Source organism: Myotis brandtii, unplaced genomic scaffold, assembly GCF_000412655.1.
Source record: "Myotis brandtii unplaced genomic scaffold, ASM41265v1 scaffold402, whole genome shotgun sequence".
Taxonomy (NCBI): Eukaryota; Metazoa; Chordata; class Mammalia; order Chiroptera; family Vespertilionidae; genus Myotis; species Myotis brandtii.
In genome coordinates, this window is record NW_005365441.1 from 520,207 (window position 1) to 592,295 (window position 72,089).

Here is a 72,089-nt window from a genome sequence, read left to right on the forward strand (position 1 = left end):
TGTAGATAAATATAAAGTGTCTGATCTCAAATAATTTTTATTCTGAAAGGGGAGACAATACAACCATTAGTTGTGCTATTTTTAGTAATGCTATATATAGATGTAATTTATCATTCACTCTGTGCAGATGAGATATATTGTTTTTTAATTATTTAAACAACATTGTGATGTAACTAAGAACACTTTCATTTTCTAGAAGAGAAAAGAACACTGATAAACATAAACAACCCACCAAAAACTTCACACCAGTTAATGGCAAAAGTGAAATTTGAATTTATGGCTATCTGAGGCCAGCATTTTTCTTCAGTTACAAGATGTGTATAGTCTAATTCAGAGTATAATAATAAAAAAATGAAAATGTATTTGGTGGCGAAGAGCAGAATATGTATTGAGTTTGAGAAATTCTACAGACTGAGTGTTTGTGTCCACCCCCAATAAATTCTTATGTTTAAGCCCTGCCCCCAATGTGATGGCATTTGGAGATGGGGCCTTGGAAGGTAATTGAAATTAGATGATGCATTGAGGGCAGGTCCCTGACTGATGGGATTAGTGACCTTATAAAAGAGGCACTAAGACGTTTGCTCTCTCTTTCTCTGCCATCTGAGAAGACAGTGCGAAGGTGATTATTTACAATCCAGGATCTTGAACTCCTCAGCCTTCAAAACTCTAAAAAATAGAATTTCTTTTGTGTATGTAACCCAGTCTATGTTATTTAATTATGGCAGCCAGCTGATTAAGGCAGATTTTGGTGCAGAGAAGTGGGGGTGCTACTGTAACAGATGCCTAAACATGTGGAAATAGCTTTGGAAATGGATAATGAGTAGACACTGAAAGAATTTTGAGGTTCATGCTAAAAATATAGACATCAGACATAAATCTGGTGATATAGCAGATGTAAATGTTACCAAAAATGTAAGGAAAGGCAATTCTTGTTAGAAAGTTGTGAAGGACATGGCAGAACAATGGCCTGGTGTTTTGTGGAAGGTAGAACTTGTGAGCAAACAAATTGAATATTTAGCTGCAGAGATTTTTAAGCAACGTATTACATGAGTTAGCTTTGACTCTCCTGACTCCTTATAGCAACATGGAAAAGGAGAGAGATGAATTGAAGAAAAATGTGTCGAACAAACAAGAACCAAAACAGAAAATTTTAGAAAATTTGTAAAGAAAACATTAAGGGTTAAAAATCATCATTGAAAAATCATTTGCTAGACTTTAAACTTAATTATCTATCTCAACAGAAACCAGGAATTGAGATGTGACCAAACCAGCAGAGACACTGACAGTTTGAACTAAACGGACAGGATTGGTGGGATGGAATAACTATTGCTGGACTTCTTGCATTGTACTGGATGGGGCCTCAGAGCTATTGGCCTGTGAAAGTGTATATCTTTCAAGAATAATAAAGAAGGACCCCAAAGGCAATTTAGAACTCATCAGAAGATCAGAGACCCAAGGCAAACGGGCCTGGGGGCAAGCCTAGTCCACCTTGCTTTCAAAGGGTGCAACCGCTGAACAGCAGAGCTGCTAAGGTGGGGCACCAGTAATAGACTTTATAGATGCCTATAATGAGTTACTGCTCTATTTCAAAATTACTTGTTTATAGCATTATAGAAAACTTGGGAACATTTACGAATCCATCTATTGTTATTTCCTTGGGGTGTGCTGGGGTAGAGGGGACCCTCTGGGCATCAATTCTCTGATTAGGGAGTGGAGATGGTTAGAGGAAATTGAAGTCAACTGATTTTGATTCATTCATTCATCCACTGTGAGTTTGTGTCCCCTTAGTCAAGCAATAGTGAACAAGACTGAGACCATGCCTACAGGGAGTCTGTATGATAGTGAAGAAAAAAACTAAACAAGTACACAAACCAAAACGCCCACAGGGAGTCTGTATGATAGTTAGTGAAGAAAAAAACTAAACAAGTACACAAACCAAAAGATTACATGTCACACAGTGAACAGTGTATGAAAGGGGCAAAGCAACATTGTAGGTAAATAATGCCGCAGGTCTTGTGGGAAGGGAGGAGGAGGAGCCTGGTGAGCACTGCTTAGGCTTCTCTATGAGCAAGTGAATGCCATTTGAATTGAAGCCTGAATGGTCAAAGTGCTGGGGGGAGTGCCAATGAGGCTGAGGCAGCAGCGAGTAAGAGGGAGGAATGCTTTTTCCGATGTGAGAAAGAAGGAAGAATGTGTACTGTCAGTGAGACAAGCATCAGGTAAGAACAATGAAATGGAGCCAGAAGAAATCATTAAAAACTAAAAAAACAAAAGGAAAGACCTTTTACTTTTTTTCTGTGTTTTGTGTGTGTGTGTGTGTGTGTGTGTGTGTGTGTGTGTGTGTGTTTGTGTGTGTGTGAGAGAGAGAGAGAGAGTGAAAGAACAAGACAAGATTATATTTTATTTTATTTACTGCCAAGGTTTATTTTATTTATTTTTATCCAGCACTATTTTCTGTTAGTTTCAGGTGTACAGCACAGCAGTTAGACATTCATATACTTTACTTTTCCCTCATTCTTTAAGAGCACTCACTATGGGAAACCAGCATCTCACTCATTTTGCTCTCATTGCTCCTCTGCACACAGTCTCAAAGGCCCACTGAGCTGGAGTAAACTAAAACAGCAAGAGTTGTCTGCAACTTACAGCCCTGGGCTTGACCTCCATGCTGGTCAGTTCTACATGCAACATGGCCTTCTAATCTCATCGGAGAGCAGGCATTTCTTCAATCTGCTATTCAATTGGGTTTCTCTGTGCCTTTCCTAATTATCTCTTCATGAAATAATTTCTTCAGTACTCCACAGTAAATATTCTACTTATCCCTCGGCTGCAATGCCAGTTCTCTTGTAAAATCTACCCCAATCTCCAGAATTAGATTGAGATTCTAAACATCCCTTTTATCACACTACTAGAGGCCCCGGTTCACGAATTCATGCATGGGTGAGGCCCCTCTGGGTGGCCTGCAGGGATTGGGCCAAAACCCTCAGTTCAATGCCACCTGCAGCTCCCACCTGCTGCTCTCTGTTTTAAATCATTGAAAATGGTTATTTTTGATGTTTTGTCAAAGGTCAGAATACGTGTCTGCTTTACAATCACATTTATCCTCAAGGCATTTCATATCAGTTCTTTTAGCCACCTTACCCAAATTGTCTCCAGGAAGAAGTCGAGAGGCCAGACTGGAACCCCAGCAGGCTGAACAGGACACTTCTGGAAGTTATTTGGTATCAGTATTGTCAGCATTAGTCAATGTCTCTCCTCTATCCTGCATTTTCCCTCAGAAGATCACTGATAGATAAGCATCTGTAAATGTGCTTCTATTCTTTAAGATATCCAACTCACAATGAGTAATAAAATATTTATGTTTTTCCTCCAAAAGATTAAGGTGTTTTATTTGCCTTTCTTTACAGAAAATACATTTCAGACTCAATTAAAAAGACTTTAGATCATCTCACAGCTCATAAAATCCACATAGAAAACCAATCCAGTTATAGTATAACACAGTTATATAATGGAGTATGTATCATATTTTTGTACCAAGTAGAAAGATATTTGACATTTTGAGATGGAGTTCTCAAAGCTGATACTAATGAAATTTCTATAAGGAGTAATATGTTTGCTTAATCTATTTGTTTATAGTATTGGACAGTAAAAATGTTAGAGTCAATGAAGCTAAAATTTAGCCAGACATGGTTTGGGAGCTTGCATTTATGATGGAGTATTATGGAAATGTGGTATTTCACTACATTTTTCTTACAGTGTGACCCTCTCTTCTATTATCAACTTTATCCCATGAAATTTTCAAATGAAATTCCATTTTCTTCTCCCATCAGTCCCTTAAAAGCCTTTGTAGTTAGTCCCACAACTCTCAGAAGAATACCTAGCCGGAGAAGTAGTCACTAAAACCAAATCACCTGAATAAAAGCACACCTTGTATTCCAGGCTCCATCTAGGTACATATAGAAGACCAGAACTTTGATTTACTAAATAATAAAGTCAGATTTATTTTTATACAAGAACAGGGCCATAACCTCAGGGTACAAAGAGGCCATATTATTATGTCTTAGAACTGGGATGGGGAAGACCACATAGATGGAGGTTTTAGCACCCATTGTTCTTAAATTGTAGTTGTTCTCCTGCCACAACGTGTCCTTGTAAAATATAGGGTGTGCAGCCCTGGGGTCTTGGTCAAACATCTCTCCACATGCAGGTTTACCTGGGCAGCGTGCATCCTCCTCGTCATGAGTGCTGTGGACGTGCCAGCTCTGCAGATTGAAGACAGCTATCACCTTGCAGAAAGAGATTACCGCTCTTCTAAGCAGGGGCCCATAGAGTATCTTTAAATAGATTAATTAGTTCATTAATTAATAACAATTACTATTATAACTAGTTATTATATAAAGTTTACTATGTACTACAGTGTATTTCATACAACTCGCATTTAATACCCTGACTCTCACAGCCACCAGAGGTTGATCTCATGGCCGTCACTGTACAGAAAAGAACACGAAGGCATGTGAAGTGCCCGCAGCTGCCACAAGAGCTGGGATTCAAGGCCAGACACTAGAGGCCAATTTAATACCCTGACTCTCACAGCCCCCAGAGGTTGATCTCATGGCCGTCACTGTACAGATAAGAACACGAAGGCATGGAGAGGCGTGTGATGTGCCCGCAGCTACCACAAGAGCTGGGATTCAAGGCCAGACACTAGAGGCCACACACCTACCCATCCCAGCCACCCCCTCCACTGTGGTGTGCAGGCATCCCCCACGGCCGGCCGGGTGGGTGTGGAAGGGTTTCCTCTCTCCAACATCCTCTGTGGGGCCCTCCTGTGGAGAAAGCCCTGTCTCAGTCCCCAGGCACACCTCTAATTCCAATCCAAAGGCAACAGAGACCTCTGCGCTCACCCTATCCAGTGCTGTTCTCTTCCCAGGGCTTGGAGAATCAGTGCCCCATCCCTCTGCACTTACGCAGGCTCAGTGACTGGTTCTGACTGGTGTGGAAGTCACTGTTAGTTCAGGCTTAAGTAGCTGCATGTGACAACCCTGTAACATTCTCTTCCCCACGTGAACCACGAGGGTTTCATGATTCAGGCAGTGCAGCCAAGATACGGTGGGGTCTCATCAGAGGGGAGCTGAGTGGCTGAGTGGAGCCCAGTCTCCCACCCCTACCCCACCTCATGGACAAGGGAGATAAAAATAAATACATCCGTATTGTGTTGGATATTTAGTTTAACGCTTTCCAACTTAGCCTATCTCGATTCACACAGGTATTTCCATGTCCCTGGCCCCGACAAGTGTTAGGAGTGCCCCATTCATTGTCAGTGACCACCTTCAGTAAAACCTGGCAGACTCAGAAGGAAGGCAGAAGGAATTTCATACCATAACCAGCTGAGGAAATGAGAAAGGTGGGGTTTAGGACTATGACTGAGCAAACTAAGACAGTGGAAAGCTTGTCTTAGACCAAGTGGGCCAGGGAGCAAATACAGTGCTCAGAAACCACACTGAGCGGGCCACATCCTCGAGTCTCTTTGTCACACAGGCAGTCACCTTATTTAGAGTCCATCCAAGACCACTTGGAAGGGCACTGCCGTGATGCCTACTTGTGAACGGTGAGCCCAGGTGGCAGATGGACTCCAGTCACAGCCAGCAGAGCCACACTCCCTGTGCCAGCTGAACGGACGTGAGCAGGAGGTCCTCACCTCCTCACCTCCTCACGTGCCCTCAGACCCAGGGGTTTCCTTTTCCTTTTAAAACCAGTTCTTAGGTTCGTCAATATGGGAGAAAGTACACAGTTCTATGCTTTTTTAAAAATTTAATTATTTATCTATGAGCTCTCACATAGTGGCTAAATTGGACAGCATAATAATATTTCATTGTATTTCTGTAATAATTTCAGGAGCCTCCTTATTCCCAGGTTATGGTGTGCAGGTGCGTGCTGTTGCACAGATGCTGTAATAAAGGGGGTTGAAAAACCGTATTCCTGGCTGCTGGGTCAAAGGATATGTGCATTTTTATATTAAAAATCATTGCCAAATTGGTCTCTGGAAATTCTGCAAAAATTTACACTCTCATCAACTATTATGAGAGGCCTTGTCTCCCCAAGGTACTGGGAATTATTAAGCTTTTATTTTTACTGTTTTGATAGGAGAAAAATCTTTATTTTATTGCTGTTCTGCTTTGCATTCATTTTGTGGCTCTTTTCATATGCTTATCGGCCATTATTCTGTAAATGAAAAGCTGCTTACATCTTTTGTCCACATTTTATCTTGGATTGTTTATATTTTTTCTTATTGATTTGTGTAAGTTATATTAGGATAATGAAATTAGCCTTTTATCTACTATTGTGTTGTGATTACAATTTCTCACTTATGTTCAGTCATTAGATTTTGTTTATATATGATTGTTTTGTGCCATAAAACTATTTGACATATACAACAGTGTTCCCAGTCAGATCATCTACATTTGAATTACAAGGCTGTTGTTTTACTAGCATTATAATCTTGGGCAAGTTATTTAACTTATTTGTGCCTCAGTTTTCTCATCTTTAAAATGGGTATAGTAAAAGAAGTAATTCAGCCCTAGTAGGTGGCTCAGTTGATTGGAGCATCATCCCATACACCAAAAGGTTATGGTTCAAATCCTGGTCAGGGGACAAACCTAGTTTGCAGGTTTAATCCCCAGTCTTCTTAATGCTTATGGGAGGCAACTGATAGATATTTCTCTTTCATATGGCTCTCTCTCTCTCTCTCTCTCTCTCTCTCTCTCTAGCTTTTTCTTTCTCTCTCCTTCTTCATCCCTTCCACTCTTTCTCTAAAAAAAAAAATCAATGGAAAAAATACCCTGGGGTGAGGATGAACAATAACAAAAATCAATAAAAACATACCTTTGTATGAGGATTTAAATAAAATAGAACCAATTCATAGGATTCAATGAGAATAGATAAGCTTATTAGAGTAAAACTGTAGTATAATTTATAAATTATAGTAGTTGTATATTAGCTTTCATTTTATTCCTTTATGGTCAAATTTATCAAACATTTTCTTTATAGATTCTGAGTAATGAATCTTGATAGGATATCAGAGATTCTTAAGATATAAACTACAAATTTTTCGAAAGGCACATAACAGGAACAAAAAATAATTCAAATAACAATTCTCAGATGTATTTGGTCATGGATTTTACCCAGTGCTAATTAATTAAAAGTCTGAGTGCATGCCTGGGACTCTATGATGTACCAGCAACTTGAAATGTTTCAGACTTTACACTCATGGGGAAAAAAAGTGCATATCTCCAGTGATTTTTGTTCTGAGGAGGCTAATATTTTCTTAATTGGGCTTGAAATATTAAGGGACTTTCTTGTCCATGAAGTTCGTCCCATGACTGGCCCTGAATACCAGGTGAAAAAGTCTGTGAAAGCAAGCACTCAGTAGAAACTGTACTTGGAATTCTACATTTTGGTAATTTACGGGGCTAGCAATATGTGGTATGACACTCTCTTCTTGTGCTGGGTAGCAGCAGCACAATGATTTTGCCCAGCTATAGGCTGTTAGTGTTCTGAGCACGTTTAAGGTAGGGTAGGCTAAGCTAGGATGCTTGCTAGATTAAGTGCATTCATTGCATTTTTGACTTACAGTATTTTCAGTTTGCCATGCGTTTATTGAAACATAACCTTGCCATAAATTGAGGCACTTCTATGCTGTCAATGTGGCTGGACAGGCTTTTACATTTTGTAAAAGGTCCAAAGGGGAAGCACACCCCTCTACTCCCCTTCACCTCAGTCAATGGTTTCTCTCAGTAGCATGGACTTGAGAGTGGACATAGAGCTCTAGCTGGTTTGGCTCAGTGGATAGAGCATCAGCCTGTAGACTGAAGGGCCCCAGGTTTGGTTCCAGTCAAAGCCATGTACGTCAGTTGCAGGCTTCTCCCTGGCCCAGGCCCTGGTGAAGGAAGCAACCAATCGATGTGTTTCTGTCACATCGATGTTTCTGTCTTTTCCTCTCTCTCTCTAAAAATCAGTGGAAAAATATCCTCTGGTGAGGATAAAAAATTCCCAGTCTTTCTATGCAAACTATGATTGGTTCAAGAAAAGGGCAAGGCTGAATATAGAGATGGCCCCTGATTTACAGTGGTTCATCTTATGATTTTTTTTTTTTTACCGTGGTGTGAAAGCTATAAGCACTCAGTAGAAACTGTACTTGGAATTCTACATTTTGGTAATTTACGGGGCTAGCAATATGTGGTATGACACTCTCTTGCGATGCTGGGTAGCAGCAGCACAATGATTTTGCCCAGCTATAGGCTGTTAGTGTTCTGAGCACGTTTAAGGTAGGGTAGGCTAAGCTAGGATGCTTGCTAGATTAAGTGCATTCATTGCATTTTTGACTTACAGTATTTTCAGTTTGCCATGCGTTTATTGAAACATAACCTTGCCATAAATTGAGGCACTTCTATGCTGTCAATGTGGCTGGACAGGCTTTTACATTTTGTAAAAGGTCCAAAGGGGAAGCACACCCCTCTACTCCCCTTCACCTCAGTCAATGGTTTCTCTCAGTAGCATGGACTTGAGAGTGGACATAGAGCTCTAGCTGGTTTGGCTCAGTGGATAGAGCATCAGCCTGTAGACTGAAGGGCCCCAGGTTTGGTTCCAGTCAAAGCCATGTACGTCAGTTGCAGGCTTCTCCCTGGCCCAGGCCCTGGTGAAGGAAGCAACCAATCGATGTGTTTCTGTCACATCGATGTTTCTGTCTTTTCCTCTCTCTCTCTAAAAATCAGTGGAAAAATATCCTCTGGTGAGGATAAAAAAAAATAAATAAAAGTGAACATAGAACTAGACTCAACTTCCAGTTCCATCATTTAACCCTAAATTGCCTTCCCATTAAAAGTAGAAGTTAATATGAAACAATTGGATTATTAATGGGATTAAGTCACAGAAGTGACCTGAGTGACCGGAGCCCATTTTCTACCTACTGGTGCTCTTGTTGCTAAGCACTCTCTTCATATCAAAAGTAATCACATCATAGATATAAAAAAAGAAGAGCTCATCTTGAAAGGTCTCAGCAGGTCACAATCATCACGCAAGGATCCCACAAGCCACTGTTGTCTTCAGGAGATACTACCCCCTCCAACATGGAGGCAGAGCAGCAGTGAGGTTAGCAAGTGCTTCTGTGAGTCCTCATCCTGACTGAATTTGCACCCCAGCCATATCTGCAACAGGAAATCAAATCTTTGTAAGCCATGTGCCCTGAAGCTGTTATGCTCAACTTTTTCAGTAGTACCCTTAGAAAGTATTCTTTGGGATGTTTTATAATGGTACACTGTAAGAATAAAAAAATGGTGATAAAATCCCAGCTCCCTCAGTATTTGATTTAGCAAATATTTATTGAGCATGTAATGTGTTTGTGGCTCTGAGCTAATAAGCTCTGTCACAGACAATGTACTGCTGAGCAAATTAAAGATTTTACCTACATATAGAATTATAACAGTTACAGTAAATAATATCATATGTTAAACACTAGTGCCTGGCATAGAATAGGTGCTCATTAAATGTCTAGCAGATGCCATCAGCACCATCTGCAATAAAACACAGATAATATCTTTTAAAGTAGCTAGTATTGAGTTGGACTGCCCTTTGTATTGTATGTATGTAGACTCAGTATTGAATCTACCAGATATTAATGGATTGTCATCTTTCTATATGATAATAGGCCTTTAAATACAAAGCAATCTCCCTTGTAGCATGGCAAGGTACTTAAAAGTCCTAGCAAGTTGTTATTCTCAACCTACTTTTACCCACTGTATTTAGATATCACAGTGTTGAGGGGGCAGGTGTAAAAGGATTTTGTTTTGAATCCTCACACAAGAATATGTGATTTGTTGTTGTTGTTGTTTGTTTTTTAAATTTATTTTAGAGAGAGAAAAGGAGAGAAGGAGGAGGAGAGGAGAGGAGAAGAGAGAGAGAGAGAGAAAAAAAGAGAGAGAGAGAGAGAGAGAGAGAGAGAGAGAGATTTGATTTGAGAAAATCAATGTGAGAGAGAAACATTGATCAACTGGGAATAGAATTTGCAACTTGCCTTGGTATGTGCCCTGACCAGGCATTGAACCTGCCACCATTTGGTGTACAGGATGCCACTTCAACCTACGGAAACGCACTGGCCAAGACAACAAAGGAACAGAATAGAGAACCCAGAAATAAATCCTTGCCTTTATAGTCAATTAATATTGGAAAAAGGAGGCAGAACCATACAATGGGGTAAAGATAAATTCAATAAATGGTGTTGGAAAAATTGGACAGATAGATGCAAAAAATGAAACTAGACCACTTTCTTACACCATACACAAGATTAAACTAAAAATGGATTAAATGTTTAAATGTTAGACTGGAAACCATAAAATTCTATAGAAAAACATAGTCAGTAAAATCTCAGACAATTATCAAAGCAATATTTTTATGATATATTGCTTCAGACAAAAGAAACAAAAAAAATAAATGAAGGGGACTACATCAAACTAAAAAGTTTTGCGCAGCAAGGGAAGCCATCAAGACAATGAAAAGACAACCCACTAAATGGGAAAACATATTCATCCAGACATCTGATTAGGACTTAATATCCAAAAGTTATAAAGAACTCATAAAGATCAACACACACACACACACACACACACACACACACACACACACACTCGCACACACACACTCCAACTAAGCAATGAGCAAAGGACCTGAAGAGACTCTTCTCCAAAGAGGACATGCAGATGGCCAATAGACATATGAAAAGATGCTCATCATGAAATAGATGCAAATTAACACCACAATGAGGCATCACTTTACACCTGTCAGAATGGCTGTTATCAATAATCAACAAACAACAAATGTTGGTGAGGATGTAGAAAAAAGGGAACCCTCATGCATTGTTGGTGGGAATGCAGGTTGGTGCAGCCACTGTGGCAAACAGTATGGAGTTACCTCAAAAAATTAACAGTGGAAATGCCTTTTGACCTAGCAATTCCACTTTGGGGAATAAACCTCAAGAAACCAGAAACACTAATTCAAAAGAATATACGTACCCTATGTTCATTGTAGCGTTGTTTACAATAGCCAAGATCTGGAAACAGCCCAAGTGCCCATCAGCAGATGAGTGGATCAAGAAACTCTGGTACATTTACACAATGGAACTGCTTGGCCATAAAAAAGAAGGAAATCTTACCTTTTTTGACAGCCTGGTTGGACCTGCAGAGTATTATGCTAAGTGAAATAAGCCAGTCAGAGAGGGCAAAGTAGCATAAGATTTCATTTACATGTGTAATATAATGAGCAAAATAAACAAAACAAAAAAACAAAGTGGAGACAGACTCATGGATACAGATAACAGACTGACAGCTGTCAGAGAGGCGGGGTTGAGGGCTGGGGGAGAAGGGTGAAGGGATTAAGCAAAGAAAAAATGAAAGACTCATGGACACAGACAACAGTATGGTGCTTGCCAGAGGGGATGTGGGCTGGGGGAAGGAGGTAAAAGAGGGTAAAGGGGAATAAATGGTGATGGAAGGAGACTAGACTTGGGGTGGTGAACACACAGCACAATATACAGATGATGTAGAATTGTATCCCTGAAACCTATATAAGTATATTAATGAATGTTACCCCAATAAATTCAATAAAAAAGAAAAAATGTTAGAAAATTAAATTCTACAGGATAAAAGCAAGTAAAGAGGAACTAATATATTTAAAATAACTTCCCCAGAAAAATTGTTGGAGATCTGCATATTTAACTTATAAAGTGAATAGTATCTTCATTTATCACAAGAAAAAATGAGCCTTGCATATGTTACATACATAGTACAGATTGCCCACCTAAGGAAAAGCAATCCTGGAATCTGAAATCAGTTTGTTAATTTAAATAACAACAAATTTGTATGTGACTGATAATGAAGAAAAATCATAGCTTTGTCCAAACTAAGTGAAATATACGAGTGCAAAAGAGGAAATAGAAAAAGAAGCACAAAACACACACAATGTTGTCTATTGTGAGAGAAGATGGCAATGTGTTTTCTGCTTTTAGAATGCTGTGATATAAAAGGGTTTATAAATATTTATTGTAGAATCAGGGATTCCCAGAAGTGTGTCATTCACAAAAATAATTGATGAGATAAAGGTCAATGGTAAAATAACAAATGAGGAATAAAAGATATTGGAAAAGGGGGAAATAGGAAAAGGAAGACAATTATGTTAGGAGCTGGGGCAATTCACTACAGCTTGGTGACTTCAAATCATTGAATATAAGAAGTCTAATTGGAAGTCACTCTTCCCCACACAAACCAATACTTAGGAACACTGTTTTGGGGCTAAAGCTTTCTGACTTGGGATATACTTGGTATATAACATATTGCGCATGTCCCCCAGAGGTTCTCTGAAGGAGTGGACGAGGCCCACGGGGTATCTGTGGTGCTGCTAGACCAATGAGGATGACGGCACACACAGCAGTGGGGAGGTTTACTTGTGAAGGGGTTGAGGAGAACATGGATGCATTCCATCCTGCAGGTTCTACAGGAAACTGAAAGAAAGGAAGGTCAGGATGAGGAGGATAGAGGCAGATAGAGGCAGATTTTATGCAAAAAGTTTAAGGATTTGAAAATTATGCTCACACAGAAACCTGGACATTAATATTTAGTTCAGCTTTATTCATAATCTCCAAACACTGGAAGCAATCAAGATATCTCTCAATTGGTGAGTGGATAAACAAATAGTTATATCCATAAAATAGAATGTTTCCAGCAATAAAAAAAATTAGACATCAAACCACGAGAAGACATAGATGAATCTTAAATGCATATGTTAAGTAAAAGAAGCAAGTATGAAAAGGCTACATACTATAATTCCAATTATATGACATTCTGGAAAAAAGTAAAACTATAGTAATAGTTTTAAAGACAAACCTCTAGTGCAGCGGTTCTCAACCTGTGGGTCGCGACTCCTTCGGGGGTCGAACGACCCTTTCACAGGGGTCGCCTAAGACCATCGGAAAACACGTATATAATTACATATTGTTTTGTGATTAATCACTATGCTTTAATTATGTTCAATTTATAACAATGAAAATACATCCTGCATATCAGATATTTACATTATGATTCATAATAGTAGCAAAATCACAGTTATGAAGTAGCAACGAAAATAATTTTATGGTTGGGTGTCACCACAACATGAGGAACTGTATTAAAGGGTCGCAGCATTAGGAAGGTTGAGAACCACTGCTCTAGTGGTTTCCAGGAGTTTGAGAGGAGAGGAGTGGGCTGATTAGGTAAAACATGGATATTTTTTAGAGTGGTGTTCTGTATGACACTGCGGATGTATAACATATGTATTTGTCAAAACAGATAGAACTTGATAGCAAAAAAAATACCTTAAAAGAACCTTAATGTATGCAACTTTTAAAAAAAATGTAGGCAGCAAGGAAATCCTAGGATAAAATCCATAATGTGACAAAATCATCTAATTTTATTACAAATATATGAAACACCCCATTGAATGAGCTAGGGCGGAAAGGTGCTCATCTAAGTAACTTTGGATATGAGCGGAGTTCCAAGTATAAAGCATTCTATTCTAGTTGGTGAAGTTGTTTCCCAAGAGGTTACTGGTTAATAATTCTGATACATGTGTATTAGAATTGAACAGTTAAGATGGATGATAGAAGCCAGGTTCTCCACTGTTGGAATATGCAGTTTTCAGTAAGCAAGGGAAGGAGGTCAGAGTGATCCATGTGGTGGTGTACAGATACAAGTATATTCTTGGGTTAATATGCATACCTCCTTGCTCTGTCAGCTGATAGGGTCTAGAAGTGGCTATACCCCAGAAGCAATGATGGTACTCTGATGTTAGCTTCTAATACCATTCTTCAGTTGAAGGAACCGGCTGTTCTTGGGTAAATGACTGATTCTAGGTTTGAGAAGGAAGAATACAGGATGAATCTGGAACATCTTGTAGTGCCATAAAATAAGTGGTTGAGTTTGGAAAAGTCTGAGCAAAGAAACAAATTGAGTCATGTTGTATTATAATCCAAAGTCCAGAATAAATTTCTATGAGTCCAAACTAATTTTAAAACCATTGAGTAAGTAACAAGAGTAACTCTCTCATGAGGAATTCCAAATGATTCATGGATTCATGGAGATGCTTACCTTTGAGGAGCTGGAGCAGAGCAAACTTCTCACTCCTTAATTATGGTCTGTACAAGCTATCTTTTTTCAAAATAAAACAGTATGAAAAGGGGGGAAAGGAGTAAATTCACAGTGGAGGAAACTGATGAGTATTCACTTAGCTCAGTGATCAAGGTTAACATCAATAGTGATGAGTCATGGTAATAGTATGACTATGATGTCATGGAATAGCACCTTGTCTCTGTGGTCTTCCTCTCCCACAAAACAACACCACAGACTAGCAATGAGAAAACAAACAAACAAACAAACAAACAAATGAATCCTGATTGAGAGACATTGTATAAAATACTTGACCAGTGCTCTTCAAAAGTCTCATGGTCATAAAAACAAGGAAAGTCATAAAAACAAGGAAACCATCATAGTCAAGAGGAGCCTAAAGAATATGATGACTAAATATAATACTAGAGGCCCGGTGCATGAAATTCATGCACTGGGGGACGGGGGTGTCCCTCAGCCCAGCCTGCACCCTCTCCAATCTGGGACCCCTCAGGGGATGTCCAACTGCCAGCAGTCAGACATCCCTCTCACAATCCAGGACCGATGGCTCCTATCCACAGGCCTGCCTGCCTGCCTGATCGCCCCTAACCCCTCTGCCTGCCAGCCTGATTGCCCCTACCTTGCCCTCCCCTACAGTCTTGATCGTCCCCAACTGCCTGTACCTTGGCCCCCAGTCTGGCCTCCCTCTGCAGGAGGCGACCTGGCGGATCAGAGGAAGGCACCGCCCCCATTGCCCCACTGCTGCTGCCACTGCCGGCCTGAGCCTGGGCCCTCACAGCCACTGCGGCTTTGTCTGGAAGGACGTCTGAAAAACGACCACTCTAATTAGCATGTTACCCGTTTATTAGTATAGATGTTATCTTGCAAGTGACCCTGGAGCAAAGCAAGGTTTTTAGATGGAAACTGAGAGAATATGAATACAGTATGGACTTTAGTTAATAATAATAAATCAATATTAGTTTATTATTTATAGCAGATGTACCATGCTGATATAGGATTTTGATGTGCCAGAGGCTGAGCATGGGATATATGGATACTTTTGGTGCTATCATTGAAAATTTTCTACAAATCTAAAGCTGTTCTATGATAAAAATTTTATATATTTTTAAAGACATAAAAAAGCTTTTTAGATAATTTTTTCTATGTATTGCAGTATTTTGAAAGTAAACCCTCACTAATTTCGATGACAGCTTCTTAAAGCCCAGTGAATAAGAATTTGCTGATTCAAAGATTTATCTTATGAAAAATATAATGAGTAGGAAAAAAGAGAGAGGTGAGCAATATTTCAACTTCATGGAGTTCTGCCATATTTATTTAGGAAGGGCAATCCAAAAACACAAACTATTGTCCTTTAAAACACAAAGTTTGCACATGTACACACATACTTGGCTCAGCACAAGAGAGAATATTTATATGCCACTTGTTTCCAAATTACAACTTCAGACTTTATGATTTAGCAATCTTGCAATACATGGGTTGCATTCTTCATTTAACTCCTTCCAGGAGAAAGTAAACTAGAAAAGCTGTGCAAATCAGAGGTTCCTCCTTTGTAGGAAAGATGAAATTTTATAAAAGCACAGACACATGAATCAGCATTATGTTTTAAAGAAACTCCAAAAAACATGGTATGATGCAAGAGAGATGGTAATTCAAAAACAAAGGGAAGTCAAGACTGTGTGAGACTAAACATTTTTATCCTGGATTTTCAGCTAGCCCTTTCCTCACTGTTAGCAGATAAGCTTGCCTTCTTCCCAGGGAAAAGAGATTATTTGAAAGAAACTTTGAATTCATTTATCACCACATGCTGTTGTCCCACAGATTCAATAAGTTAGTGTATATAAAACTACTAGAATAGAACTTATAAATTTATTGTTATATTATAGTTTATAATTATTAGTGTATAAGTTTTAGCATATAAAGTGAATATGCATATATTATATCTATAATAATAAAAGCATAATATGCTCATTAGACTGGACGACCTTCTGGACAAAGCCAGGGTCCTGGGTGCCAGAGGGAAGCTGGTGCTGGCAGCCGGAGGAAGGAAGGCCTACTCTTGCACGAATTTTGTGCATCGGGCCTCTAGTATCTACATATAATCTCTGTATACATACCCATCTATCTATGTATCTTTACATCTAGCTATGTTAGATCTAGATAGATTCAGATATATACTATAGATATAATGTAGGCTTGTGTAACTTTCTACAGGTATCCTAAAGTCAATGTCCAACAGTAAAACTGTCTTGTTTTCCTCCAACCCTGACTCTCCACTGAGGTCCTTGGCTCTGACTGATGCCATCATTCCAAAATTCAGAAGCCAATGAAGTGTCCATTCTTTTTGCATTCTACGACCTGTCTGATGACTTCAGACTACCCACTGCTACTGCTTTGGTTCATTGCCCTGGACTGACCCACAGTCCTGAGCCTCGTTCTTTCATATCTGTCTTTCCTGTGAACAGTAGACGAAGGGACCTCTCTGATATATGCATCCTGACTATGTTGGTTTTCTTTTCTTCATGACCAGGCTCCTGGCCAGCCCTCTCCAGTCTTGTCTCTTTTTATACTTTATTTTATACTTGTTCTTAATGCAATCTGAGTTATTTTAATTTTCTTAGTGGTCCATGCTCTTACTGTGTACATTCCACTTTCTGGGCTGTTATGTTGCACCCACTAGGTTCAGAATTCATTTTTGGTGTCATCTCCCCTAAGCTCTCTTAACACCACCAAATTGTGATGATATAATCTCTCTTTTCTTCCACAGCCCATCTGTTTATAGAAATCATAGTGTTTAGCACACTTTATTTTTTATTAAATTATACTTGACATACAATAGTATATTAGTTTCAGGTGTATAACATAGTGATTCAACATTATATACCTTAATGTGTGATCACTGCAATAAGTCTAGTAACCACCTGACACCATACAAAGTTATCACAATGTCATTGTATATATTTCCTGTGCTGTAATTACATCCTGTGACTTACTTATTTTATAAATGAAAGTTTATACTCTTAACTGCTTTCACCCATCCCACACACCTCTCCCTTCTGGCAATTATCAGTTTGTTCTCTGGATCCATGAGTTTGTTCCTGTTTTGTATTTTTGTTTTGCTTTTATAGATTTCACATATAAGTGAAATCCTATGTTGTCTTTTTCTGTCTGACTTAATTAACTTGGCATAATAGTTTCTAGGTCCATCTATGTTGTTGCAAATAGCAAGATTTCGTTCTTTTTATGACTAATATTCAATTCCATATATGCCACACATTCTTTACCTATTTGTGTATTGATGCACACTTGGGTTGATTCCGTATCTTGGCTATTGTGAATAATGCTGCAATAAATGTAGGGGTGTACATATTCTTTCAAATTAATGTTTTTCTTTCTTCAGATAAATACTCAGTAGTGGAATTGCTGGGTCATATTTTAGTTCTATTTTTAATTTTTGAGTAACATCCATACTGGTTCCATAGTGACTGTACCAATTTATAATTCTTCCAATTGTACACAACGTTTCTCCTTTCTCCCTATCACCTTTACCACCTGTTATTTCTTGTCTTTCTGATAATAGTCCCTCTGAAAGTGTGAGGTGGTATCTCCCTGTGGTTTTGTTGGCATTTCCCTTACAATGAGTGATACTGAGCACCTCTTCCTATTTCTGTTGGCCATCTGTATGTCTTCTTTGAAGAAATGTCTTCTTTGAAGAAATATCTTCTGCCCATTTTTTAGTCAGGTTTTTTAAGTTAAATTGTATGGCTTTATATATTTTATTTTATTTTATTTTATTTTATTTTATTTTATTTTATTTAAATATATTTTTTTATTGATTTCAGAGAGGATGGGAGAGGGAGAGAGAGCTAGAAACATCCACCATGAGAGAGAATCATGGATTGGCTGCCTCCTGAACACCCCCTATTGGGGATAGAGCCCACAACCCGGCTATGTGCCCTGACCGGGAATCGAACTGTGACCTCCTGGTTCATAGGTCAACGCTCAACCACTGAGCCACGCCAGCCAGGCAAGGCTTTATATATTTTAGATATAAACACCTTATTGGATATATCATCTGCAAATATATTTTTCTCGATTAGTAGGTTGTATTTTCACTTTATTGATAGTTTCATTTACTGTTCAAAAATGTTTTAGTTTGCTGTAGCCCCATTTGTTTAATTTTGTTTTTGTTGCCATTGCCTGGGGAGATATATAACAACATTTGCTAAGACTGATGTCAACGTATTCACTGCCAATGTTTTTAGGCATTCTATGGTTTCAGGTTTTACATTTTAAATCAGTGGCTCTCAAGCTTTAGTAGCCATAGTTCATATCTTTAGAATCACCTGGAGGGTTTATTAAGGTATAAATTATTTGACCCAGTCTTGGAGTATTTGAATTAGTACCGCTAGGATGGGACTTGAGAGTTTGCATTTCTAGCATGCTCTCAGTGGGTGTGATGCTGTTGGTATGGGCTTACCTCCTGGGCTCTAGATACTGCTGTTTTAAGCAGTCTGTACCCCAAGGGTTCACCCTGAATAAGGCATGAGGTTTACTTAGCTTGACCCAGGGTAAGAAAAGAAAAAAAGAAAAAAAACACTGAAGATCTGAGAAGGCACCAAGTCCTAAGAACCAGATAATGACCATTCTGCTGCACATTAAAGATGAGAGTCACGTTTTCTCAGAAGTAAAGAAAAGGTGTGGTCATTTCAATAAATAAAGACTCCCTTTGATGACCATTATGAATTATTATGTTTCTTGGATGATCTAGTTGAAAAAGCAAAATCTTACATTTAAGGATACTTCTCTGGAACTTAAGTTCTTTATTTGAGGGGAGTCCTATTAAAATTGGTAATCAAGCAGTGGGGAGCTGCCTCAACCCCCAGAAATCAGATTCAGTGAATGGATGCATTCTTGCAAAGGGATGCTGAGCAGGCAGTACCTGCAGGAGTATTCAGACATGTGAAACCCTGAGGCTCTGAAGAACAAAGATCAAGTTTTAATGTTTTAGGTACTCCAATCTTGGAGAGAAAAAAACAACAAAATTAAGAAATAATCCAAACCCAGAAAGAAGGAGCTGTGTTGGAGACCATCAGATAGATTTGGCCAGACAGACAGCTGTGATGGGGATAGAGTTGTTTTGGGGGGTTGTGGAGGAATTGAGCAAAAAATAAAAAGAGAAAAAACTCATGGACAACAGTGTGATGATTGTGGGGTGAGGAGAGGGGGTGAGTGGAGGTGGAAGAGGGTATAGCAGGGATAAGTGGTGATAGAAAGTAATAAAGATGAATAAATAAATAAATAAATCCAGATGTGCTACATACCATCTACGTGGTCTTCTATGAACCTCTGTTTTCTCTAATGTAAAATAAAGATTAAGAAATAAACACCAAGTTTGTTGGGACTAGACCAGACAAAAAACGAAGTTTGACATGATGGAATAATAGTTAGTTGTAGTAATTGCCACTACTGTAAAGCAGACAATTAGCATAAGGACCAGCTAGACTTAGGAGCAGCCCTGGTCATATGCTGCAAGAGAGAACTCATCAGTTCTCAAAGCAGACAATTAGCATAAGGACCAGGAGCATCCCTGGTCATATGCTGCAAGAGAGAACTCATCAGTTCTGAGCTAGAGGACCTGAGATAGCTATCCCCAAAGCTTTCTTAGGAAATCCATAGGTTATTTTAGTGTCCTTTTTTCCCCGCTAACCCCCCACCTTTGTTCCTCAGACTTATCAAACTACTCAATCTTAAGAGTGATTGACAGAGTGACCATTTCCCCAGGGAGACTTATATGGTCCGTCTGAGCTTGGAGAAGTATCTGTTTCCTGGGCTTCAGTGTACAGTATTGTGATAAGATCTCTTTATGTGTCAGATGCTACTCCATCAAAGCCACAACTACATTGATTCCTTTTCTGTTTTCAAGCATTTACCACAGCCCCTGACAGAGAGAAGAAACTCACTCTGCTTGTTGAAGGGAATTAAATATCCTATAACTTGGAAAAAATGGGCCTGCTTTTTTTTTTAAGACAGCAGCTCATTGCATCATGTGGCTCAGGCCCAAGTCAGAGCTGGATACAGACCAAGGTCTTTTGACTTGGTCAAGTGTTCATTTCATGACTCTATGCTGCATTCATGCGTAGTGTTATGCATATTCCAACACACGTTCTCATTACTCATGATCGTGGAGAAGAAATAATAGAATTAAAGAAAGCTGAATCATGACATGGATGAGAGAGAAGGAAAGAGAGAGAGACATCTCTCTCCCTATCTGTCATCATTCTCTATCTCTCTTCATACATTCCCTATCTATATCTATCTATCTATCTATCTATCTATCTATCTATCATCTATCTGTCGTTTTATCTCTATGTATTCATCTTGTTTTGTTCCACCACTTTGTTTTGTTCTGTGGCTTTGTATGTTTTGTTTTGTTTTTCAGAGAACTTAACACACTGTGTATAATTCGGCTGTTCATATGTCTGATTCATTTGGCTCTGCTCCTTCCAAAGGAACATGTTGGACTATGTTGGTTTTTCTTATAAATAATTTCACAATGGTTAGCATGGTTCTAAGCTGACTCAATAAAGGAAAGATTGCAAAGGAATAAAAAAGTGAAAGTTTTAATACAAAAATGAAAAAAAAATTGAACTGTTGAGGCTGAAAAAAAGTTTCCTACTTTTCATAGGAAAAGGTCAATAACAAACCAGTTTTTTTTTAACTCGTTACCAACTGGAATGTTTATCTTTGAAAGACAAGTAATGTGATCATTCCTTATTAGACATGATACTCTAGGTGACACAACTAATACCATGTAGCTTCTCATTTAAAACCCTAGTCATCTGGTTGAGATAATTAAAGTCACATGTTCATCACAGAAAGTCCCCCATGCCCAAGTATTGTCACACGATGTGGTAAACTGAGCTTTCATCCACCATCATTTCCAACTACATTCAGGTTAATAATTGTGATCTTGTAAAAGGAGATGTTTGCTCCTCTGGGTGCTGCCTTTCCCCCTGAGCAGTCTCCAGGCCTCACACAAGAGGGTCTGAGACAACTTTGAGGAAAAAATTCACTATGTGGTTGGGAACCAATACTTTCTGGAGTTTTTCTTCTTAAACTGTTTGAAAGTCCCCAAGAAATAGAAGGCTCCTCTCACAGCTCCGGCCTTGATACCACACTATCTAGAAAGAAATATTGTGCTTGAAGAAGAATTTTGGGTTATAGGGTCTTTAGATAATTTTTACACACCATTTTATGAAATTTTAAAAGTTCCTAACAACCCAAATGACAAAATAAATGAGACTGTACATTCTTAACCCCATATGGTTTCTCCCTATACAGAGCAAGATTATTTCTGGTGTTACCGGCAGAAATCACTTTTTAATGATCTTTCCCATTCAGACATTTGGTCTCCTAAAGAGCTGTTGAGTGTGTTCAGTGATATTTAATGAACAAGAGCTGAGCAAAATAAAAACGAGAGAAGAAATGGTCCATTGGCTGGCTCAAGCACCATTCAAATATCTTAAAACTTAATATTTTACTTTAACTGGTATTCTTTGAAGTTATCTTTGTGTGATTTGTAGGACAAACAGGAGCCTGTGCTCACTGATTAGAAAAGCTCTGTCAGTTGTGTGGGCATTAAAGTCCTCAGAGAGTAGACCCTGCCAGTGATTGGAGGTGACCAGGCACAGCAGGTTAAACTTCCTTGGAGAATTGTTCTAAGGATAGCAGATCGAGAAACAAACACCATCGCAAAATTCTGTCTGCCTTCTGACAGAAGACCCGGGGAGAGGACAGTCATCCTCCTGGTGAGCGGTCCTTAGGTCTCACTGAGAGAAGACATTCTTATTCTGGAAAGGTGTTTTTTAGCATTCGCCTCTGCTATTGCCTCTTCCATTCTCTTTTCCCAAACAGTGTATCACCATTTCAAAGTGTTTAGCATTTAGTGTTTGTATATGTCTCCTTTACACTGGCCACTGTAAATTTAAACAGGTATGAAAGATGTTTTGATTCATGTAACAGGTTTGTGGGGTTTTCCAGCAAAACACTAACATCTTCAAGATGCACCGAATAGACTGAGCCCAATGAGGACAAAACATTTATTCCACAAATCTAGCAGGCATACTGACATGGCCCTGGTGTTTCCAAGATGTTGCTCTTTATAACTGTCATTGTGGGGCTTGAAGGCCATAAGTTCTTTGTAAATATTTTACAATATTCTGGAGTTATTAGTGTGTGCGTATGTGTGGATATGTATGTGCATGCTATTTTCTCAATTAAATGCTAAGTTTTTTTATTACAAAAATCTGCTCTGTGAATCGTATTTATCATTGTATCCACATGACACTCTAGATTTTGTAAGTTAAATTTATTGGGGTTACATTGGTCAATAAAGTCATGTAGGTTTCAAGTGTACTTTTCTATTACACATGATCTGTATATTGCATTCTGTGCCCATCACCCAAAGTCAAATCCTCTTCTATCATCATATGTTTGGCCCCCTTTATCCTTTACTACCCCCTTCCCACAACCACCATACTGTTGTCTGTGTCTACGAGTTTCAGTTTTATAACCCTCATATGAGTGAAATTATATGGTTCTTAGCTTTTCCTGACTGACTTATTTCGCTTTGCATAATATTCTCAAGGTTCATCCATGTTGTTGTAAATTACAGTATTTTGTCTTATCTTATTGCTGAGTAGTATTCCATTGTGTAGATGTACCACATTTTCTTTATCCAGTTCTCTATCTAAGGACACTTTGGTTGTTTCCATGTCTCAGCCATTGTGAATAATACTACAATGAACATAATGGTACATATATCTTTGCAAATACATGTTTTCAAGTATTTTTGGGTAGATACCCAGAAGAAGGATTACTGAGTCATATGGTAACTCTATTCTTAATTTTTTGAGGAACCATCATATTGTTTGCCACAGTGGCTTTACCAGTTTACATTCCCACCAGCAGTGATGAGGGTTCCCTTTTCTCCACATCCTCTCCCACACTTATTATCTGTCTGGTTGATAAGAGCCATTCCAACAGGTGTGAGACGGTATGTCCTTTGCATTTTCCTAACCGCTAATGAAGTTGAGCATGTTTTCATGTATCTGGTGACCCTTTGTATGTCTTCTTGGGAGAGGTGTTCAGGTCCTCTGCCCATTTTTAATAGGATTGTCTGTTTGTTTGGTGTTGAGTTGTATGAGTTCTTTATGTTTTTGGATATCAACCCCTCGTCAGAGCTGTTGTTCACAAATATCTCCCATTCCATTGGTTGCCTTTTTGTTTTGCTGTAGGTTTCTTTTTCTGTGCAGAAGAAGCTTTTAATTTGATATAGTCCTGTTCATTTATTTTTGCCTTTACTTCCTTTGCTTTTGGTATCAAATCCATAAAATGGTATCTAAGACCAAGGTCCATAAGTTAGTAATTATGTTTTTGTCTATGTAATTTATTGTTTCAGATCTTATATATAGGTCTTTGATCCATTCTGAATTAATTTTGTACATAGGGACAAATTATAATCTAGTTTAATTCTTTTGTATGTGGCTTTCCAGTTTTCCTATTCTTTCTAAATTTGCTTTTATACATATCATATCTTAGTCTATTTGTACTACATTCTAGAGAAAATTACTTTGATTCATTTTCCAACTTAATAACTAACTCTTCAGTTATATCCATTCTGCTCATCCTCACATCTGTTAAATTTTCCAAATCTTAATTTTGGAAACATATTCTCAAATTCTAATGGCTTTTTATGATAATTTGTATACCAGATGTGATATTGTCTGTATATCTTTTAAGATATGAATTCCTCAGCTGTTATATATCTTTCCTTATTTTATCTTTTTTGGTTCCTTTCATATTGTTGGTTAAATTTCAAATCCTAGTAAGTTTTAATTATTCTGTTTTTGAAAATTTCTGCTTAACTACTTGTGTTATGTATTAAATAGTGCCTGCTGAGTGGTGGTGGCCAGGCATATGCTGCAGGAGACAGTCAAGTTTTCCTCTGGGTGTTGGGCTCTCTTCGCACTTTGAGGCAGTAGATGAGTGAGCAACTCTTTCTGATATGACCTCTGGGCAAATGCCCTTGCAGCCAGCTACTTTGTCTGAGCAAGGTGAGAACAGCAGGCAGGCTTATCTTCCCTGAGTGCCAACCCTTCAGCTTCTTGTTATGGTGAGAAGTTCCCCCGCACTTCTCTGTACTGTGTTTCAGGCTGTGACATTCCTGGATTTATCTGTCTATGTATATAGCTCTCATGAATTTCTAAATTTGAAAATTCTTCAATATGTACCAACATTTATGGCCTGCTAGTGTACATTTTTTTTCAAATGGAGTATTTATATGATAATGATTTAGTGATTTTCTACTATGTAACAACACTGTTCTAGGGTTGTTCTTGGGGATTCAGCAGTGAACCAAAAAGATAAAGGCCTTGTTCTTATATGGACCAAATTGGAGAATAAGAAAAAGGAAAAAAAATATAAACATGTATGTGTATATTCTGAAAAAGTTTAAGTGCTATCAAAATTGAAAAAATAAAGGTGGAGAGATAGAGGAAGGAAGGAAAGAAGGAAGGAAAAATCAAGGCAGGGAAGTGATGAAGAGTAACTGCGGTTGCCATGTCATACTGTGTGGAGACCTAAAGAGTGAAGCATCTCTGAAGATGAGCCATTTGAGCACATGAACGACACAACAGAAGGAAATGGACACATATGTAAGAGGAAGAACCAGCAAGTGCAAGCTGTGAAGAATGGCTTACTGGACATGGATATGGGGTGGATGGAGTTAGAAGGCTAAGGTAGATGGAATTTTGTGAGCAACAGGGGCAAGATTAGTAAGTTGATTTGAACAGATGTTCAGGCTGGGCTGAGGGATCCCCGAGTGCATGATTTTTTGTGCACCAGGCCTCTAGTTACAAATAACATTGTTATGAATATTGGGTTGCATATATTCTTTCTGATTGGTGTTTCTGATTTCTTAGGATACATTCCTAGAAGTGGGATCACTGGGTCAAATGGCTGTTCCATTTTTAATTTTTTTGAGGACACCTGATACTATTTTCCACAGTGGTTGCACCAGCAGTGTACTAGGGTTCCCTTTTCTCCACATTCCCACCAGCAGAGTACTGGGGTTCCCTTTTCTCCACATCCTTGCCAGCACTTGTCATTTGTTGATTTATTGATGATAGCCATTCTGGCAGTTGTGAAATAATACCTCTTTGTAATTTTAATTTGCATATTTCTGATGATCAGTGAGATTTGAGCATTTCTTCATATGTCTATTGGGCATTGGTATCTCCTCTTTGGAAAAGTGTCTATTCAGGTCCTTTGCCCATTTTTAATTGTATTGTTTGTCTTCATTTTGTTAAGTTGTATGAGTTCTTTATATATTTTAGAAATTAATCCCTTATGAGATGTATCATTGGTGAATATGTTCTCTCATACAGTGGGTTCCCTTTTCATTTTAAGGATGGTTTCTTTTGCTGTGCAGAAACATTTTAGTTTCATGTAGTCCCATTTATTTACTTGTTTTTGATATTTTGTTTCTTTTACCCTAGGAGATGTATTGGTGAAAATTCTGCTACATGAGATGTCTGAGATTTTACTGCCCATGTTGTCTTTTAGGGTCTTTTAAAAAGCATTTCTCATTGCCATTGTCCTTGTATAACATTTACTAATATTACAAGGAATTAGTGCTTTGAAGAACCATATTTCTTAAGAATTTTGCAGTAGGAACAATTTTTACAACATGCTTAGGATATCATGATGTGACTCAAAAGGCAGACCTACATTTCCCAAGTTCCAATTAAAATGTCTTTCCATCATTTCAATTTTGAGCCAATCAAATATATTTCATTGTTATACCATTCCCCTAAAGATTGCAAAATAATAATGTTTGTCCTTAGCGCATAATTTAAGAATAGAAAAGGATAAACTTCTTTGAGAACTGGTCTAGGGTAAATGTCATCCATGTCGTCCAAAGGGCAAAGGCGTGGTTAACACCCAGGTGATATGTAAGAATAAGGGCTTCATGTGGATTTTGATGGTGTTTCTGTTGATATTGTATATTCTGTATTGGTTCTACTCAGAGATAAAAATTAAATTACCACTTTTTGCCTTTAATCTTCATTTTTTAAATACAGCACATTTTAAATGCTCTTATTTCCATAGTAATAAATGTATCTAAAGCCAATACAAGTTAGGAAAAGGTCAGAAATAGATTCTTTCAAAATATCACTACTATGTGCTAGACACTTGTTGTTTCTGTTCATACATGAGTTTCATTTCCTGCTTATTTTATGCCTGTAATATAGGTGTTTTTAATTCCATTTTTAGAAAATAACAAAGCTAAAAATATGTGCTGCCTTGCTTAGAAAACTGTAGCAGAGAGATAAGAGAATAAAATTTTGAACATGTTTCTTATGCCAACATCAATAATAAATTACATTCATCAACTGATGTTTATATTTAAATAATACAAAAAAATAATTATAGAGTCATTACACTCAATAAGTGTATTTAATTTAAGTAAGTGTAAGTTTATTTAAAATAAGCTTAATGTCTAGGATTATATCTGTACTAATACTGACAATTTAAGACAATTTTGTATACATTATCAGATGTTATACTTTATATTCAAAAGCCCTAAATTTGCAGATAAGGCATCTAAGGCTCTGATGGATTAAATGGTTTGCCAATGTCTCATCGTTGCAAAGTGGCAGAGCTGAAACTCCAACTCATCCTTACTGTACCAGTCAGCTGCCATGGGCTCCTGCTGGCTCCCTGCACTCCACCTCCACTATGCTTTGGAAGTGATAGCTCAGTGCAGCTTTATCTCTGCGGTGAATTACTATTACTAGATATAAACCTACGGTTTTTAAAGAAGTGAACACATTCATGATTTTTTAAGATATATGTTAGCTACTTATCCTGCCTGATCATATATGAGTGCAGTGAATGTGGTGGGTAGGGGAGGTGTGTGAGACGGAAAGAAAATAGTATTATGCAAAATGAAGCAGAGGCTGTGACAAGATCGGCTTGATTTAAGAGCAGAGAAAAATGATTGGTCTGATTTTCTTCAGGATGAACTCTTGGTCTGTTCTCATTTCACAAGGGAAAAGCATATCTCAGAAAATGAATGCATCTTCAGATTTTAATGCCATCACCATGGAAGTCACTGAAAGGTGTTGCTGTGACCTTCCCTCACACTGGAGGATTTCATGATGTATGTTCTGCTGATGAAAATTCAGAAGACCAGCGGAGCGGATAAAATATAGCTAAGTGATTCAGAGAGTAAATATTAGGTTCGGTGCTTGATTGCCTCGTATTTTAAATATCTCAATGCTCCCTGCATGACTGGATGGGGGTAAAGTACTCAATATTTAGCAACCTCGGCCACAAAAACACCGTAATAGCATCATTCAAAATACGTCTTGTCTATTTTAGAGTAACGGGCTTTTGATGATAGTAATCACAGAGTGCTACCTCTGCAGGTTGGGGGCATAGCCGCAGTGAGAAATGAGGACTGCTCAGGACAGTGACTTGTCAGTAATGTGTGCTTTGCTCAGTCTCTTTCTCTGATTTAAGTCAGTGACAGTGGGGTTTGAGGGGGCAGGGTTACTTCCTCTTGACAGAATGGGAGGCAGATATTGATGGCAGAGAAAGGTAAAGACTGGGATCTCTAACGAGATGCACTCTGAGAAAAGAACAATGGGAACCATCGAACAATAGAAAGAGATGGGCTGCATACTAGCACAGCAGAGATTGGCAGACCTGGGCTGTTAACCTGGAAAACAGGATTCAGATGGCAGGGGGGGGGGGGAGGCTGGGAAATAATGCATAATGCTTGGGGTACGGACAGGATTCTTCCAGTCATCTTGCCTTTAATGAAGAAAGAGGACCAGCCTCAGGAGATCGAGAACTGGAACATTGAAATACAGAAAGAGTTCCTGTTCTCTGTGGAATGAGTCAAGTTCAGTCTTCTGTGCTAAGTGCCCCGAGGGATAAGCAGTTTCACAGAAATGGAACAATGAGGGTGGAAAAACCAAACCAAACCGAACTGTTAACTCTAAGCATTCTGGTACTATAACATATGGGGCTTTTACCTATGGTAAGAGTTCCCTAGTGTCAAAATAAGACAGTTGGACATTCAAAATAAGAAATGCCCAGACCATTAGAGAATTTTTACAAGTTGATTTGAGCCAAACCGAGGACATATGTCAGGGAGCAAGTTCTCAAATGCTCCAGGGACTTACAGTTTTGCAGCTTATTTGATGCATTTGAGATTGATGGTACATAAGGAAGATTACATAAAGGTGGGAGAAAGCAAGGCGAGATTTGGATTACAAAATAGTTAAGATCATTTGCTCTCTTGAGAGTGGTTAAGTCTTGGAAGGCTCTAAATGGGGAACTTCAAAGGCATGTTTGCCTAGCTCCAGCAACCATGGACAGGCTTGCTTATGGTAAAGAAGTTATACGCCTCGGGCATGGCTCCTCACCATGCCCTGCCCAGTTAGGAACTTATGATCAGATAACCCTGTGAGGTTACTTTTTTAAAAACTTTTTTTCTTTGTCCACAAACAGGCACTATGTAAAATATAAATAATTTAATAACTCAGGAGGGCGTTGAACTGGGTGTTGGAGGAATGGCTTTTATCTATGGTGTATCACTTATGGTCACTGCAATCTTTGCCAGGGTAGTTAATGAAAGGAGTTTTTAGGGGTAAAATAGGAGATTTTAGGGGTGAAATAGGCAGGTTTAGGAAATTTGAGTAATTAAGGGGTCATGGAAAAAGCACAGGGCTATAGAGCTCAAAAGATACATTTCTATAGCATAAGAAATCTGGGAGCAGCAGAAGACACATTTCCATACAATAAGGGAGCTGGGAGTAGCAGAAGGCACATTTCCATACAATAAGGGAGCTAGAAACAGCAGAAGGCACATTTCCATAGGATAAGGGAGCTGGGAGCTGCAGAAGGGTGTGCATTTACAGAATAAAAGGAAGGAAGCCCCTCTTTCAAAGAGAGAAGAGGAAAGCCCTAGGGAACAGGGAAACAATAAGGGAGAAAAAGGAGGAGAGCCTCCTGTGTCCCATGTGAGGTTCCACCTTTGAGTTTTGGAGTTGCTATAGTGACCAAATCAGAAAGGGATAGTGACCAACCAGAGGGGATATCAAGGCACACAGTTCTGCAGCCTTTATAAACCGTAGGGCAAAGGGACTCAGGGGACTCTTTCCCCCTCCCCACGTGGGAGTCTGTGCTTGTTTCTCAATAAATCTCCACCTTTGCTACCTCCTTTCCTCCTTGGTTTCATTCTGTGACTCCAACAGACAAGAGCCCAGAACCATCCTGCCCTGGGGAACTCCGTGCGTGTCCAGCCCCAAATGCCTGTATCATTAACTTCTCTGAGATGCTGCTTCCTGCATTGTAGACATCACACATTTATAGGTGCATGTGAACCATTTGTTGGCTAATCATATGCCCATATTATTATTTAACCTTTGTAAAAAACCATGGAGTATTATTCAGGTATTGTATTCACTCTGGAGATAACAAAACTGAGGCCCAAAAGTTTAAGTGACTTTTCACAAAGTCCTATTCCACAGTCTGTGGAGCCAAGATGAGCTGGGAGACTGCCCTCGACAGGCTGTGACCAGGGCATGAGAGTCAAAACGGTGGGGCTTCCCTGCCTTAGCCTGTCTCCCCTAGTAAGCATACTAGTTAGGAATCTGTTTGTGGAAAAGCCTGCAAAATAAACAAAATTATTTCATGGTGTTTTACTTTATGAGACATGACAAAAGGATAAAAAAAGTGCATCTTCAGAACATGGCACCAACATGACTGGACAGTATTTACACAGGGATCTACCACCAACAATTACAGTTTTGCACAGACTCTTTACTAGCTTTTTCAACCATTACGTCTGAAAGGTACATATGATTTGCTAGTAATTTTGTCTCAGGTGATCAGGATTTGTCATATTTCTATAAACCTTCACATAGTTACCACTCTTGTTCCCATCGTGCAAAACAGAGATGCCTGAGAAATGATCTACACTGGCAGGCAGTCTGTTCCTCTGTAAATTCCATGATGGAGGTACTGAGAGACTAACCAGGTGGGGAATGGTTTTTGGAAATGACCAAAAACTGAGATGTTGGGTCAGAATACTACTACTAAACTGTAAGGATTATTGTTGTCAAAATATAGAACATTGACTATGTTACACTAGAAAGACATCTTTCTCATGACTAAATCCAAATAATTTTGTCACAAAAAAAAGTGCTTTCATTTTGCAAAAAGCTACCTTGGCCAAGTTCACACAACACATTGGTTTTAGGGCAGGGACTGGAGCTTGTTTCCCGCCTGGTTCACCGAGCTTCTCTCTTCCTTTAGCATCCCCTAAGGAGCAGACAGGGGTTTGTGCGATGTGGTTCCACTAAAACTGTTACGGCCAATATGGGGTTTAGCTGAATGAAAGCACAGAACCAATCTTGAGCTATTTTAATTTAATTTAATTTACATAATTTAATTTAATTTATGTTTTTTCCATCTCCATTTATCCCCCTATACCATTTTCACTTCCACCCACACCCTCCCCACCCACCATCAACACACTGTTGTCCCTGTCCATGGGTTCATTTTCTTCATTTTCTTTTTTGCTTAATTCCTCCAATCCCTCCAACAACCCCCCTTCAACCAGAGCTGTCTGCCTGCTCTCTATCTGAGTCTGTCTCTATTTTGCTTGTTAGTTCATTTTGTTCATTAAATTCCACAGATGAATGAAATCATATGGTACTTGTCTTTCTCTGACCGACTTTCTCTTGGCATGAGGTATTTTTAAATCAAAGAAATTGAACTGCGTGACTGCTGCTGCACTCATGGCGGGCGTCACTGTGTGACCTCATTATTTTTCTCCATGCAGCAGTCCCAGCAGCCATCTCCGGTTCATCTGGGCCGGCAGTTGGATTCCCACTGTGTAGAGAAGAGCTCCAAAATGGACCTCCCTGTCCGCCTCTGCCAGCGAAGGTTGGATACTGACTCTCATACCTACTGGCTCTGTGACCTCCAGCAGGTTACTAGCTACAAGCTTCCGTTTTCTCAGAGCACAAAGCGAAGCTTCAACAGTTCCCACCTCCAAGCGCAGAGCTCCTCAGACTTTGGCATGCAACACATAATATGGAGAGCTAATCACATAAGGGCTGAGGCTCATCGAAGTACAGCTTTCCCGTCTGACTCAGATAGAAACCTGTTTAAGAACCATTGCCCTAGAGTATAAAATGATGCTGGTAGTGAATGCAACGCTGTCTGACACAAAAATAAAATCCAATCCGTTATCATTATCCTCTCCTATATTAGATGATTTTATGGTCATTCTAATTTTAATTGTCTATCATTCTATGATTCTGTAAGACAGGTGCTTTAACAATGTACAGAAGAGTTAACCAACTGAAAGAAATTCTCATTTTACTCAAACAAAATTAATACGAATACAGAAATTGTTAAACATAGGTACAGTAATTATTCATTGTAATAGGTTCTAACTACCCATGAAAAATACCTATTTAGTAGCAATCTAGAATGGTGGGATTGTTACTCTGAGAAGATTAAAATTCTATATTTCTATGTCAGTAACTTGGCTGAGTAATGAAAGTGAAGTAAATAATTCTGTTACTTTAAGTGTCTTGTGAAATGTTCCTGAAGTTATAGCTTCAAGACAGATGTTAATTCCTTCTAAGTGACAGTTTTCAAGGATCTGTTTTCTGTAAGGCCTTCTATCTGCAGCTGAGTGAAATGTAGGCAACTATTTAATTAAAAAAAAAAAAAAAAACAACCACCTATGTTTTGTGCAAATTTCCATGGAAAGCAAAATTCATGAAATTTTATTTAAAGATAATAAGACACAATCTGCTCTTGTGATTTCACACATCCCCAACTACATACATTTTTAGATACTTGATGTCATATTTGGTATCTCCCTTTGAAACAAGTTACATTGCCTTGGGAGTTCACGTGATTCAGTAGGAGAAAAACATCTGAGAATCAGGCAGGCATATACACTAATTAAGCTTATGAAAATGAAATATTAAAGTAATGTAGTCTCTTAAGGAATAGGATGGGACATATGTCTTTGCAAACAAAACTCATAGTCTATGCTGTTATATTTTTTTGTGGTAGCAAATATGCATATGGAAAATAGAAATAAAAAACATGATTAGACACTATAATGTGTTAGACATTATCTTACTTGTTTATACTTCTTTTTAATCTAAAACTCTCACAAGAAAGAAGGTAGTGTTTCTATTTAGAATTTTCACAAATGATTTTGAGAAACATAATGATTATATAAGAAGGCACCTTGTAAACTATTTACTATCTTTTCCAGTTTATTGCCATTGTATACAATGAAATTTGTTCCCTGGCTCTAATAGGGCAACTTCAGCTTGACCCTTAGCTATGGCCCTCCTGTTAGTTTGATATTTGCTGTCTTTCCATTTCATGTAGACAATTTCTGACAACATACACTGGGCCTTCTGTCCCGATTCTGCTTCACTCTGGATAGCAAGAGCAATCTAGTAGGCAGGAGATCACATCATTCACATATTTGCAAACGGTACTGAAAACACTGTTTTGAATGATGGGCTCTATGATTATCCTGATATTTGGTGTCTTATAAATGGAACATTTGTAGAGTATCCACAACATTTTAGGAAGCACAGAATCTAATGCAATATTAGATTCTCTCCATGAAACATTTTTTAAAGTTACATTTAGGCTTCCTATATGATACAAACAAAGAGATTCTTAATGACTATGCTGTATGATAATTATTTATACTCTCTCTTGAATCCAAACATCATACTAACATAAAAACAGAATGCTGATTCTATTGATGATATTACCCTATTTTCTTAGATAATATTAACATGTGCTGAGTTATCCTATATAATAAAAGCCTAATATGCTAAGTGTCTGGTCGTTCAGTTGCCCGTTCAACCATTCAAAGCATAATATGCTAAGGCCACTCAACCACTTGGTATGATGTCACTGACCACCAACGGGCAGATGCTCTGACTGGTAGGTTAGCTTGCTGCTGGGGTCCTGCCGATCGGGACTGAGCAAGATGGGCTGGACACACCCTGGACCCCTCCCGCAGCCCCTCCCCAGCTGGCCAACCTCCCTTGTCCCTCCCTGGCCCCAATCCTGCACCTGTGGGGTCCCTCGGCCTGACCTGGGCCTATTGCAATCCAGGACTCTTCAGGGATGTTGGAGAGCTGGTTTTGGCCAGATCCCACCCCACTGTACATGAATTCGAACACTGGGTCTCTAGTCATTTAATAAAGTTATACTGACACAACTAATAGAATTCAGGGCATTGACATTTTTTCTTCATTATCACATTTCTTTATTCTTACCGAAGGTTAAGAAGTCACTTTTTTGTGTATTTTATATATACATTTGCTTTATCTCTGCTTCTATGGTTGAAATAGAGGCCTTTTCCTCTTGTCCAGGATATTTGCAGAGCTCTCCCCCTGAATTTCTTTCCATTCTCTTATCTCACTAGTTCTCTCTCCTTACTCCAACAAAAACCATTTTTTTTAATTTGCAAAGGTGATCATGCTACCTGTCTGGAAGCCTTTTGATAGTCTGAAGCTAATGATCTGAAATGAAGAGTGGTCAGAGGACCACAAAGATTAAAAGGGTTGATAAATAGTGGTTGGCTTCAATGAATACTAGATGGGTGGGCATCTCTTGTAGATGTGCGGTTATGTGCCTGAAAACATATCTGGGTGGACTAGAACCATCTATTTAAAAGTTCATGGATGCTTGGGAGAGAAGGCTCTGGATTTTACTTCGTCTTTTATCTTTTGTCACTTAGTTGTAACCATATAGAAAACTTAGAGGAAAAGTCTTAATCTAGAAAAATCTATCTATGCTCATGCTTTAACATCAGCGGTTATTAAATCCACGTTCACTGAACTTTTGTCTTCTTACTTGACACTCCTGTAGGTTCCTTATCAAAATAGTAATTGTGCTTGTGTCAACTACATCAAATCTCATAAGGAAACTATGCACTTCTTCAAAGCATTTCTTAGTCAATGTCTCCACTTAGAGAACCTGAGTCCACTCTTACTGAACTGGAAAAGCAAAGATCTTCATTAATGTGCATCACTATCCCTTGTAAAGTGCAGGACTGGAACTTCTCTGTTTGTTTTTCCATTTGGTTTTATCCTTTATGGGGGCCTGACCCCATCTGTTTCTCTTTATCAGTATGTCCTGCTTCCAGTAGTGCCTCTCCTAACTTCTATCTGCATTTTGGTTACAACCTTGGGCATCCCAGGCATCTGGTGCCTTTATGTTGGACTTGGGTTGGCCCAAACTCAGGAAAAGAATGCCAACACTCCCTTACTAAAAAATTAATAATGTTCTCATTTGGCAAATTTGAAGCAGCAAAATATCAGGATCTAATGGTCCCTCATGCTGACCTCTACTTCTCTTTGTCATAACTTCCGATTTGAAAGCAAGGATACTCACCAAGTTTTCAAAAATGCAAATTTAATAATTAATTTGATTAATAAAAAATTTAAAGAACACTTCAGTAAGTAATTTTACTCAAAAGTGTATTTATTTGTGGTCTTAAAGAACTATTTGTAATTTTATTCTCCCAAGATGTGAAGTCAGGAGGAACAAAAAAGAAAAATAATTTAACTTCTAACCTTTATTGCTAGCAAATAAAATTAGGTCACTGAAAAAGTCCATTGATAACTACAAAACAATAAAGAAAAGCCAACCAAATAGCTAAAAATATGGGCAATGAATAGAAAAAGGCAAACTAGGAAAAAAACACAAAAATATTCAATATACATTGAATAAGATTTTGTACGTTACCATCAATAAGAGAAGTCAGATTAAACAATACCATTTTTATGTATCAGAATGCGGACATTAAAATGTTTGATATCATCAAGCCTTGGTGAGTTTGTTGGGAAATTGAAATTCCTGTACACCGCTGTGGGAAAATAAATTGGCACAGAGAAATTGAATGGCAATTTGGAATTGCTATCAAAATACAAAGTACAAATACCATATGATCCAGTAATTTTTTGAGGTATCTTCCTTAGAAAAGTAGTCCCACATATATAGAGCAAAGTGTGAAAAGGGATTTTTATTGAAGATAAAGAGAACAAAAACAAATTACTAAGAAGGTAATTGTTAAGCTGACATATTTGTACTTTGGAATAATGTATATAGTATTTTATATGGTTGAGGTAGAAATCGATTGTTGAGTAATAAAAGCATGTGGAAAATGATATATCTGGATAATATAGTTTATGCAATTAAATAGTATGAATTTTATATATGTGATGAATACAATATAAATGTCTGCATTATAAAGTGTTGAGTGGATCAACTATGCACTGATACACTGCGGTCTCAGGGAGGTAGAAGGGAGAAGGAGGGAAATGTGTTTGAGGGCTGCAGGAACTGGAAACTGTTGCTTATCTGTAATGTTTTAATTTTTAGAAAAAGGAATCTATTCATATGTTTCCCATGTAATTAAAAATTCATATCAGTTTGTAATATAAATAAAGGAAATAGAGAAGTTCTGTGAAAGATAGCAGGCATTACAATTTTCAGGACGTGTTGAGGCTGAGTGGCTTTTGTCACTGCAGTTAGTTACAATGCTAGCGTGGCCCTGGTTCCCAGGCGCTCCTGAAGCACCCTGGCCAGGCAGGAGGCTGCACGCCACAGCTCAGAAATCAGTCATGCCCGATTTCTGGGATCACCACTTGCAGTTCAATTGTATCCAACTGCTTAACCATCCTATACTACAGTCCCTTGTGTTCAATAGGCTGTTCAATGTGACCAATAAAACAAAACGAAAAAAGCAAATCAAGCAAAATCTATCACCTAGGACAGTGGTGAGAATAAAGGAGATTATCAAGAGCCTTTAGACTATGGTGAGGCAGGCGGTGAGTGAGCCTCTCCCAGGGCCATGCTAGCTCTCTGCTGTGCGGAAGCCTCCTGCATGCATGGGCTTCTTTATACACACACGGACACACATACAACCACACAAACACACGCATGCTTTTATACAAGGGGAATCACAAAAAACAATACTGAAATAATGACAATAAAGTGTGAGTGGGACACTTAAAAGAACCATAACGAAGTCATATTTTTAATATTTTCTTTTAAATTCATTCTCACATTTATATAAAATGAAAGCTAAAAATATTCATTCTTTTCTACAAACTTGAAAATTTTCAGCACTTACCAGAAAATTTGAATAAATAAACCATCATTTTATCATAGATTGAATGACATAAAGCACCAAGACACTGAATTGAGTTGATTTAAAATTGCCTCCAATGATTTAAAGCTTCAAGTACTTCATCTTTTTTGGTTTAAGTTTAGATTTATCGTATTCTGACATTTTTATATGTTACCAAATGTCACCATACTCAGGAAAAAGAAGCTATTATATCAAGTGCCCTTGAAATGCTCCAACTCCAAGTTCTATATATATAGGGAAGTGACTAATATAGAGAAGTGACATTTTTTCATAGAGCTCAGAAGAAAATGTTGTTTGAGGAGCCAAAGTTTTATGGGGCAAAGGACTTATCTTAATCTGATCTCTTCCACTACATTTATCCTCACTGAATCTTTTTTCTTTTTTTAAACAGGTGTAATGTTCTTTCTTTTTCTTTTTTAATTAAGTTTATTGGGATGACATTGGTTAGCAAAAGCTTGTAGGTTTCAAGTGTGCAGCTCAACAAATCATTATCTCCATACTGCATCGTGGGCCCATTGCCCAAAATTATGTCTCCTTCCACCCTATTTACTCTCCACCCCCAACACCCACCCCCCTTTTCTCTCTTCTACTTCTCCCCACCGCCTTTCCCTCTGGCTATCAGCATACTCTTGTCTGTGTCTATTTTTTTGCTTAATTCCTTCACCTCACTGAGTCTTAAGAAATGCATGTACACACTCACACACATACACACACATCATTTTTCTGTTTGAAAGGTGAGTTCCACAACAATCATGGCTATTAGGATTGGCTGTTGGTATAAATCAAAATAATATTGTGGTCTTCAAAATATTCAATGGCAGCCTAATTCACATGAAATACAAATTACTTTCCTAGGTTTAAGGTTTTGAATAATCTATTTGATATCATTTTTCTCATGCAACTGTACTTTATGTGACTTCTCTACCAGTACTTTCTTATTCTGCCTTGATAACTTTCCTCTCTGAGGAAACATGACTTGTTCAGCTGAGACTGAATTTTCTCTTTTTCAACAATTGAAATCTTCAATCATCCTTTGGGAGCCAATTCACACTCACCTCCTGATGATTCCAGCCTCACTAGTCACCCTTCTGTACTTACACAGCCCTCACTCTCCATGCTGAGCAGCTTAGGCCGCTTATATTTTGTTTAATTTATTAAAGATCATGTCTCATTCTCACCTGCATAAATTCAATGTGAAATCTTGAGAACCAAGATTTGGAAACCATTCTGCATGAAGATGACTTTGTTCCACAGGGGCGAAAGAAGAGGGTGGCTATCAAAAGAATATTTCAACTGTATTCTGTAAAAGGGCCTCTGACTACAACTCATTATTTAACACAGACTTATTTTGACTTTACTGGACCCTGGGCCTTCTGTTAGGACCTGGGAACATGTCAATGTATAAGTCAGACTTTTAAGCAATGCCCTCAAAATTCTTATAGTTACTAGTGTGGTAAGCAATTGGGTATATGTTACAAGAGCATAGTCATTGAGACCATATGCAAATGAACCCTTGGAGTTCTGTTGCCAACTCAGTCTAGAGGCTCAGATCCAACTTCAGTGCTGAAACCTGAAGGAAACGTGGGAATGCGAAGGACACTGAGGAGGAATGAGGGCACACATTTCTTCGTGAGGCCATCTTTGTCTATGTTGTTACATAATCTAATCTCAGCACATTAATTAAGTTCCTAGACTACTAATCAAGTCTTCTCTAATGAATTATATTCAAATGAAGACCATTTTATTAATAGTGAACAACTTACAATTTACTCTCTACAGTGTTTGAAGGTGGAGCAGATAAGAAAAGAAAACAATCTCCTTCCTACTCTGCAGAAGGTCATGAGAGAGGCCCTCAGAGCTCTTCTCTGCAAGCTCAGAACCCAACTCCTACTAACCATGTCCTCTATGTCTGAAGGTGCAGTCCTGTTAAAACACAGACTTTAACAAACTGAGCGTGCAGTCCTGTTAAAACACAGACTTTAACAAACTGAGCGACACTCCTAGTTTGTTTTCTTAGAGGACTGTGGCATCATCCAATTCAGAAAGGAATAGCAAGCACTGACAAGGTGGCTTTAAGACATAATGGAAACCGCCATATAGGTGATGTGCATTATATGCGTTAGATGATGCCATTAATTTTTAAAAATATTTTCAGAAATAATCATCTATAATACTGTCAATAAATAAAATACAAAGAAAAAGAAATATAAATGCTGTATTTGACTTTGTGGCAAAACCATAGCTTTATAAATTTTAATGCAATTTTAATAATTAAAAGCTTATTTTTAAGAATATTGAACATATTTTGACTGTCTATTAGAATGATTTATAACATTTAACTGTTTGAACATATAGAAAATGCATCTTGACTTGTATTCTTGACACAGCATGAGAATATAGGGGTGAAATTGTGGAGTATTGATCTCCAGCTTCATTCAGAGGAGAACAAGATTCCCAGAGAAGGTGAGATGGTGAGATGGAGTAGGCAAGTGAAGAAAAAGAGGAAACAAATGAAGTCTCTTTTAGACTTTTAATTCCTAGGCTCTAGAAAGCTGTGACAAAGTCTCAAACGGTCATCAGCATATCAGAATCCAGGAGTGGGGCCCCCTGAGAATCAAGGCTCTGATTTTAGGTGAGTTTCATTCTGTAAGACTCAGCACTATCTATTTTCTCAAGAGGAATCACACAGGAAGCCGAGTAACTTTGAGGGGGTGAGTAATCCTATAAAGAGATAATATGCAAATTAACCCTCACACCTTCACAAGATGGTTTCTACAACCAGCCTGGCAGGAGGGTTAGTGAGGGATGACCAAACGACTGAATAGCAGGCTGTGTGGGGCGACCAGGCCGGTGGGGATGCCATGAGGGGTGTCCAGGCTGTCAGAGGGGGCAGGTGGGGGTGACCAGGCCAGCAGGGGCGGGGCAGTAAGAGGCAACCACAATTAGGCTGGCAGGGGGGGCAGTGAGGGGCAACTAAGCCAGTGGGGGGACAGTTAGGGGTGACCAGGCTGGCAGAGGGGGCGGTTAAGGGTGACCAGGCTGGCAGAGGGGGGCAGTTAGGGGTGACCAGGCCAGTAGGGGGGTCAGTTAGGGGCGATCAGCCAGCATGCAGAGGCAGTGAGTGGTGATCAGGCCAGCAGAGGGAGGGAGTTAGGGGTGAGAAGGCAGGCAGGCAGGTGAGCGATTAGGAGCCAGCAGTCCAGGATTGTGAGAGAGATCCCAGATTGCAGAGGGTGCAAACTGGGCTGAGGGGACACCCCCCACCCCTGTGCATGAATTTTGTGTACCAGGCCTCTAGTATGGATATAACTAATCATGGTTTCACCACAAATCAGGTAAGTGAATTAAATGATTCAGGGTTGATTAGGAAACTAGATTTCAAAAGCCATGCATTAAATGGGCTCTTCTATGCCAGTGAAGTGAAAACTGGAAGCAGGTTCAAATTACTGCTGGGCATCTATAAGCGAACTTCCAAATTCCAGACAAAGAGAGCTCCTTTTAATAAAGGAATATTTCAGTTAGATACAGTATACTTTAAATAAAATTCTAGGACCTGAAACATGGATTTGTTAATTCAATACATACTTCAGCAGACCCTGAAAATGAGACAAGACACAGGTTTTACATTTTAATTAATCCTAGATTTAAAGCCTTTTGCAAACAAATAATTTCTGATTTCTCTAGCACATATGCATAGTAATTACAATGTTAATGTAAACGTTTTTAGAAACTATCATTGATGTAGACAGCCCAGGTTAGTGCTGGGTATCATTTCAAGTCTTTTTCTCAAAACAAAGATTACACAGTGAAGTGTGTTGTGACCTAGTAGAGCACCTGAACTTGGCAAAATCCAGCTCTGTCCCCGCAACAGACTGGGCGGCATTGTCCCAGTGTTAAGCATCAACGCATCAACTCTACATAATATATACTAGAGGCTCAGTGCATGAAATTTGTGCACTGAGGGGGGGGTGTTCATCAGCCCAGCCTGCAACCTCTCCAATCTGGGACCCTTCAGGGGATGTCCGACTGCCGGTTTAGGCCCGATCCCTGTGGGGATGAGGCCTAAACTGGCAGTCGGACATCCCTCTCACAATCCGGGACTGCTGGCTCCCAACTGCTCACATGCCTGCCTACCTAATTGCCCCTAACCGCTTATGACTGCCAGCCTATTCACCCCCTAACCACTCCCCTGCCAGCCTGATCAGCGCCTAACTGCTCCCCTGCTGGCCTGATCACCCACAACTGCCCTCCCCTGCCAGCCATTTTGTGGCTGTGGGCACCTCCATCTTTGAGGGTGGTGCAGTCAGTTAGCATATTCCCTTCTTATTGGCTGTGGGCACCACCATCTTTGTGACAGAGTGAGGGTCAATTAGCATATTCCCTCTTTATTAGATAGGAGATATATATATAATTTGAGAGAGATCAATTTTTTTATTCCTTATTTATGCTTTCATTTTTTGATTCTTGCATGTGCCCTGACTGGGAATTGAACCCGCAACACTTTGGCATATCAGGAGGACAGGAGGACACTCAGCCAACTGTGCTACTCGGCAGGGACAAACATCAACTCTTTATTCTCTTTCCAAGCCTTGGCATCTGCTGAACGCCGCTTTTCTTTTCAGCTCCCTTGTTTTTTTCAATCTGCCTTGGTCCTTTCACAAGCTCATCATCTTTTCTGGAGGGAACCTTCCCTGGTGAAGCAATTGATGCAGATTACAATGGAATCTGCAGACCACAAGGTCAGATACTCATGGGTATGTTTCTGGGTCCTGGTCAATCTAGCTTTTCAGTTTTTCATGTGTAGATGAAGATAATAAATTTATGCAAAACATGCAGGTAAGAATAGGACTCACTTTATAGGATTTGTACAAAATTAAAAATGAGTGAACTTATTTAAAGTCCTTAGCATAGTGCTTGGAGCACAGTAGGTATTATAAGTCTATTGTTATTATCCTCATCGTTACTTAGAAACATATACATGTTTGGCATGTAGCAACCTCCCTCAGTGACACCTAATAGTGCTCTCATTTGACTATATCTCATCTTAGCCAACATGACAAGGACAGGTAGCAAGTAGGGTACTCAGTCAGATTTAAGTTTTTTTTTCCCTTTCTTCTTCTTAGTTTTAAGAAACCTATATGTAACCTTAAATATTCATTTTTATCAAGCATTTATTTCTGGAATCATTCATTCAATAAATATTTATTGAATAGTTGCTCTATTTCAGCTCGGGGCTGGATTCTTACCAATACACATTGGTAAGAAGTCAAGAAACCTGGAGAGGTCCACTCAGAGTTTCAGCTTATAGAATTCTAAAAATAATTGGCCACTTAGGAATTACAGCATTTACCTTAGTGATGATAAAGACTAAAGAAGTCAAGAAACCTGGAGAGGTCCACTCAGAGTTTAGCCCATACAATCCCAAATCGATTTCTCCCACTACCTTCTGCAGCGTTTGTCTGCCCGGCTGTGCAGACCAAGTGCAGAACCTAGTCAATTACACTGTACAAGTAAGAAAGTGAAACCCGAGAAAGATGATTAGTCTCTGTAACTTCTATGTACAGGAAAGCTTTACGATTTCCCCAAATTACAATTCCATGCTTCTAAGAATCCAGTCTCTCAAAGTTATGTTGTCATAGACTGACTCGACAGTCATAGGCAGCCTCTGAAGTGACTATTTTTCTTTGGAAATGGTGTTTCCAGCTCTATTAATGGCCACTCTCTGCACAATTGATCAGTTCAGCCTGGTGGTTGATGCAACTTGGTCATCAGCACAGCCGGGGAGATGGATCATTTTTTTCCCAATCGAATCCTGTTGCTGCTCCACAAGCACAGCCATAAAATTACATCCGTGTTACCAACAGCTGCATGGGCTCCAGGGAGGCAAGGCTGGTGGGACGGGAACTGTTCCATTGGCTCACTTGCCAGTGTCTGAGAGGCTCAGAGGGAGGTGGGGCTATGCATATTTTGTTTCTGTTCTGGTAATTTGCTAGTTCTCCTTGCAGGGGGAAAAAAAAGAAATTGAGAATTTTTCTTAATTAGAACTTGAAAAATGCCCAGAATTCCATTTATTTTCAAGTATTTTTTTCTTAATGTGTGAGAGAGGAGAATGTGTGCCTGAATGGGACATTGAAAACATAAAGATAATAGGAAAAATGTATTACCTCTGTTTATGTTCCACAAAAGCAGTTGGTATTTAGGTGAGACTCCAGTTTTTGCCTGTTGTTTCTAAAATGATTTTTAAATTGGCTTATCAGAATCTTAGGCAAGAAAAATTTTGTCAGTTTCTTAGGTGTTATTTTTTCACAATTTACCATGTTTTTGAAAGAATTCTATGTATGCATTATTATCAAAGTTTCCAATTGACCTTGACATACTCAGATGAATAGGAGCTATATGACTTTGGCTTTTGAGCATAAGCTATTCTGACATTTCTCCTGAATCTTCCTATTCATCACAAAAATTTTCTTCAAAACAATGAAAGCAAGGGAGAAAAACAAGCAAAAACAATAATCGCACCATTAACCAATAAGGGATTCCTTTTTTAATCTTTAGGACATTATTATTTTATCATCATCATCATCATTGTCCTCATCACTATAACTTATAATCCATAATAACAGTAATACTCAAAACACAGCATACTCCTTTCTTCCTCGTCACCTTCTCCAGCCGGTACACAATGACTTCACTTCATCATCCTCTAGGATTTCTAATGTCCCTTCACACCTAACATTCACACCCACTTGATGTGTCTTGTGTCACTTAACAGTGTCAGACTCCTGATTTTCTTGCATATGTGATGTGCATTTTTTCTCGAGGCCATTCTCCTGGACTTGTAAAGAGCTTTATAAATAAAACAGTGCTGCATATCCACAAGGCATATTTCAGGTTGCTTTTTTGCCAGTTTACCACTTATAGATATTTCCTGCATTTGTCTTGCTTGCTACACATTGTTTTTCTTTTAAGCGAATATTCTCCTAAGGGTCAGACTGTGTGCCCTAAGATTTATTATGGTCACCCCCCCCCATAACCCCCAGGAGAATCAGTCCCATTGGCAGTAGGTTTCACCTTAGCGTCTTTTTGTTCAAAGTCACGTTCCAAGAAGAAGTGTTCCAATGAGAAATACTGTGAAAGATCAGCCCGCTGTCAGGCTTTCTTTTCTCCCAAGTGCTCATGACTTAGATAAATACTGGTTAGATGTCTGAAGATGCTGGGGAAGCTATAACCCCCACTCATTTCATTATCGCCTCCTTTGCCTTCTGCAATCTACCCTTTGTCTCTTTTATTGGAATAAAAAGCTTTTGTTTCCCCAAATTTTCAGGTAAGTAGAGCATCATATTTGAGTGTATAGTTTTGATCTTGTGTTTATAAAATTCACACTACACACTGGCCTTCCTCTCTCATCTTTGTTTCATCAATATATATAAAGAGCCGGGGCCATCACAACTGAACGGATGACTGAACAGATGACCAAACAGGCTGAGTGGGGCAGCAAGGCCGGCAGGGGAGTTAGTGAGGGGCGACCAAATGACTGAACAAGCAGGCTGCGTGGGGCAACCAGGCCAGCAGAGGGGCAGTGAGGGGCAACCGAATGACTCAACAGCAGGCTGTGTGGGGTGACCAGGCAAGAAGGGTGGCAGTGAGGGGCGACCAAACAACTAAGCAGCAGGCTGTGTGGGGCAACCCAGCTGGCAGGGGGGGCCATGAGGGGCGACCAGGCTGGTGGGGGGGCAGTTGGAGGTGACCAAGTTGGCATGGGGGTGTAGTTAAGGGTGACCAGGCCGGCAGAGGGGGGCAGTGAGGGGTGACCTGCTGGCAGGGGGGCTGTTGGGGGTAACCAGTCCAGCAGGGGGGGCAGTTAGGGGTGATCAGGCTGGCAGGCAGAGGCAGTTAGGGGTGATCAGGCTTACAGGGGGGCCAGTAGGGGAGATCAGGCAGGCAGGCAGGTCAGCAGTTAGGAGCCAGCAGTCCTGGATTGTGAGAGGGATGTCTGACTGCTGGTTTAGGCACGATCCTAGGGATTGGGCCTAAACCTGCAATTGGACATCCCCTGAGGGGTCCTGGATTGGAGAGGGTGCAGGCCAGGCTGAGGGGACCCCCCCTCCATGCACAAATTTTGTGCACTGGGACTCTAGTTTTGTTATAAAATCTATGCCTTCTCCTAGAAAACTTTAACCATTTAAAATCATGTTCAAAATCAGAATGCAATTGCCTTCCTGAGAAACAAAGTAACAGAATGTGTCAGGACCCTTAATAATGTTTCTAAATTTATCCAGTAATTTTTAAATTAATGATTGTATACATACAAGATACAATATTATTGTCATTTATTTGTTTCTACTAGAGAATTTAAAATATTTTGGAAAATGCTTAGGAAGTAGTTATACAACAAATATATACTGAGTTCTATTATATGCCTGGCACCATTTCACTTGTAAGCAAAAATTTGATAAGAAATTCTATGACAGTATTGTAATAATTATTTGCAATTAAATATAAAGAAACTATTTCAAAATACAACAATAAAGATATTTGGAAAAAAAACTATGAGTATGCTTATATTTCTTTATACTATATTCTATGTTTTATAATAAGTATGTATTTTCCTTATAATTTAAAAAAGCTCACCTATTTGTTTTAAAAGTACAATACTTAGAATGTAACACACTTTTCTCCATGTTGTTGATGGCCAAGGGGAGTAAAAGAGATAACAACAGGTAGAATGATAATACCAAGATAGAGTGGGCCTCAGGTATAGGTAAAATCAAGCTAAGATTAACCTGGAGGGAACCTTGTGATAGTTCTTAAATATCTACTGATGGAATAACTGCTTCAGAATTAAGAGGATAATTACATTAAATATATACTGAAAGTTTCCTCAAGCCCAATGAGTCAGAGACTCCAGTTAGCATTAGTTACTGCTAGTATAAATTAGTTTGCTATGTAACAAATTGCACCAACACTTAGCTGCTTGTAACAATACATTCTATTATCTCACATAGTTTCTGAGGGTCAGGAATTAGGGAGCAGTTTAGCTGGGTGTTTCTGGGTCAGGCTCTGTCATGAGACTCAAATAGTTAGCTTGGGCTACAGTTTTCTGAAGGTGTGGTTCAGCCTGGATGACACACTGCCAAGGGGGCTCAGTCACATGACTATTCACTGAAAGTCTCACTTCTTCTGGCCTTTCAAAGGAAACCACAACTCCTCACACATAGCCTTTCCATAGGGTGTTTGAGTGTCTTCATGACTGGACAGCTGACTACCCCCAGAGCAAGTGATCCCAGAGAGAGAATGAAGATGAAACTGCACACACACAGTCTCCCAGTCACACACCATCATTCCACTAGATTCTACTCCTTAGAAGTGGATACTCAAGGAAATGGGAATCAAGGTTCAACTCTTGAAGGTAAGCATCTTAAAATAATTTCTGGATTACTTTAAAACCACCCAGAACCTCAAGATCTGTGACTACAATGCAAACCCTTCCCTTCCTAATTCTAAAGCACAAGTCAATTTATAAACTAATATGTCACCCTTCTTTCTCCCAGCACAGGAGTCATGGCTGACAGAGGGTGCCTGAGTAGTGGTTACTCACATCTCAGTTTAAGACCTCACTTTAATAGAGGGAGGACTCTAATGGGTCACATAGTGGCCCATTCTCTCTTTGAATAGATTGAATTTACAAGAATTATTTTTATTTCTATTGAGTCAATGTTTATACTGGATAACCTCCTTATATCAATTTTAATTTCTTATTTATAGACTAGATTTAAAATATGTTGTATCCTCGTAGTCAGGAAATTTGATTCAATAAGATTGTAAGTGTAGTTCTAAAGTCATCTTAGGAGAATATAATCAAAAGGAAAATGTGGAATTCTCTGGAAAACTGCTCAGAGTGACATGGAATAGACGAAGATACAGGGAAATAAAGCCCAGAACTTGCAGTGAATGGAATGTTGACAGAAAAGAGCTCTACTCTAACTGTTGTGAAGAATATGTATTTCAAAACACATCTCCATGACTTTGTCAAGAGATTTTAATTGTGTATGTATGAAGCATGGCAGCAGAAAGTGTTGTCAACAGTTAAGAGCTAAGAAAAAAACTGTTTTTCTGCAAGTTTTGCCAAGTAGAGTCAGTCAAGAAAAAAAAACACAAAACAAAAAAGAACAAAACACACACACAACTTGTAACAGCCAGTATCTCATTGTCTACACACAGAGTTGTGGGCATAACAGAGCCTTTGATGTCTCTCCCTCCTTTCTGAAGGGGGTGATGGTAGGAATACAACTCATTCATTTCCCTCAAGTCTGGGTAGAGAAGAAAGCTGTTCATGAAAATCAGCATGTCCACAGGAAGGAGATGGCTGCATGGGCATCTCTGCATGACAGGGGCTGAGCTGCAGTCCCGTGTCTCCCCCTCACTGGTACCACAGCCCGGCAGAGGACAGAGGAACCGAGGGAGAGAAAGAAGGGCAGAGCAACTAAGAAAAGGGAGGCTGTTTTTCCTCAGGTAAGTATGACAGATGTGAGATGAATCTCCAGGGGTCCTGTGAGCCCAGACTAAATCTTGAGAGGAGCTGCAGGCAGTTGCTGGCTGGCTGGAGTGACACTTCCTGGCTAGTGTCCCACCATGTAGGGGCGCATAGACATCTGCCATTAGAAAGATTGTGGAGGGGCCACATCATATCTCACATGATCATATCTCACATCCATGCAAGATACCACCCAGGAAAATTAGCACATGGAGTCAGCAGAAGATGGACTATGTCTCAGTTGCTTAACGTCCTTTCCCACCAATGAGCCTTTTACTCATCTTGGTAAATGTACTTTCCTGATTCCCACCTTGTGCTCACCACTCTGAGTGGAGGAAAGAAGGAGGGAGGTTTCAGAACTCCCTGCCCCCCGTCATCCCTTGTAGGATCACCACAGCTAGGATGCATTCCATGTGATCTTTTGGAGGGAAGTGTACAAACTAGGGAGGAACTGACGTTTTTGTAGCTCTGAAATGACTGCCAAAATGTTGGCAATGGGTAAAAATGATCATCAAAACACTAAGATGACATATAATGGCAACTTAATTTTTTTTCTCTTCTCTCCTTCTTTCACCAAGTATATTTTATGTCTTTAGGGTTTTTACACTGAGAATTCTGAATAAGGCAATTTAAAAAAACTTTTACAAAAAAATTAAACTCTTTCATACCTTGCTGAACGGAAATGCTAGTTTAAATCTGTTAGAAGTCTGAGGATAAATCTGTGTGATGTAAAACTTAACTTGCTGCCCTCCTGACAGCACCTGGAGTTCAAACAAAATGATGCCAGCTAGTACGTACCGATTATCACAGTGTGCTAGCACTGGACCAAGTACATTGCAAGTATTATTTTATTTGAGGTTAATAACATTTATATGAGAAGATTATCTATCATCTATCTATATATCTATCATCTATCTATTTGTATTAGAAAGTGAGGTACAAAGTGGATTGTGGCAAGGAAAAGTCATAAAGGAGTTAGATATACAACATAGATTTGAACCTAGGCTCTCTGATTTCACAGCACAGCATTAGTCTTTGCTATTGTCTATTCTTTGACTGAAACTCTGGAAATGAAACCAACACAATTCCCTGTCTTTCAAATGATCTACTCTCGATTAATCTCATCCTCTGTTTATTTTTTGTAAAGTTAGTCAGTGTTGCTTTCCGACTAGAAGGCATTGCCACACTAATCTTCGAAGTTGAACCACTAATAAAAAGAAGTGGCTGCACTGCCCAACATTTCCTTTATGTTTCAGATGACGGATGCTACATGGCGGGAACTCAATATGGCCCTGTGACATAGAAAGCTTGGATTCTTTCCCTATGCTCAATTTACATAACGCATTTCATGATTAAACTTCTCAAATCTCATTTTACTCATTCCTTCATTTTTTTAATTATTAATTCACTTACTCATAAAATATTTATAGATTTGTGAATTATCCATTATGAACAAAACACTATGCATGTTTCTAAGAAGACCAAAAGAATAAATACCTGATAAGATTGTAAATTTATTGATAAATTGATCCTTAAACTATTCAAAAGATGAATTGGTATCAGCAGGGGAAAAGGGAAGAATTTTCCAGTCAAAGGGAAGCTAAAAAAAGGAGAGGTTTCTCATGATATACAGATATTTCTGTTATTTTAGTGGGGATCATTTACAGGGATCAGTGTGAGATCCTGGGAAGGCACATGATATTCTAGTCTTAACCAAGCTGTCAGATGACTACATCTCGGGCCAAGGTCATTACTGCAACTTCGTGTGAATTCCTGAACTAGATACATTCCAAATGCCTGTCCTACAGAAATTGTGAGAAAATAAATATTTATTGCTCTAAGAAAAGCATAAATAAAATAAAAGAAACACACAAACAGAACACAGATTTACATACACTTTACTCAATATCTCCCGTTTACAAATGTGTTCTACAGAAATGCTAGCACTTGTTTGCAAATATACATGTGTAAAGATGTTTACTGGTAGTTCAGCATTGTCTATAAAAGCAAAATTCTGGAAATAACTGAAACATGGATTCATTAAGTAATTTATGGTGAATAAAAAAAATGATGAGATGTTAACCAAGAAACTAGCAGGCGAAATGGGAAAAAAGAAGGCTATGGATCTGATAGATATGAAGATGATAAAATCAAGTATTAAATGTAACAGATAAGAATGACAGTCTTTTCTTCATTTCTTAGTCTCCAGGCCACCATTTCCTGCCTGATTCAGTGCAAAAGCCAGATAGCTTATTTCTCTACTTTTATTTATCCTTCCCTTCAATGTCAATCTCAACCAAAGTGCCTTTCGAAAGGGAGGTTGAATTACACCGGTCCTTTACTTAAACCCTCCAATGACTCAACTTCTCTGCCTCAGGTTGTTTTTCTGGTCTCTGTAACTTTACTTCTCACCTATGCTGCCTTGACTCATTTTATTCTTGCCACACTGCTCTTCTTGTTGTTCCTCACACAACTAGGATGCTCCTATCTTTGTGTTTGTCTTACCTGTTTCTCTGCCTGAAATATTCTTTCCCCACCTGCAGGTATCTGTTTAGATATGATTTGCTTACCAACCTTGACAACCTGCCCCCTTCTTATCCTCAGAATTTACAATCCTCCTCACCCTGCTTCACGTTCTTTCCCCACCTGCAAGTATCTGTTTAGATATGATTTGCTAAGATAGACCAACCTTGACAACCTGCCCCCTTCCTATCCTCAGAATTTACAATCCTCCTCACCCTGCTTCACATATTTTTTCTTTCATAGACTCACAAGGAGAGAATGTGGTTTATTTACTTATGTGTTTATTTATTCTTACTGATGTATCTCATGTTTCCTGAAGAATGGATGGCAAAGAGATTGTTAAATGCATATTTTTAAAAATATATATTTTATTGATTTTTTACGGAGAGGAAAGGAGAGGGATAGAGAGTTAGAAACATCGATGAGAGAGAAACATCGATCAGCTGCCTCCTGCACACTTCCTACTGGGGATGTGCCCGCAACCAAGGTACATGCCCTTGAGCGGAATCAAACCTGGGACCCTTGATTCTGCAGGCCGATGCTCTATCCACTGAGCCAAACTGGTTAAGGCTAAATGCATATTTTTGTATAAATAAATAAACTTACTGAGTTTCAGTGTGATTAAAGGACTTCACAGTGGTGGTATATCCCCTCACATTTTAAATATCAAATTCCAATTAACTTAGTTAATATTTATTTGGATGTTGCAATCATCATCTATTTACTCATTCTGAAATTATTTTTCATAGGAATATTATAAAGGAGTAATTGGGAATCATTGAGGAAAGTATTGAAATTGTGTCACATATTGTAGTAAAAATTGCTCTTAAAGTTCAATGTTTCAAAATAGAGTTAAATAATGGTGAACAGTTAAAATGTTTAAAAGAACAAAGAATAGTTAGTTGTTAATCAAAATAATCAACTTCAAAAGTTGCTTTGGATTTTAGACCAAGTGACTGAAACCGACCTAATTAACATGGCCCTGAAATGAGTGCATTTTCACACAACTATTCACAGGCCCTTTTAGCGCTATGCTGGAGGATTGGGGAGTGTGGAAAGGAAGTGGAGTGGCCCTCTTACTGAAAAGTTCCATTTACTGAAGAGTGTCCTCCATTTACAAGGAGGTTTCATCCTGAGAAAGGTGAAGTGTGACCTGAAAACCTAAAGACAGGCTCAGCAATCAAAGGGGAGCAAAGGTTTGAGGAGAGAATGCTCCTTCTTACTTTGCTTCCCATAGGAATGTTAACAGGAGTAATTGGGAATCATTTACTCCTATACTCATACCTGAGTCCTATGTAGGGTGATTGGACACAAAGTAAAAATTTAAGGAGCTATTTTGCTAACATCAGCATTATTTAGAGAGAAGCAATATCTTTTTATTGATCTTTCCAACAGAGTGTGACACACAAACACACACATGCAGGTGTGCACAAGCATCTTTCATTTGTCTATTGGCCATCTGTATGTCCCCTTTGGAGAAATCTCCATTCAGTTTTTTTGCCCATTTTTAAAATTGGATTGTTTATTTTCTTGTTGTTGAATTGTGTAAGCTCATTATAAATGTGAAAAATTAACCCCTTATTGATACTTCATTATTCTATATACTAAAAGCCTAATATGCTAAGTGTCTGGTCGACCATTCAACCAATCAAAGCATAATATGCTAATGATATGCTAAGGCTGCTCAACCACTCACTATGATGTGCACTAACCACTTCTGGGCAGACACTCTGACCTGGAAGTTAGCTCACTGCTGGGGTCCAGCTGATCAGGACTGAGTGAAACAGGCCAGACACACCCTGGAGCCCTCCTGTGGTCCCTCTTCAGCCCCGATCATGCACCGATTGGGTCCCTTGGCCTGACCTGCACCCTCTCACAATCCAGGACCCCTCAGGAGATGTCGGAGGGCCAATTTCAGCCTGATCCTGCAGGCCAGGCTGAGGGACCCCGCTGGTGCATGAATTTGTGCACCGGGCCTCTAGTTGGTATATAAAAACAACATAGCACAGACCAGAGTGGATCAGTTGGTTGAGCATCCTCCTGTGCTCTGAAAGATTTTGCAGGTTTGATTCCCAGTCAGGGGATATACCTGGGTTGTGGGTTCAGTCTCTGATTGGGAACATATAGAAGGGAACTGATTGATGTTTCTTTCTCACATCAATGTTTTTTTTTTCTTTCTTTCCCTCTCCCTTCCTCTATCTCTAAAATCAATAATATATATAAATAAAAATGCCACAAATATCTGAATTTTAATTATGTACCCTGCTACTTTACAAAATTCATTAATCAGTTCTAGTAGCTTGTTTTTTGTTGTTGTTGTTTTTTTTGGGGGGGAGTCTTTAGGGTTTTCTATGTACAATATTATGTCATATGCAAATAATGACAGTTTTACTACCTCCTTTCCAATTTGCATGCCATTTATTTCTTCTTCTTGCTTGATTGCTGTGGCTAGAACTTTTAATATTATGTTGAATAACAGTGGTCAAAGCAGACATTCCTGTTTTGTTCCAGATCCTAAGGAAAACTCTTTTAGATTTTTTCCTATTGAATTTATTGTTGGTTGTGGGTTTGTCATAGATGGTCTTTATTATATTGAAGTATGTTTTCCCTATTCTCACTTCATGAGAGTTTTGATTGTAAATGAATTCCAGATTTAATCAAATGTCTTTTCTGCATCTATTCATATGTTCATGTGATATTTATCCTCAAATTTGTTTGTGATGTATCAAGTATCTTGATTTGTGAATATTGTACCAACAATGTATCCCCGAAGTAATCCTACTTGATCTTTTTAATGTATCACTTCATCTGGTTTGCTAATATTTTAGTCAGGATTTTAGCATCTATGTTTATCATGAAGTAATCCTACTTGATCTTTTTAATGCATCTGGTTTGATAATATTTTAGTCAGGATTTTAGCATCTATGTTTATCAGGGACATTGCAATGCTTATAATTTTCTTTCTTTGTAGTGTCTTTATTTGACTTTGGAATTAGGATAATGCTGGCCACATAAAATGATCTTGGTAGTCATCCCTCCTCTTGAACATTTTGGTATAGTATGTGAAGGATAGGTGTTAGTTCTTCTTTGAATGTTTGATATTATTTGCCTGTGAAGCCATTCAGTCCAGAAATATTTTGATTACTGTTGAAAAATTTTGATTACTGCTTCGATTTCATAACTTACAATTGGTCTATTCAGGTTTTTTTTTCTTCCTGCCCTGAATCAGTTTTAAAAGATTGTATGTTCCTAGGAATTTATCAATTTTTCCCAATTCATCCAATTTGATGGCAAAGAATTGTTCACATTTTCTTACAATCTTATTGCTGTGGTGTGGTGGCATTTGTTACTCTTCTTTCGTTTCTGATTTTATTTATTTGGTCTCTCCTTTTTTTTTTATAAGACCGGTTAAAGGTTTGTCAACCTATTTTTTAAAAATCTTTTCAAAGAACCAGCTCTTAGTTTTATGGACATTTTCTATCATTTTTTAGCCTCAATGACAGTGATGACTAACCTATGACACGCGTGTCAGAGGTGACACACGACTCATTTTTTGGTTGATTTTTTCTTTGTTAAATGGCATTTAAATATATAAAATAAATATCAAAAATGTAAGTCTTTGTTTTACTATGGTTGCAAATATCAAAAAATTTCTATATATGACACGGCACCAGAGTTAAGTTAGGGTTTTTCAAAATGCTGACACGCTGAGCTCAAAAGGTTCACCATCACTGCTCTATGACATTTACTTACACTCTAATTTTTATCATTTCCTTTTTTCTCCTTACTATGGGCTTTGCTTGTTCTTCTTTTTCTAGTTCTTTAAGATTTATGCTTATATTATTTATTTGAGATTTTTCTTGCTTGTTGAGATAGGTTGTTAGGACTGCTTTTGATGTGTTCTATAGATTTTAGGCAGTTGTGTATTACTTTTCACTTGTCTTAAGGTAACTTTTGATTTCTTTCTTGGTCTAATTTTTAACATATTAATTATTTTGTAACATTTTATTTAGCATTCATGTATTTGAGGGTTTTCTCAGTTCTTTTTTATTGTAATTCATTTCTAATTCCATACCATTGTGGTCAGAGATGATTCTTGATATTATTTTATTTATTTGAATTTATAAAGATTTATTTTGTGTACTAATATGTGCTCTCTCCTAGAGGAGATGGTGTATTAAGGTGGTGTGGGATATTAACTCAGGACCAGACCTCAGTGGCTGACCCTCCAGATCTCTCCTCGGGTCCATGCCATCCAGATCTTTTTATGAATCCTACATGTCTGAGTTGCCTTCACTCCACTGGAGCCCTGGGTGAGTGATCAAGAGCAAGATCCTGTGAGTTGGTCCTTTCAGAGAGCCCCTGGGTTTCTAGCAGACTCCCTCCTCTGCCAGACAGAATCCACACTGATTTTACTTCCTGATGCTGTGCTGGCTCCTCTTCCCAGCCTTGGTCCTCTGGGTCGGGGTTCTGGCATGGGGTTGAGAACCCATGCTCCTTAGGGAGTACGTTTGCAGCCAGGTTATATCCCTCAACCACCACAAGTGAGCCCATAGTCCAGTCCTCTCTGGGTCTCTATGTAGCTTCTTCTGTAAATACTTGGCTGTAATACTCCTGTTTAGCTGTCCTTCAGTTGGCTATTCAGGTTAATCCTATCTAATAATAGAAAAACATGGTAATTGACTGTACCTTTGCTATGCCTCCCATTGGCTAATCAGCGTGATATGCAAATCAACCACCAACAAAGATGGCGGCTAATTTGCATACTGCTGCCAGTGCAAGAGCCGCCATCCAGGCCCCTGTGTGCGACCCCAGAAGCCGCCTGCCTGCTGCCAGTGATCGGATCCGATCTGGGCCACAGGCCAGCCCCAGAAGCCCCAGAAACCACCCAGAAGCCACCCAGAAGCCGGTGATTTGGAGGATATGGGGGTCCCCTGCCCAGGCCTGACACCTCTGGTGGAGGAGTCAGGCCTGGGCAAGGAGCCGATCCGGCGATCAGAGGGTGATGGAGGTCGACGCCTCTGGCCGAGGCGTCAGACCTGGTGCCATCCAGGCCCCCGTGTGCTACCCCAGAAGCCGCCTGCCTGCTGCTAGTGATTGGATCCCATCCGGGCCACAGGCCAGCCCCAGAAGCCCCAGAAGCCACCCAGAAGCCACCCAGAAGCCGGTGATCTAGAGGATATGGGGGTCCCCTGCCCAGGCCTGACACCTCTGGTGGAGGCGTCAGGCTTGGGCAAGGAGCCGATCCGGCGATCGGAGGGTGATGGAGGTCGACGCCTCTGGCCGAGGTGTCAGGCCTGTGCAAGGGCAGAGCCGGTGATCGGGGGGAGATGAGGGTCCCCTGCCCAGGCCTGAAGCCTGGGCCAGAGGCATCAGGCCTGGGTCAGGGTGGCCAAGCCGACGATTGGTGTGAACTACAGAGGAAACACCTTTTCTGACAGCTCATTGGCTAAGCTCCCTGTATGCCACTGGTAATATTCTTAGTAACTTGGGTAATAAGAATCCAAAAAGGTGATCTAAGGTTTTTCACCACACTCCTGGCAAAAAAAAACCAAGGTCCGTTGCTGAAGGGCTAAGAAATGTCATATCCTGCCCTAGCTTGTTTGGCTCAGTGGATAATGCCTTGGCCTGCCGATGGCAGGGTCTGGGTTCAATTCTGACCAAGGGCATGTACCTAGGTTGCAAGGTCCTCCCTGGCCAGGGCCCAGGTCAGGGCTCATGCAGGAGGCAACCAATCAAAGTGTTCCTCTCACTTTGATATTTCTCTCTGTCTTTCCCTTTCTCTTCCACATTCTCTAAAAATCAATGGAAACATATCCTCAGGTGAGGAAAAAAAATAATAAAGAACTCATTATTATATGAAAGACACATCTTGAAAATGCCTAAAGAAAGTTGTCATTTTTTCATGGTGAAGGGACTGGCGTCAGTGTTGATGAAAAAACCTTGCTGGCTGCGGTGACTGGCAGTGGCTGCAGCAGCAGGGTGATGGGGCTGGTGCCTTCCCCTGATCAGCCTGGTCACCTCCCACAAAAGGAGGCCAGACTGCGGCTTAGGCCTGCTCCCCAAAGGGGGCAGGGAGCAGGCCTAAACCATCACTAGGACATCCCCTGAGGGCTCCCAGTATGTGAGAGGGGGCAGGCTGGGCTGAGGGACACCCCTCCTCCCCAGTGCACGAATTTCATGCACTGGGCCCCTAGTTAATATATAATTTAGCTGTAAACCCAAGTTGGCACTGGGAGGAGGTGTGTGTAGCTTCCAATCACTCTGTAACAATCTTGAAAGTACTTTGATATTATTTAAGTAATACTGTATTACTTCCTTCATAGACTGAGTCCTTTTTTATTATGACCATTTTATACATATTGGAGTTTCTAAATATTTTTCTGATTAATTATATTTTGTAATAGATATTTATTTTAGGGAAACTTTTTGTCAAAGTTTAAGAAAATTCTCTTCCCCATTCCAGTACACAGATCAATTAATAAGATTTTTATAATGTACTGATTATTTATGATAGTATCTATTTATTGTCTTCTCAAGATGACATTTAAAGTATCTATTATTCAAATATGTTTCTCAGACTTCTGTTCAGGGATGACAGGAGCAGTGACCATAAGAGATACATGCAAATCATGGCCATGGGCCAACTCATGCTTTTACAGAGGTGATTGACGGTGGCCACTGCTAAGTATACTTTTTTCTTTCTTATTTCCAGCAATGAGAGAAAGGCAGGGAGATACTACTAAGTATCAGTCATGGGAAAATCCTCAAAGAGTGAGAAGAAGAAATACACCTCTTATAGTGAGGTGTTTAAATTGCTTGAAGGGAAAGGAACAACCTGAATCTCACTCTCCTAGTGCCAATGAAGAAATATTGTCACATAGCAAAGAGCCATGTCTTTACCTACTGCTGGAGTATTATCTAAGGGCTTCACTCAACATGCATGCCCCTTCTATTAGTCTTCCTAATGGAATTTGCACATCGTTGTTTCCACCAGCCATTCTCACAGTCCATGTGGTTCAAGGAAAATTACATTTCCATCTTTAATTTTAAGGGTAAACTCTGAGCAGAAAAATAATTTAAAATATCACCCTATTGCTAGTTTTCATTTAAAACTATCCCTGTAATTCAATTTTGAACTTTATCTTAAAAAAAAGCATGCTAGAGGTTTCTTGAAAAGTTTTTATGCAGAGAGAAATGAAAAAATTCTAAGAAGATTTCTAAAAGTTCTAAGCAGATTAGTTTTGGAATTTTTCTGTCTTTCATCTTTTTCAAATTAATGGAGAAACCATAAAATCAGAACTAAAATATACAGAAAAGATTATTTAAGAATAAAAAAATATATATACATCAAAATGTATCCTTATAAACCCTAAAAAAATATGAGTGGATAAGTACCGACCAGGCACAGCCATACAATACTTGTTATTAGAAATTGTGTAGAAAGTATTAGAGAAAATCTAATAGATTTGTCTTATCCCAGAGAGCTTGAAAACTCCAGATTAGCAGTCCAATACATACTTACCTTCTGAAGGACACAGATACAGAGGAGAGTGAGTTGAAGTGTAGGAGAGGAGGGACTGAAGAAAAAACATATTTTATCACTTTATGAAAACAACAGAAGAGTGAGATTGAAAAATATTAAGTTATAGAAGTTCTTTTGGCCCACTTCTTCCTAAAGGTGCAGCAAAACTTGTTTTACTTAAAAATAAATATTACACAATATTTTTCCAATTTCCATTTAAAGTTATAAAAAGGCTGAATAATTCTACTATAAATTATAAAAGGCACTCAAAAAGACAACTGAAAACTTTACTCGAATATTTCATAGCAAGCTAAGAACAAAATAAACCATAATTCAAAGAAAAAATGTTAAAAAGTGAAACACGTAAAGAAAGATTTTAAAAGAAAGCTAAATATTTCAGAACAAAATTGATCATTTTAGTTCAGAAATAAGGACTATGACACAAATATCATATGAACTTAGAAAATGCCTTAAAAGAACAAGAAAAATAATGCTTTCTTAAAATTGAATAAAATTTTCAAAAGATCCTGTATAATAAAGAGGTAATATGCAAATTGATCATCACTCCAACACACAAGATGGCCACCCCCTTGTGGACACAAGATTTCTGCCACAAGATAGTCAGCAGGGGAGGGCAGGTGGGAGGGACAAGGCCTGCAGGGGAAGGCAGTTGGGGGGGACCAGGCCTGCAGGGGTGGGCAGGTAGGGGTGACCAGGCCTGCAGGGGAGGGTAGTTGGGGGTGACCTGGCTGGTAGGGGAGGGCAGCTAGGGGCAATAGGACAGGCAGGGGAGCAGTTAGGCACGATCAGGCTGGCAGGGGAGTTGTTAGGGGGAGGGCAGCGGGCAATAGGACAGGCAGGGGAGCAGTTAGGCACGATCAGGCTGGCAGGGGAGTTGTTAGGGGGTGATCAGGCTGGCAGGCAGGAGCAATTAGGGGCAATCAGGCAGGCAGGTGAGCAGTTGAGAACCAGCAGTCCTGGATTGTGAGAGGGATGTCTGACTGCCCGATTATGCTCGATCCCACAGGAATCCGGGAAAAAAACAACAACAAAACACACACACACAAAAAAAACAAACAAACAAACAAACAAAAACTATGGTCGTTCAATAGTAATGCATACAAAGTGACTTAGAGCATAAAATAAAAAAAAATAAAAAATAAACAATTTACAATACCAAGTGTTGAATCAAAATAATCATATTCAGATAAACTACATAGTGGAAAACTATATAAATAACATATACACATACTACATCACATAAAAATTTTGAGCCCTAACCGGTTTGGCTCAGTGGATAGAGCATCAGCCTGTGGACTAAAGGCTCCCAGGTTCGATTCTGGTCAAGAACATATACCCTGGTTGCAGGCACATTCCCAATAGGGGGTGTGCAGGAGGCAGCTGATCGATATCTCTCTCTCATCGATGTTTCTAACTCTCTATCCCTCTTCCTTTCTCTCTGTAAAAAAAAAAAAAAATCAATAAAATATATATAAAAATTTTTTGGAAAAATCCAAGCTAGAATAATGTAGTTTCAACTCACAGGGTAGAGCAAAAGTAGGTTTATAGTTGTTCATATGGAAAATAATATAATAATTAAATAATAATACAAGATTAAACTGTTTTGCAGACTCATGACTATAAACCTACTTTTGCCTAACCCTGCCTAATAGCAAAACAAACATTGTTTGACTAACAAAACAAAACAAAAAAATCCAATAATATGAAGTAGAGGAGAAGGTAAAAGAATTCATAAGGTAAAAAAACAAAAAACTTAAGACAAATATAATGGTTAAACACAGAAAAGAAAGCCGGGAGAAACAATATCAATACCAGTATTGATATCATAGAAATAAGAACAGAGAGCATTCAAAAGGAAGAAGAACATTTCATAATGCTTAAATCTAACATTTGCCATGGAGTAAAACCCATTATTCATATTTATGAATTCAATTAACACAGCAACAGCTTTTATAAAGCAAAAAATTTTAGAGAACAACCAGAAATCAAAACTCAATAGAACACTTTAAACCATTCTTCTCAGTCTAAGACAGATTCAATGGCCAGAAAGTGAGGAGAATTATAGAAAATCTAAACCAATTAGGTGGCTTTTAAAGATTTAGAAACTCTGATAACATCAAACACCACTTTTCTGGCTGTGATAAATTCACATACTCTCCTGTCTCCTGTAAACATTAGACCTCCTATTTAAAGTGGATGCTATTCAGAACAATAAAACACTGCTGGTGCTGTTATTACTTAGCACTTAGAGTGCTATTTATATTTAAACATACTTTACAAGCTTCAATTGGAATAATATTTGATCCTGAGAAAGTTTTACCCTTTGTAGAAAGTAGTCACCCAGAGATGTGATAAAGAGAACAGTTTCTTAACTATTATTGGCTCATTTTGGAAATGTCTATTTTAATTCAAATATGTTGTTTTTCTTGTAAAAAAAAAAAAGAGAGAGAAGTACATTTTTAAGTGGCTCCATTGTGCCAGGCACTTGGCATCTGTTAATTAATGCTGATTGAGGCCGACCAGGGTTTGAACCCAAATCAGTCTGACTCTCCTACAATTCCACAGCGGCATATTACCTTTGCATTCCTTTAATATTAACCCAAACTCAAAATGGCTTAGACCTCATATACATATGGTTTTGGCATTGCAACTGGTATGTACGATTACATAAGTAAGAATAGATCCTAAACTACTGCTGCCACTTATTCAGGGCCTTGTACGTCCAGGTACTGTATGAGCCCTACTGCCTTCTGTGGATGAACCGGGCCCACATCCTAAACCTGACAAGCTCAGGGGAGGTCTGCATGGCAGGCCTAACACACCCAGAGACCACAGGTAACCACATAGAGGGTCTGAGCATAAATATTCCTAACTAAAAGCGGCCCCTGGTGGGTAGTCATGTCCTAGGGCCTAAGCCTATAGGTTCCTTGACAAAGGTCGATCTTACCTAAGTGAGCCTGCCCATTGTCTTGTTGCATCTACCATACCATACCTTGGAAGTGTCAGATCCACCAGGACACAATCTCCCCCCAAGACCACAGAACCCCTTGAGCAGTTACTTGTTTCTACGTGATGTGAAAGTTAACTAGCTTGAACCCACCAATGTAAAATAAGTCTTTGTCTGTCCATTTAATTTTTTGTCCAATCCCAGAGATTTCCTCACTTTGTTTTCTCCCACCCGCTTAATCTACCACCAGTGAATTTCATGGGATCCCCACCGCCCACATCTTTTCTTTGGATTCTAATGTATAAAATAAGGTGCAGAACTGTTGTTCTCTGGAGCATTTTCTCAATTCCTCAGATTTGAGGAAAATTGATGAGATTTTGCTTCCTGGTAATTGTCATTATTTTGGCTCAAATAAACTATTAGCCTTTTTTTAAGCTAGAAGTTCTTTCATTGACATTTCTATAACATTTAACACTTTGAAAAATTCAGCGAGATATTGGCATAGGATCCTTTTATTGGGAACAAGCAAAATCAAAATTATTAAATCATGTATGAATATAGATCTTTAAACCTGACATCTCATTGGTTTTGGATGAAAAATACATGGATATTGAATGTCAGGGCAGAATTTAATCCTGCATCTATTTTAGTATAAACTGTATGCTCTCTCTTTCACTTGACATTCTTGCAGGTTTCCAAATTAGCTGTTTGTCATATGCTCACTTTTGATCATCCTGAGCTAACGCCATCCTACCTGGTACAATGTGGTTGTACTTTCCAAAGTTGGCGACCATATTCCTCCCATCCCACCTCCTTTTCTAAAAGCTCCACCGACCAGGATGTGTAACTCAGGGCTCATTCCTTTCATTGTGTGGCCTTTGTTTCCATAGGATGCAGTGGAAGTGGCACTAGATGACCCTAGGCCAGCTTATGCAATGCTCTCAGGCTTACACTCCCTGGCTGGTACTTGCACGCACGGCAGCCCTGCGATGACATGGAAGCCATTAAATGCTCCAGTGTTGCCTTGGCATGAGGAAGCCATCCGGCAGCCGCTAAACGCAACAGCTCCAGCACCAGCATCATCTGACTGTAATTACAGAGAAATCCAAGGATAAAACTTGCCAGAAAAGTCCTTCCCAACTTGCTTGCCCACCCAAATGTGAAACCAGAAAGTTTTATGTGGATGCATTGTGCAGCAATAATTACTGGACTAGGCAATAATGGCCAGGAGAGGAGGACCCTAATATGCAGGCAAAGTTTGGCCAGCCACTTGTTTTTGTAAATGTTTAATTGGAACATAGCCACACCCATTTGTTTATGTATTGTCTGACTTCATCAATGCTTTACTAGTGGATTACAGTAATTTCAACAGACATAGTCTAGTCTGCAAAGCCTAACATATTTTCCATCTGGCCTTTTATAGAAAACTAGTGGCCTGGTGCATGAAATTCATGCACATTAAAAGGAAATTAATTAGAGGAAATATTTTAATATTGCTATTTGCCCTTTCTCTATAATAGAAGTGTCAGAGATGAAAGAAAATTAGTAAAATGTATATGAAAATCTTCCTCCTGTCAGAGTCTGGGGTGCACCAAGGGACCCAGAGTCAAGTCCTCACCCACCCGCGTGTGCCTCAAAATTACACGAGACCCAGACACGGCTGGGCCCACCACTGTCAAGCCCCACAGGGTGGCGGGCAAAGCCTCAGGTCCCCCGTCAAGCCCCGCTGGGCAGGAGCCATGGCCTCAGGTCCCCGAGCCCCAGCACCAGGGCAGGGGGTGCGGCCTCAGTTCCCCTGGCCTGGTACCAAGGCGAGGTCGCAGCCTCAGGTTCCCTGGCCCAGCCTCAGGTGTCCCGTACCCAGAGTGAGGGCACGAGGGCACGAGGGTGTGACGACCATTTTCATATTAGCTCTATTATATAGCATGTTTGCCAGCCCCTCATAAATGGGCATCTTCCTTTTCTCATATCCCTGGGCATGCACATAACAGGATCTAGTTTCTAAATCTTAATGGTCTCACCTACTGTGGTGGACTATTTTTAAAAGAGCTTCTTTATTTCCCTCCGTGTATCCATGCCTTTGTGAGGATCTCTTGGACACTGACTCTGAGCTTATTGATGTGCCTAGTGGGACAGTAGCAAATGTGATGCCAGCAGAAACCTGAGGAGTGATAGCACATTGGCACTTGTGCTCTCTTGCTGCTGGGCTCACCTCCTGGAGGACCAGTGACCATGTGTGAGCTGCAGTGGGCATTCTAAGAGTGCACATGTCCCTATGCCACACACCTCCCACTGAACACTCATACCTATCTGTGTGGGCGATGTAGATCGCTCAACCCTGCCGAGCAACCCAGAATCATCAGTCATGTCATAGTCATTGCTTCCAGCTATTACGTTTTGAGGTTCTTTGATATACAACAAAAGCTAACAGACACATCTACAAGTCAGCTTTGATGTTTTCTGCTTATATTCACATACAGGGGGGCAAATTTGGGGAAATCATTAGCCTCAAGAAATAACATAGATTAAAAGCAGGTAAGGATCAACGAAAATTCTTTAAACTATCTTTAACACAGAAGCCAGGGATTAGGAGTTAGAGGTAGAGAAGGATGATGTTTTATTTCCCCAATACAGTAGGTCCTCCGGTTACGTCGGAGATCCGTTCCTATGGTGCGACCTAACGCGATTTTCTCTGTAAGTCGGAACCCACCTACATAAGCACCTATGTCACTCACATGGAGCACATACACAGCAGTAATGAAGTGAAAAAGAAAAAAAAAATTAAAAGAAAGATAACAATTCCTGACCTTTACTTCAATAAATAATAAAATAAATAATCAAATAAATAATAAAAAAAACATAAAGCACATATGAACATATAATGAAATGATGGAATTTTTTTAAATAAAAAAATGGGAGATGGCGACATAACCACGAAACAACATAGGTCGAGTCTGATGTAACCTGAGGACTGCCTGTATTCTGAGTTTGATTTACAATTACAAATTCATGGAAAAAGTGGGCTTTGGTCTGACTTAAGGTGACTAAATTTAGGTTTTCATGAATTTCAGGAGACATCAAAATCTTCTGTGAAGAGTCAGGAAGAGATAGAGATTTTCAGATTAATTGGGTAGGCAAAGAAACATTTAGGATCAAATTTTAAGAAACAGATACTTTGAAAATCTTCTGAGCTCATTCAATCAAGGATAGGTCAGTTAGCAGAAGGATCTGGGGCAGACAGACAAGTCTATGGCTTGCTGAAAAGTCTCCTAACTGCCCATATCTTTTCCTTCAGAAAAAGGAAGAGATAGAGATTTTCAGATTAATTGGGTAGGCAAAGAAACATTTAGGATCAAATTTTAAGAAACAGATACTTTGAAAATCTTCTGAGCTCATTCAATCAAGGATAGGTCAGTTAGCAGAAGGATCTGGGGCAGACAGACAAGTCTATGGCTTGCTGAAAAGTCTCCTAACTGCCCATATCTTTTCCTTCAGAAAAATGTATTTATATATGTGCTGTCACCACACGCCTGAATTAAATAATCTCAGCACATTTCATTTTCTAGCATTTCATTTCCTAGTGGTAGCGCTAAATAAAACGTAGATACAAACATGAAGTGTAGCTACCTGCTGCGTGAGCACTGGGCAAGGCTCCATCTACAGGCATTCTAATGAGCGCAAATGAATGCTCTTCGTGCTGCTGTGCACCCAGGACAATTTAGGACAAAAAGTAAAGGTCAGGACGTTAATGCTGCTATCAGTGACCTTTTCCTTCCTTTTCTGTAACTCGCGATTTTCTCTGTAAGTCGGAACCCACCTACATAAGCACCTATGTCACTCACATGGAGCACATACACAGCAGTAATGAAGTGAAAAAGAAAAAAAAAATTAAAAGAAAGATAACAATTCCTGACCTTTACTTGTGGTAAATAAATAATAAAAAAACATAAAGCACATATGAACATATATCGAAATGATGGAATTTTTTTTAATGAAAAAATGGGAGATGGCGACATAACCACGAAACAACATAGGTCGAGTCTGATGTAACCTGAGGACTGCCTGTATTCTGAGTTTGATTTACAATTACAAATTCATGGAAAAAGTGGGCTTTGGTCTGACTTAAGGTGACTAAATTTAGGTTTTCATGAATTTCAGGAGACATCAAAATCTTCTGTGAAGAGTCAGGAAGAGATAGAGATTTTCAGATTAATTGGGTAGGCAAAGAAACATTTAGGATCAAATTTTAAGAAACAGATACTTTGAAAATCTTCTGAGCTCATTCAATCAAGGATAGGTCAGTTAGCAGAAGGATCTGGGGCAGACAGACTCCTAACTGAAGTCTCCTAACTGCCCATATCTTTTCCTTCAGAAAAATGTATTTATATATGTGCTGTCACCACACGCCTGAATTAAATAATCTCAGCACATTTCATTTTCTAGCATTTCATTTCCTAGTGGTAGCGCTAAATAAAACGTAGATACAAACATGAAGTGTAGCTACCTGCTGCGTGAGCACTGGGCAAGGCTCCATCTACAGGCATTCTAATGAGCGCAAATGAATGCTCTTCGTGCTGCTGTGCACCCAGGACAATTTAGGACAAAAAGTAAAGGTCAGGACGTTAATGCTGCTATCAGTGACCTTTTCCTTCCTTTTCTGTAACTGCATCTGCATTAGCAAGTGTCTGTGCATCTTCAAGAAGCGGTGCAGCTCCCTCCAGGAACCACGCTTCTGCTTCGAAAGGGGAATGGAGCTCTGCTGACAGGATTCCCAGAGAAGCACAGCCCCTGTCCTCCGAGTGGCCCTGGGGAAACTCAGCACCAGAGCCAGGGACGTCCAGGCTGAGGCTCTCGCTGAGCACCGGGTACTTTGATCGTAGGAATCTAGCAAGAGTGTCTCCACTTTCCTCTTCAGGGAGAACCAGGGCTCTGCCAAGTCAGCTCTACTATGAGCCTTCGGTTCATCACACACTTAACGGGCGATTATGCTTCTGTTATTAAACCACCTCCAGCAACAGAATGGGACTCTCTCTTTAACCCAAAGTCCCAAGGTCACATGAAATAAAAACAGCATCATGTAACAGTGGCTGGAATAGTGCTTTTCACATAATAAATATTATTTAAATTACATGATACTTATTTTATTTTAGAAAAGAACCTGTGAAAGGAATGTGCAAAACTGGGATGCAGTTCAGTTCAACAAATGGCATCGGACACCCACTGTGGCTACTCAGAAGCCTCAGAACAGCCCTAGTTCCCTGCACTGCACAGCTAACGTGCTGCACACAGTGTCCCTAAGGCTCCTATTTATCAACAAAACAGCAGTTCACTACCGTCCCTCTTATTTTCTATTTCTTAATTAAATTTTTAAATTTATTTTTGAGTTTAGGGAGAGAGAGACATCAATTTGTTGTCCCACTTATGTACGCATTCTCTGGTTGATTCTTGTGTTTGCCCAGACCCAGGACCAAACTGGCAACCACAGCTTATCTAGATGATGTACTAAACAACTGAGATACCCGGCCAGGGCCGACTTAAAAAAAAATTAATTTTTGGTTCTGTAAGACTCCTCAAAGACCCCTGTATTCCATATCCAAAGGACATAATTGTGTTTTCAATTGAGCCCATGTTTCAGTATCTTTCAATATTACTCACTGAGATTTCATTTCAGGAAACACCCACCTCCTACCTTAGTGGCCCTCCTGCTCTGTCTTGACATCTGGCTTCTGTCCCCAGGACCAGGGCACCCCCCCTCCCCCGCCCCGTATGCACTTGCACCAGTTTCCTGGGTGACCTTGCAGACTTTCATGCTTATTACTTCAGGGTTTATATTCTCCAACCCACAAGTCTCCTCTGGTACATACTTGTACCTTCACTCATTGGCTCACTCAGTCATTCGTTCATGAAATGTGAGGAAGCTAGGTATTTCCCCAGATGCTAAATCAAGAAGTAGAAGGGCTTTCAGAGGTTGTACGAGGGAGCTGCTGGAAAGAGTTAAAAGCAGAAAGAGTTGAAAGGTGAGGCAGTAAGTCTTCCTTTTCATTATGTTCCTAGGGATTATGAAAATGCACTCACTGACCTCATTTCCAAGGTTTTGTGTTTGTATAGGTTTTTTCTGCTTTACTTTAATAGTTTGTGTATTTAGTCTTTAATTTTAATTTTAGTTTTGTTATCGAATTAGCAGATATTTGTTTCATTTTTAGCTGTATATTCTTGATACTTTTATTGTTTTAAATGTTTAAATTCATGTAGCATCTGAGACATTTCTACAATTTTATTTTAAGAGACTGGAGTTTATTGTATTTTAAATATTTAACATTTTAAACTATAGTACATATATTTGAAAATAATGTTTATTTTCTGTTTGGCATATGTTATATTATGCTTATTATAATTTAAGAGTTTTTATTCCTTTGTAATCTCATGTAGTATTTTTCTATTAAAGACATTAAAATACGAGAAAAGTGTATTAAATTTTTTTGCTGCAAGTGAATATGATTTTTTTCAATCTCACCTTAGAGCAGTGGTTCTCAACCTTTCTAGTGCCGCGACCCTTTAATACAGTTCCTCATGTTGTGGTGACCCCCAACCATAAAATTATTTTCGTTGCTACTTCAGAACTGTAATTTTGCTACTGTTATGAATCGTAATGTAAATATCTGATATGCAGGATGTATTTTCATTGTTACAAATTGAACATAATTAAAGCATAGTGATTAATCACAAAAACAATATGTAATTATATATGTGTTTTCCGATGGTCTTAGGCGACTCCTGTGAAAGGGTTGTTTGACCCCCAAAGGGGTCGAGACCCACAGGTTGAGAACCACTGCCTTAGAGTTCTAACAGGTTTTTCCTTACATATTTTATTATTATGGTCTTGAGTACAAAGAGTTGTGACTATTATATCACTTTTTGAGACTTTACCTTTCATAATTTAAAAATATTTTTCTTTGTCCTTTTTCATAATCTTTACCCCCACAGCTACTTTTATGTTATGAATACTGTAACATCTGCTTTCTTTTTCTTTCTTGCTTTGAGTTTTCATTAGCCTGAGAAGTTTTATCTAAGTATCTGCTTAGTTCAAGCTTTATGTGCTATTTCCTTCCACTTCATTAGTTATAATAAGCATGCAGATACTTATTAAAATTAAAAGAATCTAAAAGTCTAGATTATTAAATTGTAGGGTTTTTTTTCTTTAGCCACTGATATATTTGTTCAATTTTCATCCAAGTTATGTTACCTTTTTTTGTTTTGTTTTCAGTTGATTAATAATATTTCTTGATGGCTTTTATTTTATTTTTTACTCTGATAATTATTGGTTTCGTTATGTATTATCTTGTCCTGTTTTATTCTCTTTTATTTACATCCAGAGGTACTGTTATAAAACTGAGTTTGTCCACCGTGTGCTAGCAGAGCCAAACACTCAACACTGAGAACTGCAGTGGAGAAATATTGGTTATTTTATTATGAACTAGAGGCCCGGTGCATTACATGCGTGCACTGGGGGAGGGTCCCTCAGCTGGTCCTGCACCCTCTTGCAGTCCGGGACCCCTTGGGGGATGTCCACAGGATTGGGCCTAAGCTGGCAGTCAGACATCCCTCTTACAGTCCAGGTCTCTAGCAGTCTGGGACCCCTAGCTCCTTATTGCCTGCCTACAGCAGAGGCAGGAGAGGCTTCTGCCACTGCCGCTGCGCTCACCAGCCATGAGCCCGGTTTCTGGCTGAGCGGCGCTTACCCTGTGGGAGCACACTGACCACCAGGGGGCAACTCTTGCATTGAGCGTCTGCCCCCTGGTGGTCAGTGCACGTCATAGCGACTGGTTGTTCCACTGTTTGGTCTATTTGCATATTAGGGTTTTATTAGATAGGATAGTGCCATCCAGGAGAATGCGAAGCTGATGCTCAAAAGCCCCAACTTTCCAATGGCACATAAGTTACAGATTATAAGGAAAGAACACAAGACACTGGGTTAGGGGGCTCAGGATGCTGCTGGAAACTGATTGCTCAGAGGTGTGGCAAGGGTAATAAATCATTTCTTTTGGTCTTGAGGACTGTTAGAGGTCTTTCCTGGCACCCCTTTGCCTGGTCTCAGGTCTCATGGGAAAGTAGCCAGGGGTCATTTCACCTTAGGGCTCAGGAACTGGAAGGTAACTTAGGTCAAGATTTTATCTTTAGTTTAATAGAAACCTGTACCTTGTGACCCTGAGTCAAGGCCTGGCCACTGTCTCCAGGTGCCTATTTGGGTTAATGACTAGGAACAAAAGGGTTAAGACTTGCAGGTCATGCTGTGAAGAAACCACATAAATTGCTAGGGCTACATATTAAATCAAGAATAAGCAAAAGAGCAGAAAAACCCATGGACATGAGCAGCAGTGTGGCATCATAAGGTTTAGACAGTGATTAGTTTTAAAAAAAAATGATCCCAAACTTGTGAGGACAGAACAGAGATTTATAGAAGTTGCATAGGTGAGACTATCTAAGGAACTGTGACTCCACATTTTTCTTCCCATCCCCTTCTTATACCATCTACCACTATAGGACCCTGAGTAAACCCCTCACCCTCATCCCAACTCCCTTGGCCCTTGCACTCTTTCAAGTTCCATAGTCAAGGTTCTCATGGAAGGGTTTTGTTGACACATTCATTCATGATCTGCATTACAAAAGTGATGCGTATGTGTCTTTGGTCTTTAACATATTGGGCCTAGACCCAATTTTAGGCTGTCACCCTCTGGCATTTGTTCTTGAATTCTCTGGCAGACTCCATCCCTGAGGGGAAAAATGGCTTTCCAATCAATCTCTCTCTCTCTCTGGAACATTGATCTTCCCCAGCCTGTGGGCTCATGTATCGGTATTGGAACTTATACCAGCAGAGCTCCTTGTTCTGGGGCCTTCACACTCCAGCTGAACTACATCACTGGTCTCTTGCTGTCCAGCTGCAGACCCGAGGCCCAGAAGCTCCCTAACAGAATCATTTTCATTCCGTTGGGTTTTCTTTCAATAATCTATGTTCCTACATAGTTTTATTTCATTACAGTTAAAATGTACAATTTTGTGGGTGATTTTTACTAATTATATATATTTAATTTTTTTCAAGTTAAATTTTAATTGTATAGTCATCATTTTAATGACCACATGATACCACCTTGATTTAATACAGGGCATTTATTTTGTCCTATATTAAGTTCTATGTGTGATACTCTAGGTTTACCCATTTCTCTCATTATGTGCTTGCCCTTAAAAATTACACCGCTGTAAAAAACCTGTGAACATACAAGTTATTTCACTTTGTTGGATTTTGTTCTTAGAATAGATTTTTCAAGAGTGACTATGATGTTCAAGTGGAAAAACATTGTTTTTTTAAAAAATATTAAATTTATTGGGGTGACATTGTTTAATAAAACTATGTAAGTTTCAGGTGTACAATTGCATAATACATCGTCTGTATGTTTTACTGTGTTCACCACCCCAAGTCAAGTCTCCTTCCATCACCATTTATCCCTCCTTACTCTCCTCTACCTCCCCCACCCCCTTTCCTTCTGTTAATCATCACACTGTTGTATGTGTGTATGAGTTGTGTTTTCCTTACTTAACCCCTTCTCCTTTTCACCCAGCCCCACCCCCTCCCTCTGTGAAATACAAGCAGAAGGAAACGAAGGAGCACCTCAATTGTCTACCCTCTGGACAGGAAGCACTAAATAAGGGAAACGCTGCTCAAAGGGAGTCCGCAGCTCCATCTTTCCCTTGAAAGAATGAAAAAGACACCGGATATTTCATGGAAACCCTCACCATAGTCCTGCAACGGTAACTATTCTTGGTTTCTCCGCTTTTAAAACAGTTGGATATCTTCCCTTCCAAACGTGCTGCATTGTTACAAGCCTGAGCATCAGGCAAGATATGAGGCGTAAAAAATCCCTGGAAAACATAAAGTCATTTAGAAATATAGGAGGTTGTATTCTGCCTGTGCTGAATTTGGGCCCAGTTCAGTTATTGACAAAGAAACTGTTTCGATCACCATAAAATTTCTACAAAAATTGTATTTTTCACATATTCAGTAAATTTTGAAAATAAGGGACACATATTGCTCCTTAGTTGCCATGGAGATGTTATTCTTCACACCCTGAGCAGGAAGCTAGAGGGTTCTACCCCAAAGAGACAATCCGGCCAAATGATCCTTTGACAGGATGCTACTTACTCAATGGGATGGAGACTGCATGAACCAAACCTTTTGTGCCAAAAATAACGTAACCCTTCTCTGGACTCTGAAGTGTTTCTCATTTTCAAGGGATCCCTGCATTTGTGAAACTGTCTCTAAATGTTCATTAATTTCAGCATGAGCTAAATGTCAGCTTGAAACTAAAAGTTACCTAAATGCCGTGGTACCCTATAAGCATTAGAATAAAGAGTGCTCAGAAATTAATGAGCCCAATGGACACTCATTCTGTATGCAGAATAAGAGACCATGGCTCATTGCAACCTCATTCACAGACTCCGTGATCCCAGCACGCTCAGCCACCAGGGCAGTGTGTAAGAGAGGAGTCATAAGGTTATGAGTTACTAAATAAGTTGACATTATTTTAAATGTTAATCATGCACATCAAAAGCACTTGGACCACTTCCCAAAATAATATAATTCTAGCTCAGTGGGTGGCAGTGCATGGGTACACAGAGCACAGGAATGGGAATGGGGACACTGGCCCTCCTGTATCACTGTGGCACTAACTCATTACATTGCCAGCACAGACAATGTAACTGAAATCCCAAGTGGTTCCCAACCCCTCCTCCTCCCACCCCGCTCCCCAGCACCTGCCAAAAAAATACTCATCTTATTTTTATTAAAGTTATATGTTAACTGTTAAAAATAAGTTGGGGAAAATTTAAAATTCAAATCAAGAGTTCCTTGTTTCAAACCTTTCTTTATCCATAACCCCAGGATATCAGGATCACAAGCCTCCATCTCCCTAAAAGAACAAGCTTTTATTTGTCCTGCATTTAGGCTTCTTCCCTCCCTTCCTTCCTTCCTTCCTTCTTTCCTTCCTTCCTTCCTTCCTTCCTTCCTTCCTTCCTTCCTTCCTTCCTTCCTTCCTTCCTTTCTCCCTCCAACTCTATACCTCCCACCTTCTTGATCTCTCTATGCTATCTACTTACCTCTAAATAAAGTGTCTATACCTTTATTTTAATATTTGTCAACTTTGCGTGCTACAAATCATCTTCTGCAAATGCCAGTGCCACATCTACCTCATTTAGAAAACACTCCTCCTCTTTACTTTGCTCAACCTTTTTTTTATGGACAACGTATATTTGGTATAATTTACAAATTGATTAAATGTATGTTTTATAGTGCTAATCTTACGATGATCCAACATGCTATAAACTAAAGGTTTGTAGTGGAAGCAAAACTGGAGGTGGAAGAGTATAGATATGTAGTGAATTTATTTATAATTTATTTCTTTCATTATACTGTCTTCAAAGACGTTTTGCATCCTACTGGGTACAAGACACTATTCAAGGACCTGAAGATATAGCAGTGAATAAAGTCCCTGTTTTCATGGTTCTTATATTTTATTAGGGGGAAAACTCATACTAAACAAAGACATTTTGTCAGCTGATAAGTGCTATCATGAAAATAAAGCAAGGGAGAAAAAGAGGTACTGTTTTCTAAGAAGGGTCAGGGAATGCTTCATGGATGTCTTAGTCTTTGGGCTGCTATAAAAACTAGCAGACTGGGTCTTTTCGAAACAGAAATCAATGTTCACAGTTCTGGAGCCTGGAAGTCCAAGGTCAGAGTGCTAGCATGGTTGGAGGAATGCCCTCTTTCAGCTCCCAGACTTCCCCTTGTGTACTCGGCGGGCAGAGAGGGTTGGGGAGCTCTGTGAGATCTGTGTTATAAAGGCACTAATCCCATTCATGACCCAAGTCGATCTCAAAGGCCTCCCACCTCCTAATACCATCAGCTTGGGGGTTAAGATGTCAACATATGAAATTTGAAGTAGACAAACATCCAGACTGTAAGAATGGACAAGGGTTCTGGAGCAGAGACTTGA